The sequence below is a fragment of the Daucus carota genome, chromosome 4, assembly GCF_001625215.2.
Source record: "Daucus carota subsp. sativus chromosome 4, DH1 v3.0, whole genome shotgun sequence".
Lineage (NCBI taxonomy): Eukaryota > Viridiplantae > Streptophyta > Magnoliopsida > Apiales > Apiaceae > Daucus > Daucus carota.
The window spans coordinates 25439215-25511303 of NC_030384.2; the positions used below are offsets into that span (position 1 = coordinate 25439215).

At 33.6% G+C, this 72089-nt stretch overlaps 5 protein-coding genes and 1 long non-coding RNA gene across 7 annotated transcripts; 2 read left to right on the forward strand and 4 right to left on the reverse strand.

Annotated features, from left to right (window-relative positions):
• The first annotated feature begins 5005 nt into the window (after nt 1-5005).
• LOC108217076 (DExH-box ATP-dependent RNA helicase DExH11) lies at nt 5006-32462 on the forward strand. 2 transcript variants are annotated; one of them, XM_017389926.2, is made up of 23 exons: nt 5006-5261; nt 6649-6906; nt 7184-7444; nt 7629-7694; nt 7780-7855; nt 10349-10560; nt 10675-10782; nt 11053-11154; nt 11348-11548; nt 11758-11868; nt 12440-12507; nt 18624-19014; nt 19380-19535; nt 19625-19735; nt 19877-19930; nt 21459-21716; nt 25311-25420; nt 25852-26005; nt 27449-27899; nt 29413-29627; nt 29715-29953; nt 31834-31960; nt 32040-32462. In XM_017389926.2, exons 1-23 carry the CDS (start codon nt 5127-5129, stop codon nt 32250-32252), a joined length of 4077 nt encoding a protein of 1358 aa, XP_017245415.2. In that variant the 5' UTR covers nt 5006-5126; the 3' UTR covers nt 32253-32462. The 2 variants fall into 2 exon arrangements, with proteins under 2 accessions (XP_017245415.2, XP_063947623.1); XM_064091553.1 differs by having other exon boundaries at nt 5042-5261; nt 10355-10560.
• A 2209-nt stretch (nt 32463-34671) lies between these two features.
• LOC135151934 (uncharacterized) lies at nt 34672-37242 on the reverse strand. Its single transcript, XM_064091081.1, has 3 exons — nt 37017-37242; nt 35713-35789; nt 34672-35050 (listed from the first exon to the last, which is right to left on the reverse strand). The coding sequence occupies exons 1-3, from the start codon at nt 37115-37117 to the stop codon at nt 34911-34913; spliced, it is 318 nt and encodes a 105-aa protein (XP_063947151.1). The 5' UTR covers nt 37118-37242; the 3' UTR covers nt 34672-34910.
• Nucleotides 37243-39351: 2109 nt separating this feature from the next.
• Nucleotides 39352-41937, reverse strand: LOC135152272 (endo-1,4-beta-xylanase 5-like). The gene is made up of 5 exons (XM_064092130.1): nt 41929-41937; nt 41416-41539; nt 41159-41328; nt 40694-40792; nt 39352-40584 (listed from the first exon to the last, which is right to left on the reverse strand). Exons 1-5 carry the CDS (start codon nt 41935-41937, stop codon nt 39448-39450), a joined length of 1539 nt encoding a protein of 512 aa, XP_063948200.1. The 3' UTR covers nt 39352-39447.
• A 10137-nt stretch (nt 41938-52074) lies between these two features.
• LOC135152108 (uncharacterized) lies at nt 52075-52803 on the forward strand. Its single transcript, XR_010291312.1, has 2 exons — nt 52075-52301; nt 52381-52803. It is a non-coding gene; the product is annotated as an uncharacterized LOC135152108 (long non-coding RNA).
• Nucleotides 52804-55012: 2209 nt separating this feature from the next.
• On the reverse strand, nt 55013-57583 carry LOC108216054 (uncharacterized). The gene is made up of 3 exons (XM_017388712.2): nt 57358-57583; nt 56054-56130; nt 55013-55391 (listed from the first exon to the last, which is right to left on the reverse strand). The coding sequence occupies exons 1-3, from the start codon at nt 57456-57458 to the stop codon at nt 55252-55254; spliced, it is 318 nt and encodes a 105-aa protein (XP_017244201.1). The 5' UTR covers nt 57459-57583; the 3' UTR covers nt 55013-55251.
• Nucleotides 57584-59694: 2111 nt separating this feature from the next.
• On the reverse strand, nt 59695-62280 carry LOC108217077 (endo-1,4-beta-xylanase 5-like). The gene is made up of 5 exons (XM_064092131.1): nt 62272-62280; nt 61759-61882; nt 61502-61671; nt 61037-61135; nt 59695-60927 (listed from the first exon to the last, which is right to left on the reverse strand). Exons 1-5 carry the CDS (start codon nt 62278-62280, stop codon nt 59791-59793), a joined length of 1539 nt encoding a protein of 512 aa, XP_063948201.1. The 3' UTR covers nt 59695-59790.
• Nucleotides 62281-72089: the final 9809 nt, after the last annotated feature.

The window sequence follows — 72089 nt, forward strand, 5'->3', positions numbered from 1 at the left end:
TTCTGGTTCTCATCATCTACTATATTCTTACCCACAATTTCTGATCAATCAGAAAACACAACCCAATCACCCGAAACACAATTAGTCTCTATGGAACAAATGGAACAAATGTTCAAATTATTTCAGAAACTACACAAAACTTCAAACCTCCCAGTAACCGAAATACCACAAACGGTACGTGTTGCCGAGAAACTGAATTTCACTAATTACACCAAATGGTGCAAATTAATGCATATTGCTATTGGTGGTCGAGGCAGGCTCAACCATATCACAGCCAATCCCGTTCCACCAAATGACCCCGAGTACCAACAGTGGGCTCAAAAGGACTCAACTGTCTTGTCTTGGATCATTGAAAACATTGATGGAGATCTTGTGAACCAATTTCTGGATTACAAGACTGCCCGAGAACTATGGAAGGGAATTGAAACTCTCATTAGCAGTGGGAGAGACGAACTCCAGATCTATGATCTAAGCTCAAAGGCAGCAACTATGAGACAAGGAAAGGACACTATGGAAGTTTATTTCAGTAAACTAAACACTCTGTAGAAGAAAATAGACAGGAGAATGCCAAACCCCATGAAGTGTGCAGAGGACATTACTTCATTTAATTCCTTCATACAAAGACAAAGATTGTACCAATTTCTGGCCGGAGTGAGTGACACTCTAGACAAAGAAAAGAGGGATATATTGTATCAAGATCCATTACCCACCCTAGACGCAGCCTACGCGTCTATACGACGTGAGATTGCACGTCGCGGCATAATGGCCAGCGACTCGTCATTGGGACGAGAACCATCAGAGATTGGTAGTGGGCTCCTCGTGAAACGCAGGTCAGAATCCTCGTCATTCTGACGAGAGGATAAAACCCAGCTCAAGTGCAGCCATTGTGGTGGTACGAAACACACCAAGGAGGGATGTTTCAAAATCATTGGGTATCCAGAATGGTGGGACGACCTGAAGTAGAAGAAGAAGACCGACGACAAGGCCAACCTAGCTGTAGGTGGCCCAGATGGTAACAACAACATTCCCCTCACAACAGCGCTACATTCAGATCAAGCAACAGGTACAGTCCGTGAAAGTAAAGTCATCGGCAATCAAATTTCTGTGGGCCTCTTGTGCAACCAAATATCCAATCCATGGATTTTTGATTGTGGGGCCACCGATACAATGACATATGATTCTTCTGATATTGTGTCTTCCAGCACCACTCATCGTACCCAAATCCAAACTGCAAACGGAGAATATATACCCATTACCCAGGCCGGAACTGTGGATGTTACCTCTAATATCCATTTACAGAACTGCCTCTTAATTCCTAATCTTACTTATAAGCTTTTATCTGTTAGCCAGTTAACTAGAGAACTTAACTGTACTGTTCTCATGACATCATCTGGTTGTGTTGTGCAGGATGCTCAGACGGGAAGGATCATTGGGAATGGTACTGAACGAGGAGGATTATACTATGTGAATGAAGTGACTCAAAACGGTAACGCTTTGCTTGTTCATGGATCACCAGAACATCAACTTTGGATGTGGCACCGTCGGCTAGGTCACCCCTCCATAGGTTATCTCAAACGATTATTTCCCTCTTTAAAGAATATTGTCGTAGATTTGAATTGTGAAGCATGTGTTTTAGCTAAAAGCCATAAGCACTCATATTATCCTAGTGTGACTCATAGTACTCAACCATTTGCCTTGATTCATTCGGATGTATGGGGACTAGCTCCAGATTTTACCTTTCATAATTTTTCATATTTTGTTTTATTTGTGGATGATTGTACTCGTATGAGTTGGGTGTATTTTTTAAAACACAAGTCTGAAATGTTTGATGTCTTTGTTAAATTCTACCACATGATTTGCACTCAGTTTAGAGCTCAACCAAAAATTTTATGATCTGACAATGGGGAGGAATACGTTACCTTGAACATGAAACAGTTTATTACTGACCTTGGTCTCCTCCACCAAACTACTTGCCCTTACACACCTCAACAGAATGGTATAGCTGCGCGAAAAAACAGAATTCTTCTCGAAATCACCCAAGCCCTTATGATCGAATCTCATGTTCCTGTCCACTTTGGGCCCGAAGCTATTGCTACTGCTACCTATCTCACTAACCGCCTTCCCACAAAACCCCTCAATTACGACACACCTCTCGATATTCTTGAGTCACATGTCTCAATTCCATCTTCACATTCCTTACCTCCTCGAGTCTTTGGATGTATTGTCTATGTTCATCTTCAAAAAAGAGTACGCACCAAACTAGAACCCAGAGCTGTTAAATGTGTCTTTCTTGGGTATGGGGGTAATCAAAAGGGGTATCGATGTTATGACCCTATCCAGGACAAAATCTATACTACTTTAGACTGTGAGTTCTTTGAACAGTCTTACTATTATACCCAGCTTAGTCCTCAGGGGGAGAGTTTGAGTGATGACCTTAGCTGGCTAACATATCCGGAAGTGATGAATCCAGATCCTACAACACAAGTAGGCAATACCACCGATGTTGCTCCAGAAACATCAGTATCTCCTCTACTATCCACTCCAGTTCCGACCATTCCAGTTCCATCTGATGAACATCCTTCTGATGAACATCCTTCTGATGATCTCTCCTTAGCAGAGGTCGGCTCTGAGAACCCTGAAACTGATATTATTACTGAAACTAATACTATTCCTAGTGGTAGTGTTCCAAACAGGTATCAGTTACCTCCGAGAAGTACAAGAGGAGTTCCACCGAGAAGGTATGATCTAGAGTATGAGGCCCAACGGTCTAAATATCCTGTGGAGAGAATCAGCGATTTGAACTTGTCCAGCACAGTGGCTTTTACCGCTTCTTTATACTCCACAAACATTCGCAAAACAGTGGCGGAAGCCCTTGGAGATGAAAAGTGGAAACAAGCTATGGAGGATGAGTATTCAGCTCTACTAGAAAAACAAAACATGGGAAAAATGCATCCTACCAAAAGGGAAGAAAAAGGTGGGTTGCAGATGGGTATTCTCTATCAAATACCGAGCAGATGGAACTATTGAGAGATACAAGGCACGACTAGTGGCTAAAGGATATACCCAAATATATGGAATTGACTACTCTGAGACTTTCTCTCCTGTAGCCAAGATTGATACAATACGGGTCTTACTCTCAATAGCAGCAAACAAGGAGTGGCCTATATATCAATTTGATGTAAGAAATGCCTTTCTTCATGGAAGTATTGAGGAAGAAATATATATGGAGGCACCACCAGGGTATTCTCAGGAATTTGGAGATAGAGAAGGGTGCAAACTGATAAAAGCACTTTATGGCCTAAAACAGTCTCCTAGGGCATGGTTCGGAAGATTCACAAAAGCTATGAAGAAGTTTGGGTACAAGTAAAGCAACTCAGATCACACTCTGTTCTTGAAGAGGGTTAGAGATAAAATCACTTGCTTGATAATTTATGTGGATGATATGATTATCACCAGAAATGACGAGAAAGAGATCACTGACTTAAAAGCAAAACTGTTTCAAGAATTTGAGATGAAAGATTTGGGGATTCTCAAGTACTTTCTTGGCATAGAAGTTCTGAGGTCAAAACAAGGAATCTTCATTCACTAGGAAAAATATATCCTTCGGGTATATTAGAAGCAAATTTCTGAATCTGATTTTGTTTCAGATTATTTATGGAATATAGTCGTTTAAAAGTTTTAATCTGATTTTGTTTCAAATTATTTAATTATGGGAAAGAGTAGCACGCAAGTCTCTCTGCAGCTATAAATACCCCTATAGATTGTAGGATTTTGGATTATCTAAACACAACATATTCTCTCTCAATACCACAACTCTAGCTCTCTCTGGTGATAGTTCTCTTGCTTGATTTCTAACTCAGTGATGCCGTTTTTCTGCAACGACAAGTGAAGGCAGTTTATATAGTTTTAAAAAAATAAAGGTTGTTGCAAGCAAAGGTATCGCTATGTGGGAGTCGACAAATTGAAACATGGGAAAAAAATATAGTTTTGACATGATATTGATGGATGATATCAATAAATTAACTAATAGTGATGTATGTTTGTTGGTTATTCTTTTATAATATTTGGTTTGTTCATCGGACATGTTTGTTGTTTTTAATTTTTATATGATTTACTTTGTATATAGGACAATATGGTGAAGTGAGGGGCGTGTAGGTGGCGCCTCTCACATCACTCCATTCTATTTTTCTAATTTTCTGGAATTTTTGGATGAAAACTATCAAAACTTAAAACTAACTTTTGTAGTTTCGGGTATATTAGAAGTAAGTTTCAGAATCTGATTTTGTTTCAAATTATTTACGGAATATAGTAGCTTGAAAGTTTTAATCTGATTTTGTTTCAGATTATTTAATTATGAAAAAGAGTAGCACACAAGTCTCTCTACACCTATAAATACCCCTATAGATACTAAGATTTTGGATCATCTAAACACAAGCTCCTCTCTCTCAATACTACAACCTCACGGATTTAAGTTAGATGTTTTTGTGCACAATCAATCCAAAAAAATTGACGGAAGGTGACAATGTAAGAACGTGATTACCTTAAAAAAAACACAAATAAAATTTTATTTAAGATTCGTCGTACTTTAAATTGTTAATTACATGTATAATTTTATTTTATTTTTTTCACCATGAATTATAGTCCAAATTTGCAATTAGTATTGGTATTACATCAAGATTTTTATAATATAAAATTAATTTTATCATACAAATATTAATTTTGAAACGTTAATATAGTTTTTATAAATAGCCACAACATTATTTTATTCTACAAATATTAATATTTAATCCTTAATATAATTTTTATAGGCCGCCGCAACGCGCGGTTTCTCAACTAGTGATTAATATACATGTAAATAAAGTATTTTTTGCTTTTAAATTTAATAATATTAAAGCTTTCAAAAATTTAATTAATAATTTAATATAGAAAATGTAAAAATAAAATCACTACATGAAAAAGATATCTAAAAACGTGAAATTGCGTGCCTACGTTCACCTGCTAAACCAAATAGAATTATGTTTTCGGCTATAAAAAATCGACCGAGAACATAGTCCAAAGGGAAGGAGTTGATACAAACTTGCACACAAAAATATTAACCCGCCACTTCCAAATTAGCCTAAACTGAAATGGATCGAATCGACGTCGCCAACGAGCTTCCGTTTCGGGTCGGGTTCACCGGGCACAGCGGTCATCTCAGAATCGAGCCTCTTCCTCCCGTTCAAAGCTCCGACCCGCTCCATTCGCTCCCCGACTTTATACTCGTCAGTGTCTTTTCTTTCTTTACTGTCATGTTATATGTTCATATATATAATTATATTTAAAGTTTTGTTCGCATTGCTTGCAGTGTCAATTAAGTACTGGTTGATTCATCGTTTCGATATTTTTTTGGAATTTATTGTTTGGTTTTAAGGCGGTTTTACTGTTATATGAAAAGTTTGGCCGGTGAAAAGGCAATTAGAATGAGCAGATGTGAGTTGTGACTGAGTAATGATGCTTGTCTTTATCGAGGTGTAAATAGTTTGAAATATTTGTTGGTTTTGAAATTTGGAATTTCGCGTTTAGTCGCGTTTTGTAGTTTGTTGTGCGATTCTAATTTATCAGAACAAATATTAGACAAGCTTGCTTGTTTTGTAAGTGTGACGTTACTTTTTTTACTTTTCTTTGATGAATATAGTCATCTGTCGAGTTCTGTTTGAATAACTTGTTTCTAATCAAAATGCATTAAGTGAATTGTTTAAAAAAAATGCAACAAGTAAAATTGATGCTGGCAGGCCAATTTAGGTTTCCTACAAGCTGTTGGTAAAATAGTTTACATTTATGTCAGAAGATACATAAGATTTTCCGAGTAAATTTCCGGCTGAAGTGGTTTATACCTGATGGACGAAGAGATGCAAGACGTGATTTTTTTGAATGATTCCCGAATGTGATGTAAACAGGATGTGGAATATAGGGAATATAATTAGTTAATTGTTGAAGGTTTTCAAGGCAATTTAAACTACCAACTGAACAACACTTCTCATATCATACTAGTTGAGGGAAGTTTCTGCCAGGCACAAATGCAGTACCTGGTTTTAAGTAATTTAGTGTAGTTTAAAGTTCCGTGCTCATTTTTTTGACAATATGATATGCTTACTGTGGACTATAGAGTGAAACTGCTCATAACAATTATGTTTAGTACTTTAGTTATTATATTTGAACTTTTACAAGAACCTAAACGGTATCTAGAAAAAACAAAACTTTGGTGTAAGTGTGAGATCAATACTATTTGTGCTAGTGAACAATGTTTATACCCTAGCTTGAAAGACATTACTGAAATTTATTGCTCGGAAAGATTAACAAAAAGCTCAACAAGAGTACATATACGGGGAAAAAAAAGGTTCTTTTTTTAAGTTTCAATTGTATATGCGTTAACAATGCATGGTTCTTTATGAACTATACTCTCTCCTTCTCCCTATCTCTCTACCTCCCTCCCTCTACACGCACACTTTCCATATGCAGCCTCTCTAGGTAAATTCTCTCTCCCTCCACACACACACACACACACACACTTTGTGTGCAGCTTCTCTAGGTATATCTGTTTGACTGTTCCATTTGAATTGCCTATTATGGCAAGTTTTTAAGTAATTTATTGTTTCTAATGTATTTCAGCCTCCCGCGTTTCCCACAGAGACGCCAGAATCAATAAAAGAATATATTGAAGAGAAATATCTCCTGCCAAGATTAGACGCAGATGACTTTTCTCCTGACAAAGATGGAAGGCAATGGGAGTTTGACTGGTTTGATAAAGCACAAGTTAACTTAGAGCCATCGGTACCTCGATCAGTCGTGGTCCCGAAGTGGGAATTACCTTTTAGACGTTCAACTACGAGAACTATGTCAAAAATGTGGGATCCTAGCTCAATGCAGGTGCTACTAATAATCAGATATCTAATTTTAAAGATAGGGGAAGTAAAAGTTGTGAGTTTTTTTTTTAATAATAATTTTTGATGGTAAATGCATAGGTTAGTACATTCAATGCTTTAATAACATAAAGTAGGTCTGATTATGATACCCAGAGGATTAGATTATTATACCCAGAGGATAAGATCATGATATCCAGAGGATTAAGGGTAGTCTGTAGGTAATTGCACCTTTTAGTATAGCTTCTTATATGTGACATGATTACAGAGTTGGCTTTTTTTAGGTGGATGTAGCAGAACTTATGGAAGGATCCGAGGATTCTGGTGTTTTGCCACGCATTTCTGGACCTGCAAAGGATTTTGTTAGGGGAAGCATTAATAGCCGTCCTTTTCGGCCTGGTGGCTTAGATAATTCTCAGACGATTGGAAGGATTCTTCCTGAAGGGGCAACTAGTGGGGATTGGGTGCGGGAGGTGCTTACTGGTGGTGCGTCTCAGTCCCTTCCACCAAGTTTTAGACAAGGAATGGATTTTGGGAACCTCAAGGTAGACATATATGATTTGCTTTAAATTGGAAAGTGCAATTGTCTCTTTTTCGTTCCCCTTTGTTTGCACAAAATTCATTAGCTTCCCTCTTTCTCCTTTCTCTCTATGTATATTATTGTCTTATATAAGTCAGTGATATAAACTAAATGGTGATATGTGGTCTTTTTATATTTACTTTTTGTAGGCACATTCACACTCATGGAACGTTCATGGAGATCAAGGAGAAGCGAAAAGTACATCTGATGCTAAGGTGATTATCATTTCATGCTTATATTTCATTGCAGCCTGTTTTTTTTATAATTCTATGTTACCTTTGTCTGATTTGGTTTCTGCAGACTCAGTTATCTGTGCAATTTGATGATTTATTCAAGAGAGCTTGGGAAGATGATTTCGACGAATCTGCTAAAAGTGGTTTGTGTCTTTCACATTTTTATTTTCCATTTTGATGTCATAACCTTAATAATATAAGAGACAATATATTGTCAATTTTTTTTATGTGAAATATCGGATGAAAAATAAAAAAGAAAGAAAAATTTCTTGTTATAAAACTTACTATAATTATGAATAGGAATGCTGTATACTTAATACTATACGCAAATTGATATCAATAAAAAACTGAGGATTCTACTTTTACTTGATCTTTTGCCCTACATATTTTTTCCTTTCTTCCTCATCTCCGTCTTGCTTCGGATTGTTTTTTCTTTTTTCTGCCCTTAGTCATGCTCGTTTTTAAATTGTGAATCAACCACAAAATAAACACTATTCCTAGAATTTTTTACCGTGTAAGAGAAGATTTGTTTTGATCAATAATGAATCTTACAATGATTAAATGATTACATCTCCATGTATAGGATAAAAACATTAACTTAAGCAGCAAGTACAATCCTGAAATTGAGGAAACTATTTAAAAGTGTGAATAAATTCTTTTTATATTCTTTTACTTTAAAAGTAATGTATTTCAAACAATCGATCTTCTTATAGGTACAAGTCCTGATATATTACAGTTACACATATCCTAAAGAGTAATATGAACATGGTTGTTACGTCGGTAAGTCGAGTCGAGTCGACCGCACTCTCCGGCAAGTCGGGTCGTGACTAGTCGAGACTAGTCGTAGACTAGTCGAGACTAGTCGTAGACTAGTCGAAACTAGTCGACAAGGTATAGAATTAAAAATATATATTATATATACTTATATTTATATGTGTATGAATTATATAAGTGTTTTCTAACTTCTAAATTCTTATTTCTAACAATTCTTTTTCTCCATTTCTCTTATTTATGTGTAAGACCTAAACCTACGAAGATAAAGACCACAAGGAAATTAAAAGAAAACTAGAGGATAAGAAAATAATGTAAACATGTGCTTTAATATAGCAATTTCCAACTATTGTACCAAACAAAGAGATTACTTATCAGTGATTAAACATTCAAATTCAATTCATAAATTGTCACAATACTGCTGCAGCAAGCCAACACCAACAAAAGAAATGCAGAATAACAAAACTGGACAGAAACATAGCTTCAACTGCAGAAATCTAGGCAGTTTCAAGCTGCAGAAATCTGGGCACTGGCAGTTTAAAACTGCAGAATTCTGGGCAGTTTAAAACTGCAGAATTCTGGGCCCTTTTAAGTGCAGAATTCTGGGCTGCTGGGCTTTCTTTTTAAGTTTTAATACAACTGGGTGTTATGATTCATGCAACTGGGTTACTGGGCTTTTGTTTTTTTTGAAATTAAACTCCAGTCGACCTGACTGGTCGACTCTGTCGACCAGTCGATCAAAAGTCGGGCGAAATACTTACATTTTCCTAGTCGACCAGCCCAGTCGAGCCCTGCACACCGACTACTCGACTAGTTGCGACTAGTCGAGCGACTCAACAACAATGAATATGAAACATACAAGTACAAATTTAAATTTGATACCTTGTTTCACACTGTTGTTCTCTCCTTTAAGAAAACTCATCCATGAGTTTTATAGAACTTAAGAATCAATTGTGAAAGAGATGATCAGTGAAGACAATAGTTTTCAATATGTTGTCTTAGCATGGGATCTTTTATTCAGAGCCGTTCCTGAGAATTTGAAAGCCCTGTGCAAAGTTGATTAAAAGTGCCTTTAAGTAATTGTAATCTAGGAAGTGCGGGTACAGGGATACGGGAATTCGGCAAATTTAAAAGTATGGGGATTCGGGTGCAATAAACTTGTACAATCATTTTTTAATTAGTATAATATCTTAATAATATTTATTTGCAATAAACTTGTGACATTCCCAACCATTAATCCTTCGTTATCAATATATATTTCCACCTGTGCAGTTTTTTAACCAATACAAGTAAAATGTTTATAAAAATAATATGAAAATATTATTTATTTGTATCATATAAATATATAAGTATTGTTTTATTGATGTCAAAATGTTTGGAGCAAATATTAAAGAGAAGGCGTGTTGAATAAGTTGATCTTGAATTGTTTACCTTTACTTTTAGAATTTTGCAGTATGTGTTGAGGCAATTATTTTGGGTTGATCATGAGTTATAACTGTTAAAAAAATTTAGCTGCAGAACTTCTTGATTATCTGATATTTGCCACACAACTCTTATTATTATATCGCCGTGAGATTTCAGCACTTAGCAGCTTTTCAGTTGCCTCTTTGCTTTTTCATTTATGCACAATATTTTGCAGAACAAGGATGCTGGTACTAATCACTACAGTATTTTGGAAAATAGAATGATTTTGATCATTTTTCGTGCTGTTCTTCTGGAGCTTAGACTTTATTTTATCCTTATATTAGTTAGACAGCTTTTTAAACCTGGTTATCTCATGCCGTGAATTACTACAATTTCCAGTGCCACCCAGTTTTCAGTTTATCAGTTTTTTGTAAGATGCTAATTGAAATGTTTTAATAAAGGTGTAGTGGTGCCAGGAGATGAACCTGCTGTAGAGGATTTTAATAAGACGGATTCGTTCCCACCAGAAATTGAAAGGATTTCGCCAAATGAAAGTGAGAGTTGTCTTGTGGTGGAGACATCAGTTTTGGATGAGATTTTGTCAGTTGGGTCGGGAAATTTAGCTTCAGGATTGATTGAAGGTAGTAGCACCAGTGGACAGCAACAAAAAGAGGTAGCAATATCTTATGTATCATTGACAGGAGCTCTGATGAAGTCCAAAATTGGTCCTGAACTTTTGTAACATATCTATCCTTATATTCTTGCTTAATGATTTGATGATTTCCAGGCCTGGGCAGTTAGTGGAGGAAGTGAAAGTATTGCAGAGCGCTTCCATGATCTCATTCCTGACAAGGCACTAGATTTTCCTTTCGAGCTGGATGCTTTTCAGAAAGAGGTATAAGTTGTGCTATGCATCATAGTGACTCTTAAAATTACCATGGAACCACTGGACCTGGAATTTTAAAAGAATGACTTTGCTGTAGGATGTGGAACAGTACAATGCCTTTAGGTTTTGAGTGTTTGTTTTAATGAATCTATATATTAAGTTGTTTATTTTTTTTTACCGTGTTCACTGTTTATAAAAGGCAGGTATAGAACATTTATCAATTTAAAAAGAATACCTTTGTAGCATAAGCTAAATTTGTTTATGTTGTGATATTTTCAGGCCATCTATTATCTTGAAAAGGGGGACTCTGTTTTTGTGGCTGCTCATACATCAGCTGGGAAGACAGCTGTTGCCGAATATGCATTTGCCCTAGCTTCAAAAGTATGATTTTCATTATTTCCCTCAATCTCTCGTATAAGATGCATGTGTCCCTATAGTTGTTTCCGTTTTTGTTCATGTCTTCATGATCATTTGACTCGGGGTATTTATATATCCTATTTCTCGATCATCATTTTAGTCATCTATTCCACTGTTTATAAGCTAAATAACAGGATCTGATATGTGTGCCATGCAGCACTGTACCAGAGCAGTATATACTGCTCCTATAAAAACAATCAGCAATCAGAAGTACAGGGATTTTTGTGGAAAGTTTGATGTTGGCCTTTTAACTGGGGACGTTAGCTTGAGGCCTGAGGCTTCTTGTCTCATTATGACGACTGAAATTTTAAGATCAATGCTTTACAAGGGTGCTGATATCATACGTGACATTGAATGGGTAAGGTGCTTCTTATATTGTACCATCCCTTTAGCAATATATTTCTTGCTTTTTTCCAGTAGGACACTCACACAACCAGTTTTGCCTTCAGTTTCATATTTCTGCTGTATTTTAGATGTTTAATCACCAAACTAGCTTCATTGTTCTTGTTTCAATAATTATTTGATGACATAGTTCGGTCATTGACTGCTTGATATGCTTGGAGGCAGGTTATCTTTGATGAAGTGCATTACGTCAATGATGTTGAAAGAGGTGTGGTTTGGGAAGAAGTTATTATTATGCTTCCAAGGCATATCAACATCGTTCTCCTTTCAGCCACGGTAATTTTAAATATATGGTTGTGTGTGCGTCTCAGATGACTTTCTACCACCGGTTTATCATGAATCACACATCTGTTTATTGCTTCAATTCAAATTACGATAAATAAACATTTGTATTGAATCTATTACATGTATGATGCGAACCACAAGTAGGTTGGTCTATATGGTTTGGATACTGGGAAGGTGATATAGCGGGATGCTGGAATTGTTGATTGCTTTGATGCCTAAAATTGATTGTCTTTTGTTGTTTAAAATTGTGAAAGGTCTTCTGACCATTGGGTTTTCTCACCTACCTGAAATGTCTCAACTAGATCCTTTTATGAACCATTTACTTTGGGTGCATTTAGGTTCTTTTGTTTTGTTTCTACTCGACACTTGATGTACTTGCTGTATTTCTTTACTGCTCCACCTTGAATTGGTTCTCTTAATTTTATCACATTTCATCCATGCCATGTTTGCTAAATTGTCATGTTTTAACGATCAAGTGTTCACCAGGGAGGTCTATGTTGATGTTTGGTGTACCTTCTTCAGGTTAATGTTTCATCTCTCGTTGTTATTTTGTCATTTACAGGTACCTAATACTATAGAATTTGCTGATTGGATTGGTCGCACTAAGCAGAAACAAATACGTGTGACCGGGTAATTTTATTACATTTATATTTATATCCTTTATGAAGCGTAAGATGGATTTTATACACAGTACTATCCGAAGGTTTGGGTTCAATTCCTAGCAATTACTTGGGCCCTATTTGGCAATTAGTAGTTAGTGGTTAGCAGATCGAATAAGCTGACTAGCTGATTAAATTACTCCCTCCGTTTCATAGATGTAGTCCATTTAAAGAGAAATAGTTTCAAATTAGTTGCCCACTTATAATTTTAATGTAACTTTTAAAGACTACTCTCTTCTTTGTATTTCCAAGCAAAAGTTTACACCACATACAATTATTTAGTCTCTAGTTTGTATTTCCAAAATTACATCCACACAACAAATAATTATTCAATTAATGTAGTTAATACAATTATATCATCAATATTAAAATTCCTTAATATATTGATTTATCAAAAGTGGACTACTATTGTGAAACGAAGGTAATAATTGTTTTGACTAGCGGATTGAATTAGCTGTCTTAAATGAAATTATTTGATATAGCTTTCGAGTTAGCATTTTGTATTTTAAGTAAACAGATGACAATCCTCTAATCGGGAAGGCTCCTCCAAGTACCTTTTCCAAAATTAGCTCATTGAGTTCAAATCGCTAAATACCAAACACCAATATTAAATCATTCATCTAGTCAAACCTTTAATTTTTTTTCTCAAATCTATAACTTCCAAACATGGCTTTAGTATTATATAAATATATACACCCTCCCTCCCAAATTACTTGTCCATACATATGTGTAATAGTCAAAGTGGACAAGTAATTTGGAACAGGGAGTATAAGGTAGGGTTAATACTATTTTTTTCTTAACTTTGTCAAGGGATAAAGCTCAAATCTTGATAATTAAATAGATAGTCATTCTAATAATCATATTCACGTTATATAAGTATTTTTTCAAGCAATATATGTAGGGACCCTTAGCTAGGGCCCTGTTATGTAACAAATTGATTCTCAGTTACTCTTTGGATGAAAAATCCAACGAATGAGATCAAAGCTTTGTTTGAGGACGCCTGACACTTTTTTTTTCCTGTTAGAAGGCCACTCCGAGATAAAAGCTTTTTTTCCCATTCTTATTAGATAAAAGAATATAAAATCCATATGTCATTTCTTATTATTTTTTTCTTTCCTTTTTCTTTTATGATTTTTTTTTGAATCCCCACGAAAAAGGTCAACACTCTCATTTTCATGATCCTTTTATGATCGTGTCTTGATTTGCCATGAATTTGTGCACCAAAAATAGGAGCTAATAAAGAATTTTTTTTTTGAAGACTTTTTTATGATTAAAAATGGACATTATGAAAAGCCTTTTTCTTTGTTATACTTGTTTGTCTACGAGATGTCGGGAATTTCTTGTACCCATTCCTAGTCATAGTAGGTCTCTGGGAATGGAACTTCTGGGCTTAAAAGCCCAAAAGCCAACTTCCTCTCTTTTCCCATGCGTTTGGCAAGTAACGTGAAGTGCTTTAAAAAAGTAAAAGAAGCCGATAAAAGAAGCTACAAATTGGGGCTTTTTTTGGGACTTAGCTTAAACTTCTTTCACCTGTCCCTTCCTCCTCTTCACTTCTTCCCGTTTTTGTTTATTTGTTATTGCTGCCGTCTACTTCAGTGATTGAATATAAGGATTTTTTTTATTTAAGTTTTTTGTCTTCAATTTTATAAAATTCTCAAATATATTAATATTATATATTAATATTTATATAAATTTTTAAACACACTCATAGATCACTTAAATGTGAGACAAAGCAAACCAAAAACCATTTCTTATATAATATAAATATTACTATAATCTAATTTTTTCATTAACTTTTTTCAATTTATTTCGTAAATATCAAATAATTATATTACAAAACTACGAAAATATACAAACTTATAAGTTAAGTTATCCAAACACTTAAAAATTATAAGTCACGGTATCCAAACACTTGTAATAGCTTATAAGTCCAAATCAAAATCTCACTTCTAATCCACTTCTTTACTTTAAGCAATAAGTCACTTCTTTTAAACTCAGCCAAACGGCCCCATAGTATGTAAATTGTGAATAGTATGTAGATTGTGAAGAAGATTTTTTACTTTTTTGAATAAAAATTGGGTTGGTATTATTATGTTACGATTATCACATTTCAATCAGTGGTGGAGTTGGCATTTTAAGTCAGGGTGGGCGAAAAAATTTGCATGTACAAAAGTAAAACTAGCAGACAATGCAGACTTCAGATAGTAACCAGGAGACATGTATTTGATATATTAGTCATTAGAAAAAAAATACATAAACAGTAACATGGATGGGAGAAAGTTGTAGATGTCGTGTTATGCCCCTGCCTATTTTATACAATCTTGAACTAATCTGATTTGTTGCTTCTGTAAAACAATTCAATAAAAACATAAATCAGGCAATGCATAAAATAATAACTAGAGCTTGGAGGCATTAGATTTAATAAAAATTATAAATTAATTAGTTGTCCAGGGGCCGACTAACCTCTGTAACAAAAGCGTGAGTTTCAATCGATGTTTACAGAATATTTCTACGGCTCTTCATATTTTGGAACCGTTTCATAATATCATCATTTTTTACTCTAAGAAATATATCTCTTTCGATACATGTAACCAAAAGATCATTTAACCAGTCATCCCCGATCCGATTACGTAGCCTATGCTTCACAATATTCATAGCAGAAAATGCTTTTTCCACATCTGCAGTTGCAACCGGTAGAAGCAAAGCTAGTTTTAAAAGTTTAAAAACTAGTGGATGAATCAAATGTTTTCCCGTTTCAATCATTTTCCTTCCAAGTTCTGCAATCCCATCAACTTCTATGAAATTACCATCGGTACTAACATCTTCAAAGTAGGTAAGAAGTGACCATTTAAGTTCCATAAGTTGAACCGGAGAAAAGTCAAATAGATATAACTTGGCAAAGTTGATCAATTTGTCACTATCAAATGCACAAAAAGAATTTTGTGGATCAAGACATCCCATTCCCAAGAGTAACTCCGTACCAATTTCTCCAAAACGATCATTTAGACATCGAAGTTGGATATCAATGATTGTATTGAATATATCAAATCGATAATGGTGAAGTTGGATTTCCCATATGTTCTCGGAATTTTTTATGAGCTTGCTTGTAGTCAGTGTAACCTTCTGAAACAAACGTATTGCACCCACTTTGAGCTCCATGCATAGGTTTGAAAAGATAGCAATACAAACAATATGCCGAATCTTCCGAAACACTATATTCAAGCCAACTATGAAACTCTTTAATATCAAACCAACCCGAAATAAATTTATGTTCTGTCTTTCCAAATTGTCTCTTAGGATATTCAACTTTCGGTTGACAAGGGCCTTTTTGTAGATAAAATCTTCCAACTTTCTCTCTATTATGAGAATCAAAACTATAAATACTTTTTCTTTTTTCCGGATCAATTGGTAGTTTGTCTAAATCAATTTCAACACCTTGATGAGAACTTGAATGGGCAGATGATGCAAGGATTGTCTCATATCGACTATGGAGTAATCTTTAATCAAATATTTTTCCATGATTGTTATTTGTTAAAGTTTCAGTTTCTTCCTAGAATAAAACATAATGATAACTGATAAGTAATCGGATAAGCAGGGAGCTTTTTAGATATGAGTATCAAATTAAAATTCTGAAAGCGCTAATTATAACCATCATTCACTGATTCACATATATAAATTGTAAAGAGCCAAGAAAAGTATAAAAGAATTTGAATATACCTGAATTTGTTGGTCAGGTGGGGGAGAAATAGATGAACTTTTCGTTTTTTACCGGTGCTCAGTGCTCTGTCTCTGTGCTCTGTCCGGCTCTATCTGAATTTGGGGCTCGATACAGGCTTGGGGTTCTATTTTGATTTTACAACATATACAAGCGGGTAGACACTAGACAACATATAACTTGGAGTTTAGTTATTAAGTTGTTGGGCTGGGCTAGACATTGGGCTGGGCTTAAAAAAATTGTCAACTTCTGGATTTGAGGGTGGTCGGCCGCTGCTTCTGGGCACATAGTTCCTCCACCCCTGATTTCAATGTCATAAAATTCATTAATAGTGTTTTCGATTCTAATTGAATGAAATTAAACTAGATACTAGACATAAGTATGCGGGGAGGTACAAAGCTTGGGTTGGAGAAATCCATTAACATCCAAGAAAGTGATATTCTATTTAAAGGCCTCACTTTGAAAGATCTAATGGATCTCAAATTTGTTGCGAATCTCATTTGGCCATCTAGCGGATTTCTTCAGCTAGATGGATTTTGAAAAATATATCGTCTAGAGGAGAAAAAAATGCTGGACGTCCTGAACCAACGTTTTAATCTTAGCGGTTGGATATTCAATGGTTGAGAATCTGAATGTCATATAACAATGTCACATAACAAGTCTCTAGTAGACGACTACTAAGACCAAGACCCATATATATAGTTCAATACCACTTTAAACGTAAGCTTTCATTTTAATTGGTTTTTCAACACAATAATAGTTTAGTGTGAATAACTAACACTATTACCATTTGATAAATTCTAGGATTTAGTTATGCTATAGATTTTAAAATATTTTAATGCTTACAACACACACATATAGGAACATGGAGAATGCGAAAACAAAATAACCTCGTATGGAGCATATCCAATTAACATGTATTAATCAAATTGTATTTTAAGTGTATGCCAAATAAATATAAATTGATGCTATCATTGTGCACTGGGGAGAAGAGAAGAAATGAATAATTTTTTTAAAAAAATGTTATCTCTAGGCTTCCAAGTTTTTTATGAAATTACAAAAGGGTTTCTTTCAAAGATGGGATGATTTAGAGGAAAGCTAGCACATACGTGGGAGTAGGTTTCTACAAAGAACTTAGGAGTAGGCAAGAAAAATGTTTCTTTGACTTTTTATTGTTTAATTTCTTTCACCTTGTCAACTCATATCTTCATCAACTATAACTCTCGAGCATAATTTAAAAAATCCATTGTTCAAGTTTGGAATACCTCGTGTATGTATATATACACTTTTGTCAGAAATCTTATTCCATTTAATATCAATTAAGAGATTAGTTTATGAAAGACTTAACCATATGAAGAGGCTATCACCATGCAGAGAAAATGGAGTGTTTTTTCTAGGATTAGAATATTGAGTAATTAATAATCGCTAAAGTAATGATCTTGATATTAATAATTATGTTGGTTCCACATAATTGAGAAAGTCGCTTTGAATCTCGGTAATCGCTGAATTTCTGAGGTGCCGATGTTTTTAATTCAATTGTAACATGTTTTAATCTTACAAACATATGAAGGTAAAGTAACTATGGCAATAAGAGATTGATGGTTTAAGTAATTTGGAGGTATATGTGTATGATTATTTCTTTCTTTAGTTAATCATAACAAAAAACTAAGGAATGATAGCACAAATAGGAAAACAGTAAAAATGTTATATTAAATTTAAAATTTAGTAAATATCAGAAAAATAAATTTTAAAAAAAGCTTATCATGACAAACAGAAATAAAGGAGTGAAGTAGATTGACACATTTTAGTCAAATAATTTAAAATGTGTAATATTAATACAAATGTATTAGTTAAATATAAAATAAAAATGTACAAGTTTTTCTTGTGGTTAACGGGTATTAGCTATAGTATAATTTAATACAAATGCATTAGTTAAATATAAAATAAAAATGTACAAGTTTTTCTTGTGATTAACGGGTATAAGCTATAGTATAATTAAATATGCTGATCGTCTCAGTTCGGATTTTATGTCATATATTTACTAGCAAAAGATTTCAATCATGTATCGTTACTTTTTTCAAGTTTTATGGCTAGTTAAGAGCTTAACATTTGGTTGCTTCTTATGTTTGGAAGCAGATAAAGCTTGCCTTAAATTGAAACTATAGTGCATTCTCATTTTGTGACCAATATACTTGGTAAAAATCAACATTTTCTTTTGTAATAACATTACAATCTAAGCAGCATGCCATTTCAATTAAATCATGTAAATTTGTGATCTGCCTATTGGTTACATATCTTATTATATTCATAGCATGACCTGAAAAAGATCCATGGTCTTGTCTAACTGATGTAATTTGATGTATTGTTATTAGGACAACCAGAAGACCAGTTCCATTAGAACACTGTATATTTTACTCTGGGGAATTTTATAAAGTATGTGAGAACGAAAAGTTTCTTTCACTGGGATTTAAAGCTGCCAAAGATGCATACAAGAAGAAAAGCATGAGTACTGGTGGTGGTTCTGGAAAATCTTATTCTGGATCTTCAGTATCCCATGATGTTGCTCGAACTCAAAAACGGGAAAGTACTTTCAGAAGCAAACAGAACAAGCAATCTGGACCCCAAAATCTAGGGTCATCTTCTGGATCTGGATGGGGGCACCAAAACAGCGGAGGTAGCCAGAACAATTGGGGATCAAGGAGATCAGAAGCTTCTTTGTGGTTGTTGCTTATAAATAAGCTCACAAAGTTGGCACTATTACCTGTACGTTTATTCTAAACATCCCTCTATGCTAGGGTCAAACTTTCCTACTAACAGATACACTAGAATATATACTCTAGGCACTTTAGATTATCAATCTAAGTAGCATGATTAGGAAAGTCGAGCTGAAGCAGATCATTTTATCATCAGCATTCTCAATAATGAACCTTTTGCTATCTTTCAGTTTGTTTGTTGTTCTTAATTTAAAAAGGTTTAATCTCTTTAAGTTCATCATATGCACAGACACAGTCTCACACTGGCAGTCATATAATCTCATCACCCTTCTATCATAAATTGTTTTGAATGTATGATTTGGTATCATTTAAACCTAATTTTCAGATATTTTTATGTCTAAAATCTGATTGTAGGTGGTTATATTCTGTTTTTCAAAAAATCGTTGTGATAAATCAGCCGATCATATGAATGGGGTTGACCTTACAAGTAGCTCGGAAAAAAGTGACATTCGTGTTTTTTGTGACAAAGCATTTTCACGGCTGAAAGGATCTGACAGGAACTTACCTCAGGTATTCTTATAAACATGTCCGGCACAAAGCCTTTCTGCTTCCCTAAATTAATAGTTAGTGGACTAAGTTTTTTCTTTTTGCGTATATAGGTTGTCAGACTCCAAAACCTGCTACGTCGAGGCATTGGTGTGCATCATGCAGGACTACTTCCAATTGTTAAGGAGGTGGTCGAGATGCTTTTCTGCCGTGGCGTCATCAAGGTACCTCTTACTGCATATCAATAAAGGAAGATAAATAAACTGTGTGAGAGTTTTTCTTCTATTGTTACGGAGGCTATTGAGATGCTTTTTGATGCTACTACATGTTTTCCTTTATTGATTCTGCTTTCTTCATCTTGGTAGGTTTTGTTTTCAACAGAGACATTTGCAATGGGTGTTAATGCGCCGGCTAGGACGGTAAGCTTTTGATCATTTCACTCTTGTGATATTATTTATCTCATCAAAAACCACGTGACTTTCTTTTAATTCTAAAAATAGAGCGTCAAGAGATATTATCTGTATTATAGCAAAGTCTTACTTGTGATCAACATATTTGAAGGATAAAATTTTCATTTTTAAAGTGAAACTTTGAAAAATTAATCATTCTTTGTATAGTAAAGAAAGGCCAAAATATTTGGTTTAAAGTTTAGGTGTAGGAGAGTATTACTGTATGCACTGCTAATACGATGTTATTATCGTCAGATTTTGTTTTGTGTTTTTGCTTTATTTGTTCCTTACTTTTCTCTCTTATTGGCCAAAAATATAGTCCTTAATTAATGCTAGTATCTTACAACTTTATTCCCATAGCTTCCAATACACCATTATCTGGGATAAGTCAAAAAAGTCAATCATTCGTAGTTGATATTAATTTAGGTAATTGGAAAAACCTCTTCCCAATAGTCTTACTGGCATGAATTAGTTCCAGGGATGGAACCTGAAAAAAAATCTGGAGGGGCCAAACAAAAATAATCTGGTGGGTTTGCTCCTATTTGCCTTCTCTTGTGTCCTTTTAGACTTGTTTTAAACCTCGGGGTTGTGGTCAAGTGGTGTGAATAGAAGCTATTTTGTATTACTAGTGAGTCCAACTTTGTTTTTAACTATTTTTATTATCTAAAATACATACAAAATGGAGGGGGCTAAATCATGATTTTATAATTTTACATATATAAAATAGAAAATTTTTTAGGTTTTGGGGGGATGGCCGTCCGCCCGTCCCCATGCCCTCCTTCAGTTCCGTTGTATATTTTCTCTGCATACTAGTGATATGCCTGAGATTGTATCTGTCCTGTTACTAACTTGACTTCAGCCTTCCTATCAACTGGTAGCTGGTGCTATACATGTTAAGTTACCAATTCTCCTAAAACTTCAAGGTGTTAAGGAAAGGCTTTTCACTAGGATCATAGTATTGTAACACTCCTCACTCGAAAGTCCATTTTTAGGCCGAGAGTAGATCACGGGCCCCCATCTTTGGGGCATAACGTTGCCTTTCATGTCGAGTCGAACTCAGGTCTTCCGCGAGTATGAGCTCTGGTACCATATTAAGTTACCGGTTCTCCTAAACCTCAAGGTGTTAGGGAAAGCTTTTTACCAGGATGATTATATTCTAACAATAAATACTTATTCTTCTCTTATGGCTGGGTAGGCGGGCCTTTAAATCATCTTAAACTTGGCCAATCTTCTTGAACAGTACACTCGTGTTAAGTAAAGCCACCAAAAGGTAAGCAGCATTCTGTGAAGCTATGGTTTTCGCATATGTTATATATATATAGTTAATATAGTTTCCTGTCGAGTATAATTGTATTAACCTAACAAAGAAACAAGAGAATGTTATCATCTTGTACCTGCCTACATGGTTATTGGTCCTTGCGCTATGTTAATTGCCAAGCCAATAAGAGCATAAATTTTCTTCTTGTTCTGGAAATTTATTTGCATTCAAAATTTGCAGGTTGTGTTTGATACATTAAGGAAGTTTGATGGAAAGGAATTTAGACAGTTACTCCCAGGAGAATATACTCAGATGGCTGGCCGTGCTGGAAGGAGGGGTCTGGATAAGATTGGTACTGTGGTTGTGATGTGTCGTGATGAAATTCCCGAGGAGAATGATATGAAAAATGTCATGATTGGTAGTGCAACGAGGCTTGAATCTCAATTTCGACTGACTTACATCATGATTATGCATCTCCTTCGTGTTGAAGAGTTAAAGGTACCAATCTTAGGGAAATATCAGTCAATTGATCAATTTCTTTCATCCATAAAGATACTTTTTTTTGAGGATTTGTCGGTTATGCTTTCTCTTTTCTCTTCCCTAGGGCATATATACCTTTATCTTATGTTATCAAATCTTACTGTATAGTCGAGTTTTTTTTGTGTGTTTTTTACTTTACTAGGAGGTAGCTGAGTATTAATTTATGGGAGATTGTTGGTTTATGTGGGACAATGTAGAGATTTTGGTGAATCATGGTTTAGGCACTGTTCTGACTTCTAATTTTGCTATTTGCAACACCTTGTTGGTGTAGAACAATAAAGAACAGATACTGTCTAAATTATATATGCAGCTAGAGCTTTAATTTCATTTCATATTTTTTCAAGTAAAATGAAAGTTTACACTCTACACTTAAACAGAGATCAAAACCCTACTCCTGGTATTGTGCTGTACTATTAAAACCCCAAAGGTAAAACATATGTTGAACTTCAGAGTGGTGTATTTTCACCTTGAATTCAAAATGTTATGTAAAGTACATTATGACTTATGAGTCATATAATTATATAAATGGGATAAATATCAAGTTGGTGACTCGTTTCGTCCAAATGTATCAATTGAGTAACCGATTTCCAAATTGACTCAAATGAGACACTCATTAGAAAATTTTGTATCAAAAATATTACTCTATCGTTAGTCGAAATTTTGAAAGTATTATATATTGAGTTTCGCACATTTTTTATGAATGGTATTATATCTAAATGAAAGATTATGAGTTCTAGTATTTTAGACAATATTTTTAGATTTTTAAAAATTAATCTCCTATTTATTTTTATTTAAATCAAATAAAACAATCAAAAAATTAAAAATAAATAGTTGATAAAATTTTAAAAAACTAAAAATATTAGTAAAAATAGTAGGACTCGGAATCTTTCATTTGGATGTAATACCATTCTTAAAAAATGTGCGAAACTCAATATATAATATTTTCAAAATTTCGACTAACGATAAAGTGATATTTTTGATACAAATTTTTCTAATGAGTGTCTCATTTGAGTCAATTTAGTAATCAGTAACTCAATTGATACTTTTGGACGAAACGAGTCACCAACTTGATATTTATCCCTTATATAAATATTAATACATTAACTATCAAATAATGGACCCCAGTATGTTAAGTCTTGCATGCAAACACTGTACAAGCACAAAAACAAAGCTCGACATATTGTATTGAACGTATGTCATTATGCAAAGTAAATTATGATTCGTATAATTATATAAATATAAATACATTATCTACTCTTGAAGGTTAATATTTAGTTGCTCCTCTTCATGCAGTCTTGCATTTTTTTCCTTTTCACACGAGCTAAGATCTTGATAACGCCCATTTTCCATCTCTAATGAGGTGGTGCACATGATGTGTTTGGGGACATATAGTGCCATATATCACATTAGCAAGATTCTATAATTTAGTTTCATATACTCGTCAATATCCACACCGTGTTATCAATCAACCACTTGAGAGTTAAGAAAAGCATAATATGTTTATTTTAAATATGTAGCATACTTGAAACAAAAGGCCACATGATTGAGACACAACATTCTGACACTCCTAATGGCAAATACTAGCCTCAGTTTCTATCTGTACATCTTTAGACGTGTTATGCCTTAAGTATTAAAATGTCTGTTGAGATGATGTGAGACAATGGCAATGCACAGTTGTAACACATGAAACTCTTCATATCATTTAGCGTGGATTTGATTCCTACGACCACCCCTATCTAACATAACAGTTGTCTTGTATGCTGTTAAGTTAAAGTGAAAGTTGATTTGTATAATGTTTACCTATCCTTGTGATGGATTTGTGGAAGAGCAAACAGTCCTACTGACGTAAATTTCCGTGACATGCTTCACCAAAGTAGGGTTATTTATTTGCTCAACTTCCTTTTCCTGAGAGCAATACAGTTCAGCCCTAGGAATAGCAATAGGAACGTTTGGGACATGAATAGACTCCCCACTCACTAAGAGTATTCTGGAATATTCTTTTAGTATTTCTATCTCTAAATTGCTTTAAAGATTAACAACTCTTATGTCTCCAGAAATCCCTTAATTACATTGAACCCATGCCTGTTAAGACTCTGAATAATCTTAATTGGGGTATAGAAAACAACAGTTCTATTAAACTGGAACTGAAACAATTGAATGAAAGATGTAATCTGATGCTGCACTAGAGTTACATCTAAATGGCGCCTCACCATCGAGGCAGAGCTTCTCTGCTTACAAGAAACACTTTTAAAAACTGAATGAATAAACTACACCTAGATGCCAGCTTAAATACTTTATTCCCCATTCTGATCCCCAAAATCATGCAGCAACTCCTTTCCTAAATTGCTTATAGTCTGCCATTTACTCTCTTCTATCAAGGCTGCTGATTCTGACTCACCAATCATGATATACAGTTGACCCAATGATTATGCATCCAATATAATTTCCCTCTTCTCATGTATCTGATATGGCCAACCATATCATTGGTCCCCTTAGCAAAAAATTTACATAATCAACTTAGCCAATGAAAATAGCCAACCATTATACATATTACCCTTGGAGATGCTCTTATATTACCCTTTAAAGGCCTTTTCTATGCTTAATCACCACCTAACAGCAGGAGCTATTATAATATGAGGGGCCTTCATGACTTTTGGAGAGGTGTTCTAGTACAATCTTATTGAATTGAATACAATTTGGCGCCTGAAAAATTATATGTAAGCTTGTAATGGTTATACTTCCTTCAAGCTTTAGACTTGCACGACTGAGCAGCTGATCAAAATTTTGTTATTGTTCCGCCGCTTAAAAGTTAAGAGCCCTAGCAGCAGATATTTTAGGCACACCCATAATTCTAGACTGTTAGATTGTTTCCAAAGGGTCATGTTCAGAATAGAACTCTTAGCCTAAGAACCATAGAACCCTTAGCCTTATTTCTAATATTAATTAGAGTTCTGCAGCAGAACTGTACATACAATAAATGTTGTGTTTATGTATTATATTTTGAAATTATTTTTGAACACATACAACAATGCAAAAAACATATATTTGGTTAGGCATCTGCAACAGAATCTTAGTGGTTCTAAGGTCCTATTTTAAGGATTGGTTCTCTCTTGAGCGCGACCCTTCGCTCAATAGAGAACCAATCCTTAAAATAAAACCTTAGAACCACTAAGGTTCTGCTGCAGAACCCTAAATTTTAAATAGACTTTCAGGATCTAAATCTAAATACATGTTTTTTGCACCGTTGTGTGTGTTCAAAAATAATTTCAAAATATGATACATAAACACGACATTTTTTACATGTGCAATTCTGCTGCAGAACTCTAACTAATATTAGAAATAAGGCTAAGGGTTCTAAGAGGAACATGACCCATACACACACACACACACACACACACACACACACACACACACACGTATATGTGTGTGTCTGTAATGCATTATACTCTACACCGAAAACTCACTTCTAAATGTCAATGCTGGAAGGTCATACATTTCTCTTAGTATCTCCCGGAGTCTTGGTGCTGATATTAATGTTGTAATTTGATACAGGTCGAGGACATGCTAAAAAGAAGTTTTGCTGAGTTTCATGCTCAGAAAAAGCTTCCAGAGCAGCAACAACTTTTAATGCGAAAACTTGCTCAGCCAACAAAAGCCATCGAGTAAGTATACCATTTTATGCTTAGATTATGGCCTTTCTTGATGTATTGTAGCTTTAATTTGAGGTTTTTTTGCCTGAACCCCCTTCGCAAATAATATGCAATGTTTGGCTCCAATTTCACTTTAATCACTACATTTGCTTTTTAATGTATCAGAGATATTGAAATCATTGAATGTAGAATTATTAAATTTCTTATAGCTATCCTGAAGTGTTCTAATTATAATATTTATTGTTCGTTAACTGGCATACAGGTTATATATATTTGCATTGTATGATTTAAATTGGCGTTGTAGATGATATAAACTCATATGCGAATACTATTTGCCTATTAATTTTCCTAACAATGTGATTGTTAAGGATATAAAATTCTTAATTAATATGAAAAACAGCAATGCACTGATGTAAAACAAATGTAAATTTCTCCTCCTGTAGCTGTATAAAAGGTGAACCGGCAATTGAGGAATACTATGAATTGTACTCTGAGGCTGAAAAATATAATGCTGAGATATCAGAGGCAGTAATGAGGTCCCCAGCTTCTCAACAATATCTTGTTACTGGAAGAGTTGTGGTGGTGAAGTCACAATCTGTGAGTTTGATCTTGTTTTCACCTATTACTATCATTTAGCGTAGTCATTTTTCTCTTGTACTAATCTGGAATAAGCCAAGTGACTAGTTCTAATATATATTCACCTCATTCTAATATCTGGCATTACTTGATGCTTATATGTCAAAAGTTAATACTTGCGTCGTTGTTGTGTGTCCAAGTGATGTTCAAAGATGCGGTGTAGAACATTTTAATATGGGAAAGAATGTGGAAGAAGATTTACAGTATAAAAACCTTCACTTAGAGCATCTCCAATGACGTTGTCTATAATCGTTGGCTAAATGGGATCTGTAAGATATTATGTAAAATTTGCTGAACGTGTAAGACATTTTGCTTCAATGATATTGGCTATATTGGTTGGCTATAATTTAAAAATAGTATGTTATTAATATTTTTGATTGTTAAAATAGAATATATCAATTCAATATAGTAATAAATGATGTGCAATCTTCCTACAGATTTTCTTACAGACCTGTAGAGGTTCGACAAATATAGCCATCCATAGGAGGTTGGCTAAATTTATAGACAACAGCTGGGCATGGTTGGAGTTGAGTTTTTCGAGCCGTTGGCTAAATTTTTTTATTTTAAGCATGCCAACTCATTTTTTAGCCAAGGGATTTCAATGGTTGGAGATGCTCTTATATTGTAATCTCATAGAGGTTTTCAGAAATATTGTATTCTCATTGTTCTGAGAGCTTCTATGAATTATAGAATTGAAGAACTAGAGTGATAACAATAGTATTACTCAATTAATTCATTAACAAAAATAAATAGTATCAATAATATCAGTACGAATATTTCTTTTAAGAACTGGAAAGTAAACCTTCCATAAAGTTGGGTACTGCCTGATTGATGTTGACAGTGTTTCCACTGGAAGGGTGTTCCTTGATATGTAACTTGTAATCAAAAGTTTTGAAAGTGGTCATGCTCATCGCAAACATAAGAGTACTGTACTGCTTTACTCTCTAGTGTTAGGATTATGAACTATTTTATTTTCATCATCTTTCACTCTCATCTTTTGTTTATTTTTTTATCTTTCCGTTTTTTAGAAATTAGGTTACAGGACAGCATGTGATCGTCAAGAATTAATGGATGACAGGCTTTAGTCTTATAGAGTTCGCCTGTAGATATTAGGCCAGAAGAAAAAATTAGTTTGCCCCTCAAGGTTTTTAATTCAACTAAGCTAATATGATCAGGTCATGTGGAATGCATTTGTCCAGCATGTATACTTGTTGAATTTGGTTAGGTATTCTAGATTCAGAAATGTATGAAATACTTAGGTCTTATTGTCCTTTAATTTATTTCTTATTGTTTCCCTCTCTATACATGGCTGCTGTGTTGTTTGGTGTGTTTAATTTTGTAAAACTACCATATATTTCATGTAACAAAAGTTCTCACAGGAGCAATAACATTGCAATTTACTAGGTACAAGATCACTTACTTGGAGTGATAGTAAAAGCACCTTCTTCAAACAGCAAACAGTACATAGTTCTAGTTATCACACCTGATCTACCCCAGACACTTCAAGCTCCCATCAATGGCGGTGATCAACATAAGAGCAGTGGTGATTTTCAGATATTGGTACCCAAGGCAAAGCGTGGATTTGAAGATGACTACTTTTCGTCTGTCTCTTCGCGGAGAGGATCAGGTGCGATTAACATAAAATTACCACACCGTGGCAACACTGCTGGGGTTAATTATGAGGTTCGAGGAATTGAGGGTACAGAATTTTTATGTATATGCAATTGCAAATTAAAGATTGATCAAGTTCGGCTTCTGGAAGATGTAAGTAGTGTTGCTTACTCCAAGACCGTACAACTTCTCTTGGAGAAGAAATCTGACGGAAGATATCCTCCTGCACTAGATCCAGTGAAAGGTATTTTTCCACACTAAACTATTGTTTATTTCCTTTATGATTTTGTTGCAGGACATGATATAAACTCTGAAAAAAAGTCGCGATATTTGTTGTGAAATAGCAGTTGTGGCCTATGTTCTGCCATTCAGAAGTTTAATAATGCATACTGCAAACACATTTTGTAAAGACTTGGGGGATTTCATGGCCATTCTTGTATATTTTGCTAAAGATCTTGCTTATATTGAGGAAAATGGAAATATATTACATAAATAAGCGGAGCTCTCTGTTTCAATGCGAGTATGAATATATTACAAAATTAGCAAAGCCAAGAGGAGATAATCATTTGTTGGGTCTTATATATACTACAAGAGAAGATCTACAATGTTGAATTTAGAACACCTGCTTTAAATCCTTCGTGTTGGTCTCCAAGCCCGAAACTTGGTAAGATTTTAAGCAAGGCATGCTACTGGATATATAGATTTCTTATAGGTCCTGGTAAACATTGCCTCCAGTGTTCCCAGCTTTCTGGATTCTAAAATTCCGGTCGTTGATCCAATAAAAACATGTGTTAGGGTTCGACGAATTTGCACTTAGGATTCTATAGCTTTTACACTTTCAATTTGCTGTGGCTTCAGTCCTGCTACTTATGAACCCCAGTTGATAAATTTCTGTTTGTTTTGACTGTCACCTTTCGTTTGCTGAGGTAAACAGCAATTGCATGTCGTAGTTATCAGTTACCAGTTGTAGTTAACTAGTTATATATGATATAAAGGAATTGTTTGTTTCTAGTTATAGAATCTGAGGTGCAACAACACCAAATCGAAGTAGTGCAAATTGAAAGTCAGTTGTTAAGGTTCTGATACACTTCTAGTCAGATATCACTTTCTTTGGGTTTTGTTGAAGGTGGTCATATATATAGCCTCTTACACCCATAGTAAGGAGGCTCACAAAAATATTGGAAAAAAAATGATTGGCACGCATTAAAGTTGATGCTAGTGATTGTATTAGTAATCTGAAATTGCTGAAACATACACAGAAGAAATAAATAATCAATCCATGCTTTTTCTCAATGATGCAATTGTTATATGTCCATTAATTTAGACATGCTAGGATCTGGGATTTGTTGGATTGATTGATAGTAACAAATTGCGAGCACAGTTTATTACATGACCCAGAGAAATAAAGCAACATAAGAGCAGCATGCATTTTGTGTTTGACTGTTGCAATACTATTGGAAATATTTCTTAATTACATGATACTTTCATATCATTTTGGTAACTAAATAATGACGTAATTCTTCTTCAATTTGTAAGTTTACCTGCCAAAAGCATGGTTGATAACAAGTCGCGAAAAATAAAAATTGGTAGTTCAACCTGATGTTGCTTGATATGTTCACTTACATCTACCGAGGCACCATTCACTGATTCTTTTCCTCAATTTCCTATGTTTTTAATTTTTTAGGCGCCTTTTTAGGTAACCTCGTCTTGATCTAATAATGTTTTTTTTACCATTTCTGCATTGGTGGTGGTCCCAGATTTAAAGCTAAATGACCTGAATGTTGTGGAAACGTATTACAAGTGGTGCAGCCTATTGCAAAAGATGACACAAAATAAGTGTCACGGGTGTGTTAAGTTGGAGGAGCACATTAAGTTGGCAAAAGAAGTAAAGAAGCATAAAGAAGAAGTTAAAGCTCTAAAGTTTGAAATGTCAGATGAAGCACTTCAGCAGATGCCAGATTTTCAAGGCCGGGTATGTCTCCCTGAAATCGTATATATGTTTACTTTCTGCCAGCAGTATGTTGTAATAATTCAATTGAGCTTAATAATGTTTTTGCAGATTGATGTTCTGAAGGAAATTGGATGTATAGATTCTTTTCTCGTTGTTCAGATAAAAGGCCGTGTTGCTTGTGAGATGAATTCTGGGGAGGAGCTGATATGCACTGAATGCTTGTTTGAGAACCAGCTAGATGATCTAGAACCAGAAGAAGCAGTGGCATTAATGTCAGCCTTTGTGTTTCAGCAGAGGAACGCTTCGGAACCTTCTCTAACTCCTAAGCTCTCAGAGGCCACACAAAGGTTACTTCCTTTTACTGATCATTCTAACTTTACAATACTCGAAATTAGCATCTTGTGGACATGTTAGAAATTATCTTAAAAAACCATAATTAACACCATTTGATTTAATTGGAAGATGAGAAACCCACTAAAACCTCTCTCGATTCTTCATTGTGTCCAATTCTCTTTGCAATACGGTACTTACATCCTAATATTTATCTAGTTTATACAGTATATACCACAATTATATTTTCCAATCTAAAAATTATTCTTCCTTCTTATCTTGCCAATGATGCTTTGTTCATCATACCTGGAATTTGTTCTTTTTTGAGTTGGATGATCTGGCCTCTTTGAAACAACAAAAGATATTATATAAGTGTCATATTGTATGAACTGAGCTATACATCTATCTACTCTGACCCTGAAATTCCTGGTTATTATTTGTTTATCTCAAATATTATTCAAATTTGATTAGGGTTAAATGTAACATGGGTCATTCAATTCAGTCAAATATATCACTTCTACTACTGATTGCTATTTTCACTCACTTCGCTCAATTTAAATTTTATATCAAAGTCATTTGAGTCAACGTCGTAACTATTCCAAATAAACGTGTTTGGTGTAAGACGCCAATACTTTCCAACCCGTCGCTTAGTGGTCATCACGTGGCGTTGATTGGATTTTATGACATGGGAGTATTAGTAAATATAACTAAATCAGATAATTTTCATTTTCATACTCCCTTTGTCCATCTCATTTCTTTACGTTACTTTTTGGCACGCTTTTTAAGACTCATTTATAGTATAGTTCCATAATACATTTTTAAAATATTTTTTTTCTGAATAAAAGTTTGATGTTTAAACTCTTATTCAAAAAAAGAAAATTTTAAAAAACAATTATGGAACTGTACTTTATAGGAGCCTCAAAATGCGTGCAAAGAGTGAACGTAAACTACCTGGAGGGACGGAGGGATATCATTTAATGAGTGAGAACTGAAAGGAAGAGGGGGAGCAGGTGAAACACTAATTTCTGGTGATGCCCCAAATCAAAAGTGCTAAATTGATGTTAACGACCATATTATCTTGAATCAGTTTAATCTTGTTTCAGAGCTTCTACCCATGGCCTTTCAATACAAATAATATTTGAATTAAATAGTTGATGGAATTAGAAGAAATCAGAAAGGATAAGCACAAATAGTTTTAAGAACTCTAATTTAAATATATGTAAATGTGTTTGTATCTATATCAAGTGAAGAAAGAGCTGTTGGACACCACTTGAGCTCTACCTAAGTCCAATCGTCACTTGCACATCCACGTCATGTTGTTCACTGTTATCAAAATTCAATGACTAACAGTTGATATAAAATTTGAGTTAAGTGAGTGAAATGAGTCAAATTAGCAGTCGGTGATGAAAATGATATATTTGAATGAAGTGAATGAGCCAAGTTATATTCAACCCAATTTACTAAGAATGGAGAACTCAATCAAGGTATAACTGCAACTCAAGCATTTTTATTGTCAATTTGTTGAGTTGAGAGTATGTTTATCTTTGGGTTTGCATATTTGGACATCTTAAAATGACCACTATTATCAATATTCTGATCATACATCATTCATCCAATGGACCCCTCAATTCGACGTATAGCGTACACCAGATAATTCAAATAAGTATACATCTGACCAATGGAAAATAAAAGAAAAATAATGAGAAGGATCCAAACTAACTATTGCATATATAACAACCCCGTTACATGTAATTATATATATATATATATATATATATATATATATATATATATATATATATATATATTTATGTTGCTCCCTTTAGAACTAATGAGTAATAAAAATTCCAGCTTAGCACTCAGGATAACCTGTCAGATAAAATGTATATTTGGACAGATTGTACAACACAGCTATAAGATTGGGGGAGCTTCAGGCACAGTTTAAGCTGCAGATAGATCCCCAGGAGTATGCTCGAGAAAATCTCAAGTTTGGCCTTGTTGAAGTAGTGTATGAATGGGCAAAGGTACATTCATGTGTGTATATATATCAGTTAGACCTTGTCAAATCTCCACATATTTATGCTGGGTTCTTTCTCATTGCAGGGAACCCCATTTGCAGATATATGTGAACTTACGGATGTTCCCGAAGGTCTGATAGTGAGGACCATAGTTAGGTTGGATGAGACATGTCGTGAATTCAAAAATGCAGCTGCAATTATGGGTAATTCTGCACTTCACAAAAAGATGGAAATTGCTTCCAACGCAATAAAACGTGATATTGTTTTCGCTGCTAGCTTGTACATTACAGGAGTGTAATATTTTGAGGTCATAGGTTTGTTACCATGTAACTTTTGTTGTGTGTTAATTAGTCACCAGCTTGAAGTTTGCAAGTTTTGTTTATTACCGCCCTTGTATATATTAAGGGTTTATGTATTTTAGTCTTTGAATGTGAATTCTCCCAGCCTAGGCAGTGTATTGGATACTACAATAGGAGAGTTTTAATATAAAAATCTTTTTAGTACCAAATACTTTGCTTTGTTTTTTCCTCGTTTTTTTTCCCGGTAGCCTGGCCTTGTAGTTTCATATGTGTGTGATGTTTTTTTTTTGTCGGTAGCCTGGCCTGTAGTTTCATACTCTCTCCGTCCCAACCAATTCTTTACGTTTGGTGTGGCACAGACGTTAAAAAATATGTATAAAGTAGTGGAAAAGAGAAAGAAAAATGGGTGAGGTGGTGAGATCTATTGATTTTTAATGTATAAAAGGAAGATACTAGAGTAAAAGTAGTGTGAAAAGAGAGAAAAAGTGGGGAAGTGGTGGTACTTATTGCTTATATTTGGTAAGTGTTAAAATGTAAAGAATTAGATGGGACACCTTAGAAAGGAAACTCTAAAGAAATGGTTGAGATAAAAAGAATATATGTGCGCGATGGAAATTTGGTAAAGAAGAAAGATGAGGTTAGCTGTGAAATTAAGTTCTTGTGTGATGGTTGATTGACTTATTTATAGGTTGTCTGTAATGTTATCAATTTCGATCTCCTTATCGTGTCTAAGTATTCCGTATTAAAAGATCAAGCCATATATAATTATTGGAAGTAAAGAAATCTAAATCTATTTGAGATAGGTTTCTTGTGGATGGGTCTATGGCCAAGTTAGTAATCCATATTGTAGATGAGTCTTTACAGAGTCTTCGACAATCTGCTTGAGAGGGGTTCCCATATACTGAAAGAGGGAGCTCACTCTACAAGGGCTAGTCATGAGGTCAAATATCTCTTTAAGTATATAATTTTACAGATACAACATTATTTTAATTATTGGAGGTAACACTGACCTCTACTCAGTATATCTTGGAAGAAGATATATTGTACGATGGTTATCATTTTCTAGGTACGCGTGGACAAGTTTTTAACCTGATCAAAGATAATTTATTAGAATATATGAAAAGATTTTTTTTCTGGAAATATCGGTACATGATCAACCAGATCCTCGTTTAGGGTAACCCACTAGAATTTAAAATCAAGATGCATGATCATCTTCACATAATGTGGAGGGCCTTCAAGGCTTCAACATATAACATGATCATCTCAAATCCTTGCACAATGATAATCCAACTCAACAGAATATGAGATTAATAAAAGATGTTGTAGATCATAGCTGAAAGAGCTCCGGAAATCATGACTATCAAATATCAAATAACCTTAGAGAGGCCTTCATGTACTTCATTAAACCTACCTCTATAAAGGGTGGCTTTCTGGTACAAGTCCCATGATTAGCACAACTATGTTTCTTCTTTTCTGTACGAGCCTCTATGGACACGCCTTCTCTTTGCTAGCCTCTTAAGGGCGCACAAAGAACACCTGTATTTCTTGATCCGGATTTCCTAGTTTACTTGTTTGTCCTTCATCATAAATAAAAGGCCATTCAAATTATGACTATAACAGTAAACTTTCTAAAATCTCTCAAAGTTCTAACAGAATATTATAAACTTTTCTGACATAAAATGAGTTTCTTACAATCCGTATTCCTTTAACACGCAACTCTTTGATGGTTAAGATATCAAGTACGAGGACAAGTAGTGTAATTTGCATTTCATCCTTTAACTGACTATGTAATATATTTGACATTAACTTATTTGATACTTGACAGAGTTATCAAGCACAGTAAATTCATCTGGTCACAGGTTATGAAGGAGATTTTAGATCAAGGCAATAATGCGAAAGGATTTGAAAAGTGATGAATTTTGAATGAATGTAGTTTAGTACTTGCCATAAGTTAAGTGAACAAGGAATAAGATGCAGATAATGGAGGAGTCAACAACAGGTTATATGAATTCAGAGTCGTGTTGTGATGTTGCTAATCAAGTGCACATTTTGCTGACACTTCTTCAAGATTATAAAGGCAGATCACTTCTCTTTCCGTGATTTTGTCACTCAAAAAAGATTTGAAATCTTTGAAATTCTGACGTAATACATTGAATTTTTAGTTGCTTGGTTATGCTGAGGACTGAGGTGATCTCGGCATTCTCCAACTTGCAGTGCTTTCAAAAATTGTAGAATTTGCTCCTGACAAGATATAATAATTAAAGTTATTTGTAGAAATTGCTAATAAATTTGTTTTCTCTCGCGATTGTTAACCCAAACTGTAGTTCTTTTAACAAAAATCTACCACTGCTTTGGTAGCTGCTTATACAAAATTTCGACATCAAGCTACAGGACACCCTGCTTTGAAAGCGAGATGCATTTGCAAAGAAAGAAATAATCACCAGGTTTTATATGTTAGTTGCGATATATATTGTTTGATGTTGGCCTATGTATTTGTGGCTCTTTCATTTCCATGTGCTCTCCAGAGCTCTATTCTTTTTTAACAGTTTGGCTAATAAGTCTACAATATTTGTCTACAAGGAACAGAGATCAATAGATAAATTTAGAATGCATTGTTCATTGCTTATAAATAGCAGCATAGTTTTCACCAAGACAAATCATTTTTTGATGTCCATGTCCTTGAGACCTTTTTCGTTTGTGAAGTCGGTAACAGCTTGGTCAAAGGTGCTCCGAATATGCTGGCACATGAGCATCAGGTCCTGGCATGAGTCTCTTAGCACCTCACTAGCTGGATCGCCTGCAGAAATGGAAATAAATATCTTAAAGAAAAGATTGATATGGCATTAAGTATCACGAAAAGAACAAAGAAGGTAAGTTCTACTTTCATTTTTAGTTCGTGGGGTAAATTTGTTTAGCCTTAGGGTAATGATTAACCTAAAACACAATAGTAAACTATGTTTACTACACAGTTAGGAAGGAAAATGGGTTAGACGGGTTATTATTATAAAATTTAAGAACTGTTAGAAGCAAATTTTCTGATTCAGGATCGATATATCTTATATGAATCACAGACTGAATAAAAGATATCATACTTATTATAAAACAGACGCAGAATACAAGTAAAACAATAGAGTGACAACTAGATGCAAGTAAAACAATAGAGTGACAACTAGATGAAATCCTGTAGTCTGTCCAGGTAGTATAAACACAATATAACACAAAACAACGAGAGTGTCATAACTAAATTTTAATATGGAAGTTATTTTTAAAAAAATGGGTGAAGGTCATGACCTGAATTCTAAATGAATTCAATCAAGAGAACACACACATCTGTGATGTCGAATCAGATGTTAATGAAGGACTTCATAATATTAAAGAGAAACAAAAAGGGACTAGGAAGTACAATTACAACCAAACAAGACCCGATAGTACAGACTAAAATAAAAACTATAAATTTACCAGTAGTCTGCACTCTAACATTAACGCGAGCTTCTGATGGATGGGGGATGCTGTAACCGCTAAATGTAACTCTTGGACTGCAAGTTAAAAAAATCATAATTTGTCATACATTACTATTCAGAATTAACAAATGTCCATTCTTATATATAACATCAAATAGACACAATAAAGGCACCAAGAGAAAATATTATGAGCTGACTGCAGGATATTAAAGTTAATTCTAAAAAAGAATCTTTAACTTTTATGACTAAGTTGTTCTCAAACTACCAAGATACTCCTGAGAACAAGATCCAAGATTAATACTCAATAGCATATGTACTTATAGAAAGTTGTCCTTTAGAATTACTTACAAAATGATCCCGCTCAAATTATACATTAAAATTCTGAACTATTAAGTATGATTTTGTTGGATTTGCAGAACAGAGTCTTATCATACTCAAGCTGGCCTAGTGTTGAAAATTAATTTCACAGAGGAGGTTAGAACAAGCTTTTTGTTTCTTCAGGCCACATACATTGGCAACTTATAAAAAATAGATTAATTTAGAATCAATGAAGATTCCTTAAATTATAAATTCCATCAATTTTTCATCAATTACAAGCATATTTCTAGCTTTCTTAAATATATGCAACTACAAAGCAGGAGTGCAGGACAACACTAAGAGGTGAAAATGCTGGCAATGCAAAGAATGTACTAAAAATTACTGACAATAATCACATTGAACAAACTTGTTCAAAAAAGAAACTATTAAACAGAATCTAATTCAAAATCAATAAATCTTTTCTTGTTCTGCGCATGGGTGGACCTGAAATTCAAGAAGCCCTAATCAAAACCAGTTTATGAGCACTGATTTGTATATAATCCGCATATTCTTCAAATTTATATATAAACGATTACAAATTTCCGGGACCCTAAACGCCCCGGGCAGGGCTTAACTTGTATAATTTGTATTTACTCCACGTATTTTCCGTATTTATATATAAATGATTCTGAAATTTCAGGTCCGTGAATAGGAACTTTTCCATGGTCTTTAATACTCCAAATTACAAACTCCGAACCACAAATACTTTAAATATGGTATGCGTTTGTCGAAAAATAAATTAAAGGACAAAATATCAAAAGTATTCACCAGCCATCACCGGAGATTGGGGGTTCGAATCTCGGAAAGACAAATGTAAATATCTTTTGATAATTGTGTTTTGATGTCCCTTAGCGGGCAAACATTGAAGCATCTAGGCACGTGTATACATATATAAAAAAATAATGATAATACGCAGAGAGAGAGGCAGAGAAAAGAGTAACAGACTCTTGATTAAGAGCAAAACGAAGTGAATTAGCGAGGGTGTGATCTTCCTCGGACAGCGTGAACGTTGATGATGATGGATCCTCAATTGTTCCTAGCTCCATGGCTCTTGCTCTGCTCTCTGCTTCCACAAACTTAAAACCCTAATTTAACAAATAATAAACCCCTCCCCAATTCTCCCGGTTTTTCTGGGATGTTTGCAAAATATTTTATTGTTCACCCTATAAATAAATTATGACCAAGTCCACGCTAGTTGTCACTAGTGAGCATGGCTGTCAAAAAATCTTAAAGATCGGAAATCGTATCTGAGAAAAAGTGGATATTATTTGAATTCGAAATAAAATAAATATTATCTATATTCGAATCTATGATTAGGGCTGAGTATTCGGTCAGTTCGGTCCAAAACTGAACCGAACCGAAATAACCGAGAACCGAAATAGTTTTTTTTCCTGGACCAAATCGAAATTCTGTTTTGCACCGAACCGGAATCGAACCGAAATAAATCGGTTCGGTTCGGTTCTTCCTCAAAGAACCGAATTTTTATAGAAAAAAAATTAAAACATCAAGTCTTACAGATCAAGAAATTTAACTCTGCTTATGAACTATAGTTTTGTAATTTAACTACAATTACTCTGCTTATACTGCTACGTATCAAGAAATTAATGCAGAAAGCATAACATATACAGAAGAGAAAGCTTAGCATAGCAGTATTCTGGAGAGCAGGACAATAATTGTAGATAATAGAAAGTGAATCTCCGATTCTTGTAGCGAAATAAAGAACGATGCTTAGATTTGTGATTAGAGATTGGGTTTATGTGTGCGAGACTGCGAGTAGTGCGGCTGAAGCCTGAATGCTCTGAAGTTTGACCTGAATACGCACGCATATATTAACATATATTATATATATTTAATATATTAAATTAATAATACAAAAAGTTCGGTCTATTCGGTCCAGAACCGAATATGTTTTGAAAGAACCGGACCAAACTGAAATTTATTTCGGTCCGGACCGAACTTTCGAAAAAATCGGAACCGAACCGGACCGAATTTTTACGGTTCGGTTTGGTTTTTCGATTCCGGTTCGGTTTTGCTCACCCCTATCTATGATATTCGAATCCAAAATTAAATACATATTTGATATTTAAATTATATAATATATAATTATATGTAATTAAAATTTTATTCTACTAGCGTGTTGTGTAGTGTGTGTATATGCATAAAATGATATATTTATACAAATACTAAAATACTTTATACATATATAAAAATATCATTTCAGCTTAGTCGTAAAAAAATTGTTTGAAAATCATCGTCCGAAATATCTACCCCGTATCCGACATCCGTCCGAAATATCCGACGTTCGTCCGAAATATCTGCCCCGTATCCGAAAAAAGCGGATATTATTCGTATATGAAATAAAGCGGATATTGTCCGAATCCGACAATTACTGACACGGATACATATTCATATCTGAATTATCCGTTTGACAGCCCTCTTGTGAGCACGAGATCGAGGGTATCAGTAGTACGTCGATCATACAAATTTTATAACGGAGTAATAATTAAAATTTCAGTATAAAATATCGGTAGACCACTTAATATGACATGTCGATGGGCGATAGAATTAACTTGACTATATCATTGTTAGAATATTTCTAAGTTCATAATACTTTATTTAATTTTATTTTTCGATCATTTATAACATGATGATATTTTCTGGGAATATATTTATAATTTATTGTAACCGATAAATTGTAAAGTTGGAAAATATTTCAGTAATGACATTTACATATTAAGTATAAGCACTTCACGAAATTGACTGGATACAAAATCACGAAATAAAAAAAAATTAGAATTGCCAAAATGACTTAGTTTTGTTATTACAGGAACATGTGTTGTTCAACAAATCTCGAATATGAACCATTTCATAAATTTTTATGAATGTGTTTATTATATATGGAATATACGTGATACTTATCCAATAATATGCGACAATCATCTTCTTAGAATCGAGTTAGATGTTTAAAACTCCTAAAGATCAAGAGTTCCCTTACCTTTTTAGACAATCTGCCATATCTAATGAGTGCACCTCAAAACTCTAATCTTAAACACCGGTGAACTCAAGCACCGTGGCACCTCGATGCACAATAATATTACCAGTACCAATATCAAAAATCAGGTGCAATAATATTACCTAAAACCTTCAACAAACAGACATGAATTTTATTAAGATGTTGTGGAACTAGATTATACCAATATCAAAAATGGGGCGCAATTATTTTATCAGGGGATGCAATCTTCAAGATAAGCATATTTGTTGTCTAAGAAGCAAGAAGGCAAGTAATTTGAAAGGTACACTAAAATAATTAATTTGACTGACAGGTACCCGTTACAAATCTGGAATATATCTGACTGCCAAAATACAGCAGCATAACTCATACATGGATATGAATATGAAAATTTTCATTCGCAGGAAGCTTATCATTAATCTCTACAGACTGAATAGTGGACGAGTTTTTTGTCGGATGCAGAACAGTTACTTCGTATTCTCCATGAAACAATGACACTTCAAGTAATCCATTATCATCTGCTGTAAATTCTTCAACCTCTGATCTCCATTCATTCAGCAATCTGTCAACCAGATCTCCAACCGGAGTATTCCTAAAGTTATTGTCAGCTAATGTCATGTCGTAACCGTCTACTGCAGGCCCTGACCACATCACAATCCCCTGAACAGCAGGATGTGCAAAGCCTTCTCTCAGAATTTGTTCCAAATATTGTACCTGATTCGGATTTGGCTTGACATCGACCTCTGTCAGCCAAACAGGCATTCCTGTAGCTCCCAGAGTGTCTAGTGCAGATCTCATGTAAACAATGTTTGGTTGATATTGACTGAAATGAGACTGCAAGCCAATCCCAATTGGTGCACCACCCACACTCCCCTGAATTTCACGCAATTTGTTTATATAATTCTGAGGAAGTGAAGCGGGATCTCTGCCATCCTCTACTGTATTATACTCATTCATGAACAATGTGGCTCCATCAAGCTGGTGAGCCTTGGCGTACTCAGTGTTTGAAAATCCGTTGCCTAATTTGTCATCAAAGAACCGGAAATGCAAATTTTCATTGACAACATCCCAAGCAATCACCTTTCCTCTGTATCTTGACATAACAGAGTTGATTCTTGTATTAGTTGCGGCCCATAACTGATCAGGATTAAGGCCATAGACCCAATTGGGCTGGTAGTGAGGATCTTCCCAGAAAACGTTGTGACCTCTTATGGAAATGCCATGTGATTGGGCAAAATTCACCATAAAATCTGTGTTGGCATAGTTTTCCTGGCCTTGGCTCGGTTCATTATCATACCATTTCATTTCATTCCTAAAAGTGGTGACTCTGAATCTTGACGAAAACCAGGACTGATAAGCCTGGTTGTTAACAATGTTCTTGGTCATGGAACACCCGAATGGAAAATGTTGTTTGACTTGATTTATGATCACTTTCGCGCCTCGAACTGCCTCGCCATTTTTATTTGCATCACTTATATTCAATCTGATTGTCCTCTTGCGCACCTGCAGATATTTCCAGTCCCATCAGTACAAATACTATCATCTCAATCTATACTACAATTATCTGAAAATAAGTAAGTCATTCGGGATATGCAGAGCAAGCCTTCTTTACCTCGGAAATTCTTTGTTCTTGGTGGGATCTCCATTGTTCTTTAGTGAATGGTTGTAGCGAAACATTGTCCACCCAAATCTCTGCCAAAGCATTTTTGGCCTGCACATACACAAAGACATATATGAGGACTTAGTACATTGATGATTAAGATTTAAAATTAAAAATATACGATATTAAAATCGTAAGTTATTAGCAATCACCAAAATATACTCCATACAAGATTAAGGTTGGGAATGAGAATCGGGATGAGAATGGAGGGTATGGGAATGGGGGTTAATGGGAGTGAGAAGGGCATGGAAATTCAAAGAGTGTCAAGAGTATGATTTAACCACGAAAAAAGATTGGGATTCTCTTCCATACCACCAAACAACAAATTCAAATTTCAAACACTTATGCATGGGATTGATGTTTCGATTCCCATTAACCGGGCTTATAACCGTGCACTAAACACCCTCGAAATTATACCTTAAAAATAATGTGAGCAGGAGCTGTCACATTTGCCACAACTCCACCTTTGAGCATGGACCAACATCCATGACTGGCAACAACAGTACCAATTTCAAAAATAGCCCCGCTCGAATAGTTAAATGCTGCTGTTATACTGTTCTCACTTCCTTTACTCGCTTGAACCCAAGCTGTATTACAACACAACAAGTTATTGATTTTTAAAATAAAAATATTTATTGATTTTTGAAATTCAGAAGAGCACGTGACTACATTACCGGAGAAAACGTAATAAAGTCCATCCTTGAGTTGAACTTTTTGTGGGAACACACCGCCATTTGTCCTTTTTGTTTCTGTGAAAATACCTCCTCCATATTGAGCGGGAAGGGGCTCTTTTAAACACTGAAATTACAGCAACAATGGAGAAAATTATGTACAATGATGACAAAGACTTTTATTCACGATAACTGTCAGAAAATCCAAATATTTATGATTCTACTGATTAAACCAAATTAACACATGAGTGTCTATATGCGAAAATTGAAAGAAAAACACCTCTTCTCTAGACTATAACATCTACGGGGCCATTTTCTCTTTTAAAATAATTTTTTAAAGTAATATTTTAACAGATAAAAGAATATAGACATATATATTTCTCATAAACTTTTAAAATAATTATTTATGAATACAATTTATATATAGTAATTGTAATTAAAAATTACATCTCCAAAATATGACTTGCAACGATTTTTTAAATAGATTTTGGTAGGAAAAATTAATAAGTTCTTAACAAAAAGCATTATTGTTGACAAATAAACGCATAAATCCAATGGAACTAAGAAAAAAGTACTTATCAGCAGCACACAGTACAGTATAACAAAGATGAAGAACATAATTTTCTTGCCTCTGTGGTGGCAAAATAGTCATAATCTTGAGCATTGATCCCTGCAAACCATGATATACAGATAGTTAATTACATGTGTTTTTCTTATCATCCATCTTAACATGTAAATACATGATCTAATAACTAAAAAAACCTTGTACAGAAGAAGCTAAAGCTGCATTCATCACCATCAACATGAATAAAAACATAACTTTCTTCAAATCCACGACGCTCTTCATGGTTTTTTGATCAACTAATATAAAGTTCAACGCATGCAGGAAATAAATAACGTGGTTTAACATCAGGAGCAACCCATATATATACAAATTTGCAGCATCAACAAGGACTTGGTATTTTATCTTTTGCAATTAATAAATTAAATGGGTTAGTTTGGAAGCCTGCCTTATTAATTGCTACCCATCTAAACATGATCAGTGGGATTATTTAGATATCCTGCTATAAATTCTGATCTTCCAAAAATATTAACATGGTAACAGATTTTACATGTACTTTTTCCTCAAAGTTGTTTTATTTCTTATCTTTTAATTAATGATTTAGTTGTGCCGTGCTTAACATTATATAAAAATCAGATATTATATCAAACTACTTGAGAAGCCGCGCGTTGCGACGGCCTATAAAAATTATATTAATGATTCAAAATTTATATTTGTAAGATAAGATACATGTGTGACAGTCTATTAAAATTATATTAATGATTCAAAATTAATATTTGTAGAATAAAATAAATTTTATATTATAAACATCACGATACAATACCAATATTAATATATAAAATTACAAAATTGGACTATAATTCATTAGTGAAAAAATGAAAATAAATGTCTACATATAATTAACGATTTAAATCATGACAAATCTTGATTTTAGTTGTTTTTCTTTTTTAAGGTAATCATGTTTTCACTAACATTGTCATTAATTTCCAAACATTACTTCTTAGACATAAACAACATGCCCTACATGTAAAAAGTATACGGCTCTTTAACACATTGATTGACCAATAAAACAGACAGTAAACTTGCAAGAACATAAGTGTTCTCATCCTATCATTGACGAACAATTGTGATACGGGCTATAATAATATAATGATTATTAAATAAGATCCAAAAATGAAGGCTCGGTTAATAAGGTCTGATCTATGATATATTAATTAATTTCATAATTAATATAAAAATGCCTACTTATATTTTCTGCTTTGAGCCTGATGGATCGCCAAGGTCCACGATCCAGTATCGTGGATTATGGACGTCCAAGGTCCAAAATTATGGACAGCCCATTCAAGGCATAAAATCATTACACAACTCTAAGAAGATTCTAGAACTCTATTTCTTTGAGTCCCAGATGACTATCTACTATTATAGATGATCATTTAGAGTTCTAGATGACCACTAACAACTACAGATAATCATCATAACATACTTTTATTCTATCTCAAGCTCTACAGAGCTAAACAATTTTTAACTCAAAGACTTAAAAAAAACTACTATATAAAGGGCTCTACCCCTCACAACTAGAAATACATGTTTTGACATGATTCTTGTCACCCGTAAGGATACATAGGCATCTTGTAAGGACTGTTCAAGTTCTGACTCACTAGAGCAGTTACAAAGCAAGAAGCTCATCCCTCATTTTTGATGCATATCGTTTCGCGCTTTCTATTGGAAGAAGACGACAACCATAACAAGAACATGGAGAAACATACGCTTAAAAGTCCATGTTCCAACATCCGGTCAGGAGAACACCCAAATAAACCACTACCCATCACACAAGATGCACCTGCTACTCAAGTAATTGCTGCCTCAACATCCGTTGCATAGATGATTCCCCCGATCTCCTCCCGAGAAGTTGGACCTCAGTTCCTGCGATGTCCGAACCATCCACCACGCTAACTCTTAGAGCGCCCACCTGAAATGTACAGAGCTCCGAACAACATACCTCAGTCCCGTCAATTTTTGATACTAGAATACCGTCGTTGCCCAGCATCAACACTTCCATGATAGTAAATATCCTTATTTTATTACTCTACGGTAGTCATATCTCATCACCTTTCTAATCATGGATGAAACTCTGGATCCCATGCTACTGAAGAAAGAAGACTCAACTAATTAGATTCCCGAGGGATGATTGGAGTCATTAACCCCCCCTACATCACTGGACTTGGACCCACAAACCAGAATGATCTCGGGGTAAGACCAAAGGGCAAGAGGTACAAAGAATGGCACATGAAAAACGAGTCCTATGAATCATATGGGTATTAAAGATGAAGTTCCAACATGAAGGAGGAGAGAGCAACAAGATAATCAGATCTGGAAGTAATCAGACTCAGGGCAATCAAACTCAGAACAACCAGACCTAGAGCAACCCTGATGCACGAGGGACGTCGACAGGGGGCAACAAGGAGGTACATGTATGTGATTCGAGCCTACGAGGAATGAATTATTCAACTAAAAAGGGATATGTTACGGCATGATGGATGGTAGGAACATCAGGAGCGTCGGGCACGAGAGCTGTCGTTCATAGATCTGGGGACACCACATGCAAGAACTAGAGGCCTTGGAGGCTCATGTATAATCATAATTCACTTGAAACCCTCGGGTGACCGCGACAATCCAATTCCATCGTTCACGGAGGAATCATGGTGGCAAAAATTTCAAGGAAGTTCAAGTTGCCCATACTAGCTTATGAAGCCGTAAAGGTGGTGCCACTCGAGGTAACTCATACCTCCCCCAGGGTCCAGGATTTTCAGTCGTAAGACAATATTGAAGAAGGAATGAGACTTGCGCTTGATATGATAGATGAGTTCCGAGATTAAGCCAACCCCAAGATCGTAGAAAACCATATGCGAGCTTCTTATGATTAAAATCTTTGAGTAAGGAAAGGTTCTTCAGGGAAGAAGATTTGGTCCTTAAAAAAGCTGAGGCTTTAGGAGTTGGCCCTAAAGGCAAGATGGCTCCAAACAGGGAAGGGCCTTATCAGGTAAGGAATGTCACAGTTCAAGGGTTGTACAAGCTTAAGTCCTTGAAGGGAGTGGAAGTTCCAAGGAGTTGGTATGCCACATACTTAAAGATTTATTTTGTTTGATTAGTTTAGATAATATATGTTCAATACAGTCCCAATATATTCTCGCAACATATATACGCGTACCAACTGCCAATTTCCCTATAAATTAGTTCACTAACCGCAAACAATAAAAATATCCTTTTGTTAGTGCAATTGAAAGGAAGTTATGACGGTGCTGCCAACAATCAAGGGCATCTATTTAAAATCTCACTTTGGGAGTCATCAAACTCAACATATGAATTATTTTTAAGTCATTGACATCGGGTAATAATCGCTTCCAACTAGGGTTACCTATTCAAAAATCTCTCTTCGATGATCATTAAAATTGCCAAATTATATTCAAAGTCCTTAATAATGGGTAGTTGACTCTACAAAAGAAATGTGATACTAATTAAATTTTGGTCATTGAAAGGGGGCAATAACCACTGCCAACACCTAGTTTGGCACAAATTTCCAATTAAAAATCTATAATATATAGTCATGAAATTGAAGATAATATTTTCTAAGTCACACTTGGCGGGTAGCCTCTTTTTTCAATGGCTAATTGTAACCCTAAATTTATTTTTATACAATCACTACTTCAGCTCCTCTAGCCATTTTTGGCGAGATGAGCCTGCAATTGATTCCTTAAGGGAAGATAAAAGAGTTTATATTTCTATCCAAAGACAAAAGATGATAAACGATTCCATTTTTCATTTAAAGGTGAGAAAATGTAATGGACATAAAAAGGCAGTGTGTATGTAAATAAATATTACACTAAGCATCTTCAAGAGAATAGCACTGCCACACTACTAGCAGCATTCATTGGAAAGGGGCAAATAATGTAATGGTAGTGACCAAGGCATTATTAAATAGTTCTAATATTGCCACATAATCAAACAACATTTAGAGTCCTTTAATATACCTAAGTTGTTTTAGTTAATGAAGTAACTTATTGTAAAAAAAACTTGTATTATTGGGAGATAATTGACAATAAAAAATCATCTTAAACCATTGCTAGTTGGAAACAATTTTTTTTGTCAGGTAGTTAAAAACTATCTTAAATTTCAAAAAACTCTTTTACAATCACAGAAGAAAGTTCGATGCAGAAATACACGTGAATGATCAGAACAACCCCTAAAATTATATAACCAGGATCGGAACTTTAAATTTCATCTCCTCGACATTGGCTATTGTGCATAGCATTTTGACTATACAGAGTTCATGAATAACCAAAATTTTCATCAGATTTGAACTTGTTAACCGTATGGTCTTCAGCAATTAGTGCAAACCTATGTCAATTATGAATTCGAAAATTTATTTTAATAAAGTCAATTATAATTCATAAATCCATAGTTCAAGATAAATCAAGGCAAAAAATTTGGTAAAACACCTACTTCACTACTCTGATGTAATGGTTGATATTCACCAATGCTAGCTAGAAGCGAAATTTGGCATATGATAAGCTTGAACATCTAAGAATTGTGAAGCATCTATACTTGTTTATTTCAATTGTCAAATATAATTAATTAATAATGAAATTAATATAATTACTTACTTGGGATTTGGCTCGTATATAAATTTTTGTGAACTTAGTTTCGAACCTTATGCATGATAAACTAATTATATTAGACCCCGTCTTCTTAAAAATTTTACGATAAAGATAATTAGACTAACTATTTAAAGGTAATTTATTTAAAATTTCTTCGATAACTTAACTCGGAGATGGCTCTTGATTTGTTTGATGGTGAATTCTCTCACTTTCATCTTTTATAATATAGCCTTTGGCTTGGCTTCTATAAATATATTGCAGAATGTTTATTAAAATTTAGTAAGAAAGTGGGATATTTATAAAATGATTTTGTAAAAAATGATTCAAACAATAACCCCATGAAAAAAAATATAACTTGATATCATGGATCCTTTAAAGTAATATATTATTCCTTAAGTATATAAATAATTGGCAATTGATTATGATAACTAAACACATATTAGAGAAACACAAAATAAATGTTCTCATCTTTATTAGATTAAAGCATCAATAATATTTTCATTTCTTTCACTAAAGTAATTATATGGTTAGATGAAATATTTATCAATATAGATATCACACAAAAATACTCGTAAATTTTGAAAAAACAATAAAAACAAATTTGGAGAAGATATTATTATGTATACATGTACAATCTTTTCCCAATTTCTATGTAGTTTTGATGATCTTCATTGAAGGAAAAGAAAAAAATGGTTTTCAACATTCAACTAAAAATTACAAATTATGTAAACAATATACAGCAACTCATAAAATCTTCTAATAATATAATATAGAGAAAGAATAATGAATTATAGGCGAAGACAATATTTAGAATATGACATGAAAATTCTTTTACCACAATAATATTTTTGTTAAAAACTACTCCCCCCGTCCCAATGAATTGTATACAGTTTCCTTTTTGGGACGTCCCACCAATTGTATACATTCCAAAAGTAGTAAACTTTTATAATATAAAATATCATTACACCAACTACATTCTTCCACTATCTTCATTCGATAATAATATAAACACTATTACACCCACTACTTTCCTCCACTATCTCAAATCTATTATAAAATATAAATGGGTCCCACCACTATACCCCACTTTTCATCTAACTTTACTCCTTTCTTACACACTTTTTTGGTCTCCGTGTCCCAACCATTTGTATACAAATGGCTGGGACGGAGGGAGTATTAAAAAATATATTTCCAGTCTCAACAAAACTCAATAATTAAGTTTAATTCTTTTGATTTTATAAAGTCTAGATTATCCTATGTGAAATACAGATAGAATATATGTATATGTACTGTACATGCCAAAAATGAAAACAAAATTGAGACAAATTACTTACTAAAAAATCCACCAAGTTCAAGGGCAGCAGGATTAAAGAGTTCATTGGACATGGGTCCGCTTGAGCCTCGGCTTGTACTTTTAAAAAATTTGGATGCTCTTGCTCTTAAAAAAATGTTGCCCTCAACATTTCTCTGCAATTATGAAACTTGACCTTGTTCACTCACCCAATAATGGGTTTTGATATGTTGCTGCCTCGAATATTGGTACGGTAAACCTTGAGGATAAGCTGGTGCATTATCCATCTTTGATCCCTTTGAAAACTAACTCCTTGTGTCGAAGTGTGGTGCATTTGATACCACACATTTTGTTCATATGCAGGGTTTGCTCGACTCACAGTTTGGTCATGAGAATTTCCACAGTGATTATCACAAAATCTGGTTTGAACTGGTGTAAATCGTGTTGGAAAAGGTGGGTTTTTCTCACTCATCTTGTTAAATTGATTGGGATATTTCTTGTATCAATGGTGTGAAGTTGCCATCAATATTGGGAAATACATTTTTTTCTCAATCTCTCAAGCTAGTAGCATATATTTTTCTTGTGTTTCTTGACTAAAACTGGTATCCACTTATCCAATTTATTATATAAATTCCACGTGGTCAATATTTATATTAATATGAAAGAATTTATATTAATGTATAAATATGTGATATATTAAAAAGTAAATGTTTTTTCCAAGATTTTATCATTACAAAGGTGCAATATCCAAAGATGGCTCTGTTATTATCAGTAAATGCAAAAGGAATTTTATTTCATATATATGTTATTATATATTACCAACTTGTAGTAATGTTTTTGTCATTGGACCTTACATTTGGCCAACAATAATGTAACATTCAAAAACTGGACCAAGTTTGTTGAGTTTTATACTATGAAGGCAGAAGTTGGGTCTTCTTGACTAATAGGTATCTAGTATGAATTTATTTATATCCTCGATGATTAACATAAACACCACTTTAATTTTTATTTTTTAAACAAAATGCTCTTACTTATGGTTTTTTTTGGAATCCAAGCGCAATCTCTTATCGAATGAAGCAGTACTTTAAAAGTGAGATGATGTGGGTACATAACACATCTTGGGACATTGGACAACTAATATACAAGACACATAAGCATATTGCTTTAGATTTTTTTTTCATCGTTCTCCTCTGTATAATTCTGAGATATATATTTTAGCGATACTATACATCACTTTCCAAGATATATTGCCCATGTTTTTTCTGCTCTTTTTTGTAGTTGATAAATTTTCATTCTAGATATTTTATAGAGTAAGCTGAAATTCGAGATTAATTTTATGTGTTTCATAGTATTTTTGTTGGATTTGTAGCTCAAAATAATTCAAGGGAGAATGAGCGTCTGCATAGTTGGTTTGTATATGGAGAAATTTGTCATGAGATATGTGTACAAATATGGAAAAGTGAAAGAGATGTCCATATATACAGGTGAACTTAAGCATATCTAGGTTATTGGTCAATACTTTTTTTTTAGGTTATGTTGCGAGTGAAGTTCGTAAATTATACTCAAAAACTCTTGTTTCTTGGGTTTTCTCAGTATTATTTGAAGATATTTTTTAATAAATAGATGGTTCCCCCTAAGTATTTCCAGTGAATTCTTCGTACATGTATTCAATTTTCCAAGAATTTTATATTTTATGAAATAATAACTACACAAAATTTCTTAATTTTTTTGTATGTCATCCTTTTTTCCATCATTTTTGGTCCATGATTTCAGTTTGGCTAAGCAGCCCCTAAAAGTGCCACTCAGGTACCTAACTTAGCTAACGGATCAACACGAAACCTCTTAGCAAACCTATTCAGCTAAGGCCCATGAAATATAACACCTAAGTGGTTTACACTGAACATAACTTCGAATACATACACTTGTGAACAGACGAGGTCACATATATTAATTTATTATTATTACTCTCTAGAAATTCATATTTTCTTATCACAATTATTATTTATCCCTAACCCAACCTATCTGACCTACTAACACATTTGTATCTAATATAGAACAATAATAATAGACCCCACCATCATATCACACTCCATTCATTTCTATACCACCAATCCACTTATGCAAACATAATGGATTCAATTTTTAAATAGAAATTTATATTTTTTTAATCAATCTGTATGACAATTATTTCCCCTTCGAATCAAACATCATATTAATTACAGACCTATATAATATGCACGATAAACAAATAAATTATACACATCATATTTCATACCTGCCTTATTTGCTAAAATCGAAATATTGCGGCACTACTAGAACAATTAATATTACAAGAAATCCATATTAACTTTTTGTGTTCCAATATCTTCTCAAAACATATACGCGCGTCCCACCTTCCACTTTCCCTATAAATTAGTCTACTAAACCTAAACAAAAAAAAAAAATCCTTTTATTGATGTCATTTAAAAGAAGTTATGACTACTGTCAACAATCAGGGACGCCTACTGCCAAGTCCCTCTTTGGGAGTCACCAAACTCAACATATGATTTATTAAATCATTAACATCGAGTAATAACCGCTTCCAACTAGTGGCGCCTATCTCATAATCTCTCTTCGACTTTCACTAAACATGTCATATTATTTTTGAAGTCTTTGATAATGGGGGACTGTCCCTACAAAAGACACGGGGCACTAATTTAAATTTGAAAATAAATTATATAAGGATTTTAGGTCGTTGTAAGTGGGTATATATATATGTATGTATGTATGTATATATATATATATATATATATATATATATATATATATATATATATATATATATATATATATATATATATATATATATATATATATATATATATATATATATATATATATATATATATATATATATATATATATAGGCCAACATTCCAGAGAGGGACTCCTTATATGGAGTTACATAGCGCGCCATTATAAATTATCAATTTTATTATAAATTCTGTTATAGAATACATATAAGACGTGATTCTAATATAGAATACTATAAAATATGTCTATTTTAATTAATTTAACACTTAAAATTTGATGAAAAAAGTATATTTTCGAAACTGATTCTACAACAGAATAATTCTGGATTATTATTATTCTGCTATAGAATCATGTTGAGATATTGCATAATTTTAGATGATCTTTGGAATAAAAAAATTGTATAACTTCGTTTTCGGTTTAATAATCAAAATTTGCAAATATATGTCATAAAAAATATATTGAAATATATATTATGTATATATTTATAATGGTGTGCTACGTAACTCCATATAAGAGGGTATGCTATGGAGTGGTACCCTATATATATATATATATATATATATATATATATATATATATGGCATTGCTCAAAACAGAACACCCCTAAAAGAAGAACAAAGAAGAACGCTTTGGAATCGAACATAGAATCTCATCTAAAACTTGAATTAAACTCTAACTTTAAGCTACTTAACCATTTAATACGAATAATAATAGTATCTAGAATGTTTAACAACAATTATGGATTAAAAATAACATGATTTTATGTGAAATTAATCATGTAAAGAATATATACATGATTCTATTCTGGATTCTGTTTTGGATTCTGTTCTGGATTCTATAATATTTCATATTAATAATTTGGATAAATTTGGATGTTAAATTTCATATATTAAGTTTAGTTAGTGCTTAACTATGTAATTATAATCATAACAAATCATTTTTTATGAAAAAAAAAGTGTTATGATAGTGTTCTGTGTTCTGTTTTTAAAGTGTTCTGTGTGGAGTGCAACCCTATATATATATATATATATATATATATATATATATATATATATATATATATATATATATATATTTATTGTCAATTTGTTGAGTTGAGAGTATGTTTATCTTTGGGTTTGCATATTTGGACATCTTAAAATGACCACTATTATCAATATTCTGATCATACATCATTCATCCAATGGACCCCTCAATTCGACGTATAGCGTACACCAGATAATTCAAATAAGTATACATCTGACCAATGGAAAATAAAAGAAAAATAATGAGAAGGATCCAAACTAACTATTGCATATATAACAACCCCGTTACATGTAATTATATATATATATATATATATATATATATATATATATATATATATATATATTTATGTTGCTCCCTTTAGAACTAATGAGTAATAAAAATTCCAGCTTAGCACTCAGGATAACCTGTCAGATAAAATGTATATTTGGACAGATTGTACAACACAGCTATAAGATTGGGGGAGCTTCAGGCACAGTTTAAGCTGCAGATAGATCCCCAGGAGTATGCTCGAGAAAATCTCAAGTTTGGCCTTGTTGAAGTAGTGTATGAATGGGCAAAGGTACATTCATGTGTGTATATATATCAGTTAGACCTTGTCAAATCTCCACATATTTATGCTGGGTTCTTTCTCATTGCAGGGAACCCCATTTGCAGATATATGTGAACTTACGGATGTTCCCGAAGGTCTGATAGTGAGGACCATAGTTAGGTTGGATGAGACATGTCGTGAATTCAAAAATGCAGCTGCAATTATGGGTAATTCTGCACTTCACAAAAAGATGGAAATTGCTTCCAACGCAATAAAACGTGATATTGTTTTCGCTGCTAGCTTGTACATTACAGGAGTGTAATATTTTGAGGTCATAGGTTTGTTACCATGTAACTTTTGTTGTGTGTTAATTAGTCACCAGCTTGAAGTTTGCAAGTTTTGTTTATTACCGCCCTTGTATATATTAAGGGTTTATGTATTTTAGTCTTTGAATGTGAATTCTCCCAGCCTAGGCAGTGTATTGGATACTACAATAGGAGAGTTTTAATATAAAAATCTTTTTAGTACCAAATACTTTGCTTTGTTTTTTCCTCGTTTTTTTTCCCGGTAGCCTGGCCTTGTAGTTTCATATGTGTGTGATGTTTTTTTTTTGTCGGTAGCCTGGCCTGTAGTTTCATACTCTCTCCGTCCCAACCAATTCTTTACGTTTGGTGTGGCACAGACGTTAAAAAATATGTATAAAGTAGTGGAAAAGAGAAAGAAAAATGGGTGAGGTGGTGAGATCTATTGATTTTTAATGTATAAAAGGAAGATACTAGAGTAAAAGTAGTGTGAAAAGAGAGAAAAAGTGGGGAAGTGGTGGTACTTATTGCTTATATTTGGTAAGTGTTAAAATGTAAAGAATTAGATGGGACACCTTAGAAAGGAAACTCTAAAGAAATGGTTGAGATAAAAAGAATATATGTGCGCGATGGAAATTTGGTAAAGAAGAAAGATGAGGTTAGCTGTGAAATTAAGTTCTTGTGTGATGGTTGATTGACTTATTTATAGGTTGTCTGTAATGTTATCAATTTCGATCTCCTTATCGTGTCTAAGTATTCCGTATTAAAAGATCAAGCCATATATAATTATTGGAAGTAAAGAAATCTAAATCTATTTGAGATAGGTTTCTTGTGGATGGGTCTATGGCCAAGTTAGTAATCCATATTGTAGATGAGTCTTTACAGAGTCTTCGACAATCTGCTTGAGAGGGGTTCCCATATACTGAAAGAGGGAGCTCACTCTACAAGGGCTAGTCATGAGGTCAAATATCTCTTTAAGTATATAATTTTACAGATACAACATTATTTTAATTATTGGAGGTAACACTGACCTCTACTCAGTATATCTTGGAAGAAGATATATTGTACGATGGTTATCATTTTCTAGGTACGCGTGGACAAGTTTTTAACCTGATCAAAGATAATTTATTAGAATATATGAAAAGATTTTTTTTCTGGAAATATCGGTACATGATCAACCAGATCCTCGTTTAGGGTAACCCACTAGAATTTAAAATCAAGATGCATGATCATCTTCACATAATGTGGAGGGCCTTCAAGGCTTCAACATATAACATGATCATCTCAAATCCTTGCACAATGATAATCCAACTCAACAGAATATGAGATTAATAAAAGATGTTGTAGATCATAGCTGAAAGAGCTCCGGAAATCATGACTATCAAATATCAAATAACCTTAGAGAGGCCTTCATGTACTTCATTAAACCTACCTCTATAAAGGGTGGCTTTCTGGTACAAGTCCCATGATTAGCACAACTATGTTTCTTCTTTTCTGTACGAGCCTCTATGGACACGCCTTCTCTTTGCTAGCCTCTTAAGGGCGCACAAAGAACACCTGTATTTCTTGATCCGGATTTCCTAGTTTACTTGTTTGTCCTTCATCATAAATAAAAGGCCATTCAAATTATGACTATAACAGTAAACTTTCTAAAATCTCTCAAAGTTCTAACAGAATATTATAAACTTTTCTGACATAAAATGAGTTTCTTACAATCCGTATTCCTTTAACACGCAACTCTTTGATGGTTAAGATATCAAGTACGAGGACAAGTAGTGTAATTTGCATTTCATCCTTTAACTGACTATGTAATATATTTGACATTAACTTATTTGATACTTGACAGAGTTATCAAGCACAGTAAATTCATCTGGTCACAGGTTATGAAGGAGATTTTAGATCAAGGCAATAATGCGAAAGGATTTGAAAAGTGATGAATTTTGAATGAATGTAGTTTAGTACTTGCCATAAGTTAAGTGAACAAGGAATAAGATGCAGATAATGGAGGAGTCAACAACAGGTTATATGAATTCAGAGTCGTGTTGTGATGTTGCTAATCAAGTGCACATTTTGCTGACACTTCTTCAAGATTATAAAGGCAGATCACTTCTCTTTCCGTGATTTTGTCACTCAAAAAAGATTTGAAATCTTTGAAATTCTGACGTAATACATTGAATTTTTAGTTGCTTGGTTATGCTGAGGACTGAGGTGATCTCGGCATTCTCCAACTTGCAGTGCTTTCAAAAATTGTAGAATTTGCTCCTGACAAGATATAATAATTAAAGTTATTTGTAGAAATTGCTAATAAATTTGTTTTCTCTCGCGATTGTTAACCCAAACTGTAGTTCTTTTAACAAAAATCTACCACTGCTTTGGTAGCTGCTTATACAAAATTTCGACATCAAGCTACAGGACACCCTGCTTTGAAAGCGAGATGCATTTGCAAAGAAAGAAATAATCACCAGGTTTTATATGTTAGTTGCGATATATATTGTTTGATGTTGGCCTATGTATTTGTGGCTCTTTCATTTCCATGTGCTCTCCAGAGCTCTATTCTTTTTTAACAGTTTGGCTAATAAGTCTACAATATTTGTCTACAAGGAACAGAGATCAATAGATAAATTTAGAATGCATTGTTCATTGCTTATAAATAGCAGCATAGTTTTCACCAAGACAAATCATTTTTTGATGTCCATGTCCTTGAGACCTTTTTCGTTTGTGAAGTCGGTAACAGCTTGGTCAAAGGTGCTCCGAATATGCTGGCACATGAGCATCAGGTCCTGGCATGAGTCTCTTAGCACCTCACTAGCTGGATCGCCTGCAGAAATGGAAATAAATATCTTAAAGAAAAGATTGATATGGCATTAAGTATCACGAAAAGAACAAAGAAGGTAAGTTCTACTTTCATTTTTAGTTCGTGGGGTAAATTTGTTTAGCCTTAGGGTAATGATTAACCTAAAACACAATAGTAAACTATGTTTACTACACAGTTAGGAAGGAAAATGGGTTAGACGGGTTATTATTATAAAATTTAAGAACTGTTAGAAGCAAATTTTCTGATTCAGGATCGATATATCTTATATGAATCACAGACTGAATAAAAGATATCATACTTATTATAAAACAGACGCAGAATACAAGTAAAACAATAGAGTGACAACTAGATGCAAGTAAAACAATAGAGTGACAACTAGATGAAATCCTGTAGTCTGTCCAGGTAGTATAAACACAATATAACACAAAACAACGAGAGTGTCATAACTAAATTTTAATATGGAAGTTATTTTTAAAAAAATGGGTGAAGGTCATGACCTGAATTCTAAATGAATTCAATCAAGAGAACACACACATCTGTGATGTCGAATCAGATGTTAATGAAGGACTTCATAATATTAAAGAGAAACAAAAAGGGACTAGGAAGTACAATTACAACCAAACAAGACCCGATAGTACAGACTAAAATAAAAACTATAAATTTACCAGTAGTCTGCACTCTAACATTAACGCGAGCTTCTGATGGATGGGGGATGCTGTAACCGCTAAATGTAACTCTTGGACTGCAAGTTAAAAAAATCATAATTTGTCATACATTACTATTCAGAATTAACAAATGTCCATTCTTATATATAACATCAAATAGACACAATAAAGGCACCAAGAGAAAATATTATGAGCTGACTGCAGGATATTAAAGTTAATTCTAAAAAAGAATCTTTAACTTTTATGACTAAGTTGTTCTCAAACTACCAAGATACTCCTGAGAACAAGATCCAAGATTAATACTCAATAGCATATGTACTTATAGAAAGTTGTCCTTTAGAATTACTTACAAAATGATCCCGCTCAAATTATACATTAAAATTCTGAACTATTAAGTATGATTTTGTTGGATTTGCAGAACAGAGTCTTATCATACTCAAGCTGGCCTAGTGTTGAAAATTAATTTCACAGAGGAGGTTAGAACAAGCTTTTTGTTTCTTCAGGCCACATACATTGGCAACTTATAAAAAATAGATTAATTTAGAATCAATGAAGATTCCTTAAATTATAAATTCCATCAATTTTTCATCAATTACAAGCATATTTCTAGCTTTCTTAAATATATGCAACTACAAAGCAGGAGTGCAGGACAACACTAAGAGGTGAAAATGCTGGCAATGCAAAGAATGTACTAAAAATTACTGACAATAATCACATTGAACAAACTTGTTCAAAAAAGAAACTATTAAACAGAATCTAATTCAAAATCAATAAATCTTTTCTTGTTCTGCGCATGGGTGGACCTGAAATTCAAGAAGCCCTAATCAAAACCAGTTTATGAGCACTGATTTGTATATAATCCGCATATTCTTCAAATTTATATATAAACGATTACAAATTTCCGGGACCCTAAACGCCCCGGGCAGGGCTTAACTTGTATAATTTGTATTTACTCCACGTATTTTCCGTATTTATATATAAATGATTCTGAAATTTCAGGTCCGTGAATAGGAACTTTTCCATGGTCTTTAATACTCCAAATTACAAACTCCGAACCACAAATACTTTAAATATGGTATGCGTTTGTCGAAAAATAAATTAAAGGACAAAATATCAAAAGTATTCACCAGCCATCACCGGAGATTGGGGGTTCGAATCTCGGAAAGACAAATGTAAATATCTTTTGATAATTGTGTTTTGATGTCCCTTAGCGGGCAAACATTGAAGCATCTAGGCACGTGTATACATATATAAAAAAATAATGATAATACGCAGAGAGAGAGGCAGAGAAAAGAGTAACAGACTCTTGATTAAGAGCAAAACGAAGTGAATTAGCGAGGGTGTGATCTTCCTCGGACAGCGTGAACGTTGATGATGATGGATCCTCAATTGTTCCTAGCTCCATGGCTCTTGCTCTGCTCTCTGCTTCCACAAACTTAAAACCCTAATTTAACAAATAATAAACCCCTCCCCAATTCTCCCGGTTTTTCTGGGATGTTTGCAAAATATTTTATTGTTCACCCTATAAATAAATTATGACCAAGTCCACGCTAGTTGTCACTAGTGAGCATGGCTGTCAAAAAAATCTTAAAGATCGGAAATCGTATCTGAGAAAAAGTGGATATTATTTGAATTCGAAATAAAATAAATATTATCTATATTCGAATCTATGATTAGGGCTGAGTATTCGGTCAGTTCGGTCCAAAACTGAACCGAACCGAAATAACCGAGAACCGAAATAGTTTTTTTTCCTGGACCAAATCGAAATTCTGTTTTGCACCGAACCGGAATCGAACCGAAATAAATCGGTTCGGTTCGGTTCTTCCTCAAAGAACCGAATTTTTATAGAAAAAAAATTAAAACATCAAGTCTTACAGATCAAGAAATTTAACTCTGCTTATGAACTATAGTTTTGTAATTTAACTACAATTACTCTGCTTATACTGCTACGTATCAAGAAATTAATGCAGAAAGCATAACATATACAGAAGAGAAAGCTTAGCATAGCAGTATTCTGGAGAGCAGGACAATAATTGTAGATAATAGAAAGTGAATCTCCGATTCTTGTAGCGAAATAAAGAACGATGCTTAGATTTGTGATTAGAGATTGGGTTTATGTGTGCGAGACTGCGAGTAGTGCGGCTGAAGCCTGAATGCTCTGAAGTTTGACCTGAATACGCACGCATATATTAACATATATTATATATATTTAATATATTAAATTAATAATACAAAAAGTTCGGTCTATTCGGTCCAGAACCGAATATGTTTTGAAAGAACCGGACCAAACTGAAATTTATTTCGGTCCGGACCGAACTTTCGAAAAAATCGGAACCGAACCGGACCGAATTTTTACGGTTCGGTTTGGTTTTTCGATTCCGGTTCGGTTTTGCTCACCCCTATCTATGATATTCGAATCCAAAATTAAATACATATTTGATATTTAAATTATATAATATATAATTATATGTAATTAAAATTTTATTCTACTAGCGTGTTGTGTAGTGTGTGTATATGCATAAAATGATATATTTATACAAATACTAAAATACTTTATACATATATAAAAATATCATTTCAGCTTAGTCGTAAAAAAATTGTTTGAAAATCATCGTCCGAAATATCTACCCCGTATCCGACATCCGTCCGAAATATCCGACGTTCGTCCGAAATATCTGCCCCGTATCCGAAAAAAGCGGATATTATTCGTATATGAAATAAAGCGGATATTGTCCGAATCCGACAATTACTGACACGGATACATATTCATATCTGAATTATCCGTTTGACAGCCCTCTTGTGAGCACGAGATCGAGGGTATCAGTAGTACGTCGATCATACAAATTTTATAACGGAGTAATAATTAAAATTTCAGTATAAAATATCGGTAGACCACTTAATATGACATGTCGATGGGCGATAGAATTAACTTGACTATATCATTGTTAGAATATTTCTAAGTTCATAATACTTTATTTAATTTTATTTTTCGATCATTTATAACATGATGATATTTTCTGGGAATATATTTATAATTTATTGTAACCGATAAATTGTAAAGTTGGAAAATATTTCAGTAATGACATTTACATATTAAGTATAAGCACTTCACGAAATTGACTGGATACAAAATCACGAAATAAAAAAAAAATTAGAATTGCCAAAATGACTTAGTTTTGTTATTACAGGAACATGTGTTGTTCAACAAATCTCGAATATGAACCATTTCATAAATTTTTATGAATGTGTTTATTATATATGGAATATACGTGATACTTATCCAATAATATGCGACAATCATCTTCTTAGAATCGAGTTAGATGTTTAAAACTCCTAAAGATCAAGAGTTCCCTTACCTTTTTAGACAATCTGCCATATCTAATGAGTGCACCTCAAAACTCTAATCTTAAACACCGGTGAACTCAAGCACCGTGGCACCTCGATGCACAATAATATTACCAGTACCAATATCAAAAATCAGGTGCAATAATATTACCTAAAACCTTCAACAAACAGACATGAATTTTATTAAGATGTTGTGGAACTAGATTATACCAATATCAAAAATGGGGCGCAATTATTTTATCAGGGGATGCAATCTTCAAGATAAGCATATTTGTTGTCTAAGAAGCAAGAAGGCAAGTAATTTGAAAGGTACACTAAAATAATTAATTTGACTGACAGGTACCCGTTACAAATCTGGAATATATCTGACTGCCAAAATACAGCAGCATAACTCATACATGGATATGAATATGAAAATTTTCATTCGCAGGAAGCTTATCATTAATCTCTACAGACTGAATAGTGGACGAGTTTTTTGTCGGATGCAGAACAGTTACTTCGTATTCTCCATGAAACAATGACACTTCAAGTAATCCATTATCATCTGCTGTAAATTCTTCAACCTCTGATCTCCATTCATTCAGCAATCTGTCAACCAGATCTCCAACCGGAGTATTCCTAAAGTTATTGTCAGCTAATGTCATGTCGTAACCGTCTACTGCAGGCCCTGACCACATCACAATCCCCTGAACAGCAGGATGTGCAAAGCCTTCTCTCAGAATTTGTTCCAAATATTGTACCTGATTCGGATTTGGCTTGACATCGACCTCTGTCAGCCAAACAGGCATTCCTGTAGCTCCCAGAGTGTCTAGTGCAGATCTCATGTAAACAATGTTTGGTTGATATTGACTGAAATGAGACTGCAAGCCAATCCCAATTGGTGCACCACCCACACTCCCCTGAATTTCACGCAATTTGTTTATATAATTCTGAGGAAGTGAAGCGGGATCTCTGCCATCCTCTACTGTATTATACTCATTCATGAACAATGTGGCTCCATCAAGCTGGTGAGCCTTGGCGTACTCAGTGTTTGAAAATCCGTTGCCTAATTTGTCATCAAAGAACCGGAAATGCAAATTTTCATTGACAACATCCCAAGCAATCACCTTTCCTCTGTATCTTGACATAACAGAGTTGATTCTTGTATTAGTTGCGGCCCATAACTGATCAGGATTAAGGCCATAGACCCAATTGGGCTGGTAGTGAGGATCTTCCCAGAAAACGTTGTGACCTCTTATGGAAATGCCATGTGATTGGGCAAAATTCACCATAAAATCTGTGTTGGCATAGTTTTCCTGGCCTTGGCTCGGTTCATTATCATACCATTTCATTTCATTCCTAAAAGTGGTGACTCTGAATCTTGACGAAAACCAGGACTGATAAGCCTGGTTGTTAACAATGTTCTTGGTCATGGAACACCCGAATGGAAAATGTTGTTTGACTTGATTTATGATCACTTTCGCGCCTCGAACTGCCTCGCCATTTTTATTTGCATCACTTATATTCAATCTGATTGTCCTCTTGCGCACCTGCAGATATTTCCAGTCCCATCAGTACAAATACTATCATCTCAATCTATACTACAATTATCTGAAAATAAGTAAGTCATTCGGGATATGCAGAGCAAGCCTTCTTTACCTCGGAAATTCTTTGTTCTTGGTGGGATCTCCATTGTTCTTTAGTGAATGGTTGTAGCGAAACATTGTCCACCCAAATCTCTGCCAAAGCATTTTTGGCCTGCACATACACAAAGACATATATGAGGACTTAGTACATTGATGATTAAGATTTAAAATTAAAAATATACGATATTAAAATCGTAAGTTATTAGCAATCACCAAAATATACTCCATACAAGATTAAGGTTGGGAATGAGAATCGGGATGAGAATGGAGGGTATGGGAATGGGGGTTAATGGGAGTGAGAAGGGCATGGAAATTCAAAGAGTGTCAAGAGTATGATTTAACCACGAAAAAAGATTGGGATTCTCTTCCATACCACCAAACAACAAATTCAAATTTCAAACACTTATGCATGGGATTGATGTTTCGATTCCCATTAACCGGGCTTATAACCGTGCACTAAACACCCTCGAAATTATACCTTAAAAATAATGTGAGCAGGAGCTGTCACATTTGCCACAACTCCACCTTTGAGCATGGACCAACATCCATGACTGGCAACAACAGTACCAATTTCAAAAATAGCCCCGCTCGAATAGTTAAATGCTGCTGTTATACTGTTCTCACTTCCTTTACTCGCTTGAACCCAAGCTGTATTACAACACAACAAGTTATTGATTTTTAAAATAAAAATATTTATTGATTTTTGAAATTCAGAAGAGCACGTGACTACATTACCGGAGAAAACGTAATAAAGTCCATCCTTGAGTTGAACTTTTTGTGGGAACACACCGCCATTTGTCCTTTTTGTTTCTGTGAAAATACCTCCTCCATATTGAGCGGGAAGGGGCTCTTTTAAACACTGAAATTACAGCAACAATGGAGAAAATTATGTACAATGATGACAAAGACTTTTATTCACGATAACTGTCAGAAAATCCAAATATTTATGATTCTACTGATTAAACCAAATTAACACATGAGTGTCTATATGCGAAAATTGAAAGAAAAACACCTCTTCTCTAGACTATAACATCTACGGGGCCATTTTCTCTTTTAAAATAATTTTTTAAAGTAATATTTTAACAGATAAAAGAATATAGACATATATATTTCTCATAAACTTTTAAAATAATTATTTATGAATACAATTTATATATAGTAATTGTAATTAAAAATTACATCTCCAAAATATGACTTGCAACGATTTTTTAAATAGATTTTGGTAGGAAAAATTAATAAGTTCTTAACAAAAAGCATTATTGTTGACAAATAAACGCATAAATCCAATGGAACTAAGAAAAAAGTACTTATCAGCAGCACACAGTACAGTATAACAAAGATGAAGAACATAATTTTCTTGCCTCTGTGGTGGCAAAATAGTCATAATCTTGAGCATTGATCCCTGCAAACCATGATATACAGATAGTTAATTACATGTGTTTTTCTTATCATCCATCTTAACATGTAAATACATGATCTAATAACTAAAAAAACCTTGTACAGAAGAAGCTAAAGCTGCATTCATCACCATCAACATGAATAAAAACATAACTTTCTTCAAATCCACGACGCTCTTCATGGTTTTTTGATCAACTAATATAAAGTTCAACGCATGCAGGAAATAAATAACGTGGTTTAACATCAGGAGCAACCCATATATATACAAATTTGCAGCATCAACAAGGACTTGGTATTTTATCTTTTGCAATTAATAAATTAAATGGGTTAGTTTGGAAGCCTGCCTTATTAATTGCTACCCATCTAAACATGATCAGTGGGATTATTTAGATATCCTGCTATAAATTCTGATCTTCCAAAAATATTAACATGGTAACAGATTTTACATGTACTTTTTCCTCAAAGTTGTTTTATTTCTTATCTTTTAATTAATGATTTAGTTGTGCCGTGCTTAACATTATATAAAAATCAGATATTATATCAAACTACTTGAGAAGCCGCGCGTTGCGACGGCCTATAAAAATTATATTAATGATTCAAAATTTATATTTGTAAGATAAGATACATGTGTGACAGTCTATTAAAATTATATTAATGATTCAAAATTAATATTTGTAGAATAAAATAAATTTTATATTATAAACATCACGATACAATACCAATATTAATATATAAAATTACAAAATTGGACTATAATTCATTAGTGAAAAAATGAAAATAAATGTCTACATATAATTAACGATTTAAATCATGACAAATCTTGATTTTAGTTGTTTTTCTTTTTTAAGGTAATCATGTTTTCACTAACATTGTCATTAATTTCCAAACATTACTTCTTAGACATAAACAACATGCCCTACATGTAAAAAGTATACGGCTCTTTAACACATTGATTGACCAATAAAACAGACAGTAAACTTGCAAGAACATAAGTGTTCTCATCCTATCATTGACGAACAATTGTGATACGGGCTATAATAATATAATGATTATTAAATAAGATCCAAAAAATGAAGGCTCGGTTAATAAGGTCTGATCTATGATATATTAATTAATTTCATAATTAATATAAAAATGCCTACTTATATTTTCTGCTTTGAGCCTGATGGATCGCCAAGGTCCACGATCCAGTATCGTGGATTATGGACGTCCAAGGTCCAAAATTATGGACAGCCCATTCAAGGCATAAAATCATTACACAACTCTAAGAAGATTCTAGAACTCTATTTCTTTGAGTCCCAGATGACTATCTACTATTATAGATGATCATTTAGAGTTCTAGATGACCACTAACAACTACAGATAATCATCATAACATACTTTTATTCTATCTCAAGCTCTACAGAGCTAAACAATTTTTAACTCAAAGACTTAAAAAAAACTACTATATAAAGGGCTCTACCCCTCACAACTAGAAATACATGTTTTGACATGATTCTTGTCACCCGTAAGGATACATAGGCATCTTGTAAGGACTGTTCAAGTTCTGACTCACTAGAGCAGTTACAAAGCAAGAAGCTCATCCCTCATTTTTGATGCATATCGTTTCGCGCTTTCTATTGGAAGAAGACGACAACCATAACAAGAACATGGAGAAACATACGCTTAAAAGTCCATGTTCCAACATCCGGTCAGGAGAACACCCAAATAAACCACTACCCATCACACAAGATGCACCTGCTACTCAAGTAATTGCTGCCTCAACATCCGTTGCATAGATGATTCCCCCGATCTCCTCCCGAGAAGTTGGACCTCAGTTCCTGCGATGTCCGAACCATCCACCACGCTAACTCTTAGAGCGCCCACCTGAAATGTACAGAGCTCCGAACAACATACCTCAGTCCCGTCAATTTTTGATACTAGAATACCGTCGTTGCCCAGCATCAACACTTCCATGATAGTAAATATCCTTATTTTATTACTCTACGGTAGTCATATCTCATCACCTTTCTAATCATGGATGAAACTCTGGATCCCATGCTACTGAAGAAAGAAGACTCAACTAATTAGATTCCCGAGGGATGATTGGAGTCATTAACCCCCCCTACATCACTGGACTTGGACCCACAAACCAGAATGATCTCGGGGTAAGACCAAAGGGCAAGAGGTACAAAGAATGGCACATGAAAAACGAGTCCTATGAATCATATGGGTATTAAAGATGAAGTTCCAACATGAAGGAGGAGAGAGCAACAAGATAATCAGATCTGGAAGTAATCAGACTCAGGGCAATCAAACTCAGAACAACCAGACCTAGAGCAACCCTGATGCACGAGGGACGTCGACAGGGGGCAACAAGGAGGTACATGTATGTGATTCGAGCCTACGAGGAATGAATTATTCAACTAAAAAGGGATATGTTACGGCATGATGGATGGTAGGAACATCAGGAGCGTCGGGCACGAGAGCTGTCGTTCATAGATCTGGGGACACCACATGCAAGAACTAGAGGCCTTGGAGGCTCATGTATAATCATAATTCACTTGAAACCCTCGGGTGACCGCGACAATCCAATTCCATCGTTCACGGAGGAATCATGGTGGCAAAAATTTCAAGGAAGTTCAAGTTGCCCATACTAGCTTATGAAGCCGTAAAGGTGGTGCCACTCGAGGTAACTCATACCTCCCCCAGGGTCCAGGATTTTCAGTCGTAAGACAATATTGAAGAAGGAATGAGACTTGCGCTTGATATGATAGATGAGTTCCGAGATTAAGCCAACCCCAAGATCGTAGAAAACCATATGCGAGCTTCTTATGATTAAAATCTTTGAGTAAGGAAAGGTTCTTCAGGGAAGAAGATTTGGTCCTTAAAAAAGCTGAGGCTTTAGGAGTTGGCCCTAAAGGCAAGATGGCTCCAAACAGGGAAGGGCCTTATCAGGTAAGGAATGTCACAGTTCAAGGGTTGTACAAGCTTAAGTCCTTGAAGGGAGTGGAAGTTCCAAGGAGTTGGTATGCCACATACTTAAAGATTTATTTTGTTTGATTAGTTTAGATAATATATGTTCAATACAGTCCCAATATATTCTCGCAACATATATACGCGTACCAACTGCCAATTTCCCTATAAATTAGTTCACTAACCGCAAACAATAAAAATATCCTTTTGTTAGTGCAATTGAAAGGAAGTTATGACGGTGCTGCCAACAATCAAGGGCATCTATTTAAAATCTCACTTTGGGAGTCATCAAACTCAACATATGAATTATTTTTAAGTCATTGACATCGGGTAATAATCGCTTCCAACTAGGGTTACCTATTCAAAAATCTCTCTTCGATGATCATTAAAATTGCCAAATTATATTCAAAGTCCTTAATAATGGGTAGTTGACTCTACAAAAGAAATGTGATACTAATTAAATTTTGGTCATTGAAAGGGGGCAATAACCACTGCCAACACCTAGTTTGGCACAAATTTCCAATTAAAAATCTATAATATATAGTCATGAAATTGAAGATAATATTTTCTAAGTCACACTTGGCGGGTAGCCTCTTTTTTCAATGGCTAATTGTAACCCTAAATTTATTTTTATACAATCACTACTTCAGCTCCTCTAGCCATTTTTGGCGAGATGAGCCTGCAATTGATTCCTTAAGGGAAGATAAAAGAGTTTATATTTCTATCCAAAGACAAAAGATGATAAACGATTCCATTTTTCATTTAAAGGTGAGAAAATGTAATGGACATAAAAAGGCAGTGTGTATGTAAATAAATATTACACTAAGCATCTTCAAGAGAATAGCACTGCCACACTACTAGCAGCATTCATTGGAAAGGGGCAAATAATGTAATGGTAGTGACCAAGGCATTATTAAATAGTTCTAATATTGCCACATAATCAAACAACATTTAGAGTCCTTTAATATACCTAAGTTGTTTTAGTTAATGAAGTAACTTATTGTAAAAAAAACTTGTATTATTGGGAGATAATTGACAATAAAAAATCATCTTAAACCATTGCTAGTTGGAAACAATTTTTTTTGTCAGGTAGTTAAAAACTATCTTAAATTTCAAAAAACTCTTTTACAATCACAGAAGAAAGTTCGATGCAGAAATACACGTGAATGATCAGAACAACCCCTAAAATTATATAACCAGGATCGGAACTTTAAATTTCATCTCCTCGACATTGGCTATTGTGCATAGCATTTTGACTATACAGAGTTCATGAATAACCAAAATTTTCATCAGATTTGAACTTGTTAACCGTATGGTCTTCAGCAATTAGTGCAAACCTATGTCAATTATGAATTCGAAAATTTATTTTAATAAAGTCAATTATAATTCATAAATCCATAGTTCAAGATAAATCAAGGCAAAAAATTTGGTAAAACACCTACTTCACTACTCTGATGTAATGGTTGATATTCACCAATGCTAGCTAGAAGCGAAATTTGGCATATGATAAGCTTGAACATCTAAGAATTGTGAAGCATCTATACTTGTTTATTTCAATTGTCAAATATAATTAATTAATAATGAAATTAATATAATTACTTACTTGGGATTTGGCTCGTATATAAATTTTTGTGAACTTAGTTTCGAACCTTATGCATGATAAACTAATTATATTAGACCCCGTCTTCTTAAAAATTTTACGATAAAGATAATTAGACTAACTATTTAAAGGTAATTTATTTAAAATTTCTTCGATAACTTAACTCGGAGATGGCTCTTGATTTGTTTGATGGTGAATTCTCTCACTTTCATCTTTTATAATATAGCCTTTGGCTTGGCTTCTATAAATATATTGCAGAATGTTTATTAAAATTTAGTAAGAAAGTGGGATATTTATAAAATGATTTTGTAAAAAATGATTCAAACAATAACCCCATGAAAAAAAAATATAACTTGATATCATGGATCCTTTAAAGTAATATATTATTCCTTAAGTATATAAATAATTGGCAATTGATTATGATAACTAAACACATATTAGAGAAACACAAAATAAATGTTCTCATCTTTATTAGATTAAAGCATCAATAATATTTTCATTTCTTTCACTAAAGTAATTATATGGTTAGATGAAATATTTATCAATATAGATATCACACAAAAAATACTCGTAAATTTTGAAAAAACAATAAAAACAAATTTGGAGAAGATATTATTATGTATACATGTACAATCTTTTCCCAATTTCTATGTAGTTTTGATGATCTTCATTGAAGGAAAAGAAAAAAATGGTTTTCAACATTCAACTAAAAATTACAAATTATGTAAACAATATACAGCAACTCATAAAATCTTCTAATAATATAATATAGAGAAAGAATAATGAATTATAGGCGAAGACAATATTTAGAATATGACATGAAAATTCTTTTACCACAATAATATTTTTGTTAAAAACTACTCCCCCCGTCCCAATGAATTGTATACAGTTTCCTTTTTGGGACGTCCCACCAATTGTATACATTCCAAAAGTAGTAAACTTTTATAATATAAAATATCATTACACCAACTACATTCTTCCACTATCTTCATTCGATAATAATATAAACACTATTACACCCACTACTTTCCTCCACTATCTCAAATCTATTATAAAATATAAATGGGTCCCACCACTATACCCCACTTTTCATCTAACTTTACTCCTTTCTTACACACTTTTTTGGTCTCCGTGTCCCAACCATTTGTATACAAATGGCTGGGACGGAGGGAGTATTAAAAAATATATTTCCAGTCTCAACAAAACTCAATAATTAAGTTTAATTCTTTTGATTTTATAAAGTCTAGATTATCCTATGTGAAATACAGATAGAATATATGTATATGTACTGTACATGCCAAAAATGAAAACAAAATTGAGACAAATTACTTACTAAAAAATCCACCAAGTTCAAGGGCAGCAGGATTAAAGAGTTCATTGGACATGGGTCCGCTTGAGCCTCGGCTTGTACTTTTAAAAAATTTGGATGCTCTTGCTCTTAAAAAAATGTTGCCCTCAACATTTCTCTGCAATTATGAAACTTGACCTTGTTCACTCACCCAATAATGGGTTTTGATATGTTGCTGCCTCGAATATTGGTACGGTAAACCTTGAGGATAAGCTGGTGCATTATCCATCTTTGATCCCTTTGAAAACTAACTCCTTGTGTCGAAGTGTGGTGCATTTGATACCACACATTTTGTTCATATGCAGGGTTTGCTCGACTCACAGTTTGGTCATGAGAATTTCCACAGTGATTATCACAAAATCTGGTTTGAACTGGTGTAAATCGTGTTGGAAAAGGTGGGTTTTTCTCACTCATCTTGTTAAATTGATTGGGATATTTCTTGTATCAATGGTGTGAAGTTGCCATCAATATTGGGAAATACATTTTTTTCTCAATCTCTCAAGCTAGTAGCATATATTTTTCTTGTGTTTCTTGACTAAAACTGGTATCCACTTATCCAATTTATTATATAAATTCCACGTGGTCAATATTTATATTAATATGAAAGAATTTATATTAATGTATAAATATGTGATATATTAAAAAGTAAATGTTTTTTCCAAGATTTTATCATTACAAAGGTGCAATATCCAAAGATGGCTCTGTTATTATCAGTAAATGCAAAAGGAATTTTATTTCATATATATGTTATTATATATTACCAACTTGTAGTAATGTTTTTGTCATTGGACCTTACATTTGGCCAACAATAATGTAACATTCAAAAACTGGACCAAGTTTGTTGAGTTTTATACTATGAAGGCAGAAGTTGGGTCTTCTTGACTAATAGGTATCTAGTATGAATTTATTTATATCCTCGATGATTAACATAAACACCACTTTAATTTTTATTTTTTAAACAAAATGCTCTTACTTATGGTTTTTTTTGGAATCCAAGCGCAATCTCTTATCGAATGAAGCAGTACTTTAAAAGTGAGATGATGTGGGTACATAACACATCTTGGGACATTGGACAACTAATATACAAGACACATAAGCATATTGCTTTAGATTTTTTTTCATCGTTCTCCTCTGTATAATTCTGAGATATATATTTTAGCGATACTATACATCACTTTCCAAGATATATTGCCCATGTTTTTTCTGCTCTTTTTTGTAGTTGATAAATTTTCATTCTAGATATTTTATAGAGTAAGCTGAAATTCGAGATTAATTTTATGTGTTTCATAGTATTTTTGTTGGATTTGTAGCTCAAAATAATTCAAGGGAGAATGAGCGTCTGCATAGTTGGTTTGTATATGGAGAAATTTGTCATGAGATATGTGTACAAATATGGAAAAGTGAAAGAGATGTCCATATATACAGGTGAACTTAAGCATATCTAGGTTATTGGTCAATACTTTTTTTTTAGGTTATGTTGCGAGTGAAGTTCGTAAATTATACTCAAAAACTCTTGTTTCTTGGGTTTTCTCAGTATTATTTGAAGATATTTTTTAATAAATAGATGGTTCCCCCTAAGTATTTCCAGTGAATTCTTCGTACATGTATTCAATTTTCCAAGAATTTTATATTTTATGAAATAATAACTACACAAAATTTCTTAATTTTTTTGTATGTCATCCTTTTTTCCATCATTTTTGGTCCATGATTTCAGTTTGGCTAAGCAGCCCCTAAAAGTGCCACTCAGGTACCTAACTTAGCTAACGGATCAACACGAAACCTCTTAGCAAACCTATTCAGCTAAGGCCCATGAAATATAACACCTAAGTGGTTTACACTGAACATAACTTCGAATACATACACTTGTGAACAGACGAGGTCACATATATTAATTTATTATTATTACTCTCTAGAAATTCATATTTTCTTATCACAATTATTATTTATCCCTAACCCAACCTATCTGACCTACTAACACATTTGTATCTAATATAGAACAATAATAATAGACCCCACCATCATATCACACTCCATTCATTTCTATACCACCAATCCACTTATGCAAACATAATGGATTCAATTTTTAAATAGAAATTTATATTTTTTTAATCAATCTGTATGACAATTATTTCCCCTTCGAATCAAACATCATATTAATTACAGACCTATATAATATGCACGATAAACAAATAAATTATACACATCATATTTCATACCTGCCTTATTTGCTAAAATCGAAATATTGCGGCACTACTAGAACAATTAATATTACAAGAAATCCATATTAACTTTTTGTGTTCCAATATCTTCTCAAAACATATACGCGCGTCCCACCTTCCACTTTCCCTATAAATTAGTCTACTAAACCTAAACAAAAAAAAAAATCCTTTTATTGATGTCATTTAAAAGAAGTTATGACTACTGTCAACAATCAGGGACGCCTACTGCCAAGTCCCTCTTTGGGAGTCACCAAACTCAACATATGATTTATTAAATCATTAACATCGAGTAATAACCGCTTCCAACTAGTGGCGCCTATCTCATAATCTCTCTTCGACTTTCACTAAACATGTCATATTATTTTTGAAGTCTTTGATAATGGGGGACTGTCCCTACAAAAGACACGGGGCACTAATTTAAATTTGAAAATAAATTATATAAGGATTTTAGGTCGTTGTAAGTGGGTATATATATATGTATGTATGTATGTATATATATATATATATATATATATATATATATATATATATATATATATATATATATATATATATATATATATATATATATATATATATATATATATATATATATATATAGGCCAACATTCCAGAGAGGGACTCCTTATATGGAGTTACATAGCGCGCCATTATAAATTATCAATTTTATTATAAATTCTGTTATAGAATACATATAAGACGTGATTCTAATATAGAATACTATAAAATATGTCTATTTTAATTAATTTAACACTTAAAATTTGATGAAAAAAAGTATATTTTCGAAACTGATTCTACAACAGAATAATTCTGGATTATTATTATTCTGCTATAGAATCATGTTGAGATATTGCATAATTTTAGATGATCTTTGGAATAAAAAAATTGTATAACTTCGTTTTCGGTTTAATAATCAAAATTTGCAAATATATGTCATAAAAAATATATTGAAATATATATTATGTATATATTTATAATGGTGTGCTACGTAACTCCATATAAGAGGGTATGCTATGGAGTGGTACCCTATATATATATATATATATATATATATATATATATATATGGCATTGCTCAAAACAGAACACCCCTAAAAGAAGAACAAAGAAGAACGCTTTGGAATCGAACATAGAATCTCATCTAAAACTTGAATTAAACTCTAACTTTAAGCTACTTAACCATTTAATACGAATAATAATAGTATCTAGAATGTTTAACAACAATTATGGATTAAAAATAACATGATTTTATGTGAAATTAATCATGTAAAGAATATATACATGATTCTATTCTGGATTCTGTTTTGGATTCTGTTCTGGATTCTATAATATTTCATATTAATAATTTGGATAAATTTGGATGTTAAATTTCATATATTAAGTTTAGTTAGTGCTTAACTATGTAATTATAATCATAACAAATCATTTTTTATGAAAAAAAAAGTGTTATGATAGTGTTCTGTGTTCTGTTTTTAAAGTGTTCTGTGTGGAGTGCAACCCTATATATATATATATATATATATATATATATATATATATATATATAT

Excerpts from the sequence above, each read along its gene's own strand:
- LOC108217076 (XM_017389926.2), top strand. The coding sequence starts at position 5,127 with ATGGATCGAATCGACGTCGCCAACGAGCTTCCGTTTCGGGTCGGGTTC. Across the intron at positions 6,907-7,183 it reads GGGATCCTAGCTCAATGCAG|GTGGATGTAGCAGAACTTAT; the intron begins GTGCTACTAATA and ends GGCTTTTTTTAG. Across the intron at positions 10,783-11,052 it reads TGGATGCTTTTCAGAAAGAG|GCCATCTATTATCTTGAAAA; the intron begins GTATAAGTTGTG and ends TGATATTTTCAG.
- LOC135151934 (XM_064091081.1), bottom strand. The coding sequence starts at position 37,117 with ATGGAGCTAGGAACAATTGAGGATCCATCATCATCAACGTTCACGCTG. Across the intron at positions 35,790-37,016 it reads CGTTTTGCTCTTAATCAAGA|TCCAAGAGTTACATTTAGCG; the intron begins GTCTGTTACTCT and ends TTTAACTTGCAG. Across the intron at positions 35,051-35,712 it reads TGTTAGAGTGCAGACTACTG|GCGATCCAGCTAGTGAGGTG; the intron begins GTAAATTTATAG and ends CCATTTCTGCAG.
- LOC108216054 (XM_017388712.2), bottom strand. The coding sequence starts at position 57,458 with ATGGAGCTAGGAACAATTGAGGATCCATCATCATCAACGTTCACGCTG. Across the intron at positions 56,131-57,357 it reads CGTTTTGCTCTTAATCAAGA|TCCAAGAGTTACATTTAGCG; the intron begins GTCTGTTACTCT and ends TTTAACTTGCAG. Across the intron at positions 55,392-56,053 it reads TGTTAGAGTGCAGACTACTG|GCGATCCAGCTAGTGAGGTG; the intron begins GTAAATTTATAG and ends CCATTTCTGCAG.
- LOC135152272 (XM_064092130.1), bottom strand. Across the intron at positions 41,329-41,415 it reads ACTTTATTACGTTTTCTCCG|CTTGGGTTCAAGCGAGTAAA; the intron begins GTAATGTAGTCA and ends GTTGTAATACAG. Across the intron at positions 40,793-41,158 it reads CTGCTCACATTATTTTTAAG|GCCAAAAATGCTTTGGCAGA; the intron begins GTATAATTTCGA and ends GTGTATGTGCAG.
- LOC108217077 (XM_064092131.1), bottom strand. Across the intron at positions 61,136-61,501 it reads CTGCTCACATTATTTTTAAG|GCCAAAAATGCTTTGGCAGA; the intron begins GTATAATTTCGA and ends GTGTATGTGCAG. Across the intron at positions 60,928-61,036 it reads AAGAACAAAGAATTTCCGAG|GTGCGCAAGAGGACAATCAG; the intron begins GTAAAGAAGGCT and ends AAATATCTGCAG.